Source organism: Euphorbia lathyris, chromosome 2 (genome assembly GCF_963576675.1).
Source record: "Euphorbia lathyris chromosome 2, ddEupLath1.1, whole genome shotgun sequence".
Taxonomy (NCBI): domain Eukaryota; kingdom Viridiplantae; phylum Streptophyta; class Magnoliopsida; order Malpighiales; family Euphorbiaceae; genus Euphorbia; species Euphorbia lathyris.
Genome location: NC_088911.1, coordinates 5,404,362 through 5,476,450, shown reverse-complemented (window position 1 = coordinate 5,476,450; position 72,089 = coordinate 5,404,362). Strand labels below are relative to the sequence as shown.

Genomic DNA, 72,089 nt, shown 5'->3' with positions numbered 1-72,089 from the left:
GAGTTATAAACGAGGAAGTTTATGTTAATCAACCTCCAGGGTTTGAGGATCCTAAATTCCCAAACCACGTTTATAAACTCAAAAAGGCTCTATACGGCCTCAAGCAAGCACCACATGCTTGGTATGAGAGGCTGACCAGTTTCCTGCTGACTAGAAACTATGTCAGGGGCAAAGCTGATACAACCTTATTCATTAAGAGAAAGGGTAAAGATACCCTGCTGGCTCAAATCTATGTTGATGATATTATATTTGGTGCAACTAACGAGTCAATGTGCAAGGACTTTAGCAATCAAATGCAAACTGAGTTTGAAATGTCAATGATGGGAGAACTCAACTTCTTCCTTGGACTTCAAATTAAACAAGGCAAAAATGGCATCTTCATCAGTCAAGCTAAATATGCCAAGGAGATATTGAAGAAATATGAACTTGAAAATTGCAAGCCAATATCCACTCCTATGGGCACTGACACTGTCCTATGTGCTGACGAGAATGGTAAGTCAGTAGACAGCAAATTATATCGAGAATCATTAGATACTTGCAAAGCTCAGTGAACGCAGGTTTATGGTATCCCAACACTCATGATTTTACACTCGTTGGATACACTGACGCTGACTATGGACGGGACAAGCTTGAACGAAAAAGCACCTCTAGAGGATGTCACTTCTTAGGGAGCTGTCTTGTATCCTAGTTCAGCAAGAAGCAAGTGTCAGTAGCCTTGTCTACCACTGAAGCTAAGTACATTGCTGCTGGCCACTGTGTTGCTCAAGTCCTATGGATTAAGCAACAGCTGGAAGACTATGGTGTTCAAACAAAGACAATTAAAGTCAGATGTGACAACAAAAGTGCAATTGATCTATCAAAGAATCCAATCCAGCACAGCAGGATGAAGCATGTCAGCATTCGACATCACTTCATTAGAGACCATGTACTCAAAGGTGAGATCAAGCTGACCTTTGTCCCAACGGATGAGCAGCTTGCCGATATCTTCACAAAGCCACTGGCTCGTGAGCAGTTCAGCATACTGAGAGAAGCCATTGGTATGTTTAATCCTCTTCAGTAAAATTCCAATTCTTAACATACATTCATGCTGAGTGAATAAACATGCCGAGTGATTTATGCTATTACCTGCTGAGTGAAATATGTATGCTGAGTGTTAATTGCTAAATGACTAAATATCAAAAACTGAGCAACATAAAACTGACTACTCAGAATATCTAACGTTTAGAATTCTCAAACTGAGTAAATGAAGCCGTTGCACTTAATGCTTAGAGCACGCGAATAGCCACCTAGGATGACGTATGCGCCGAATGTGTCATAAATGCTAGGATCATTGTCGGTTAACAATCCCGAGGCAAAAATGACACATGGATTCGATAAGATCCACACTTCACCGCTATAAATAATGGGTAAATCCCCATTTTTATTTCTTTTCACTTACCGAATTCCCTGGCTTAAGAATTCTCTCTCTAAAAACTCTCATGAACTCAAATCCTTCTCTAAAAATGACAAAGATCTCCATGAACATCTTCGGTGCTGGCCACTCTAAGTCCAGCTCCGATGAACCATCTAGGCATCCCACTACACCCAGCAAAGGCAAAGCTGGCCAAGCTTCGTCCGCTAAGGGAAACCCAGCTAAGGTTAGGACCTGTTCTAAGGTCTTTGAGAATGTTCGTGAATGGAAAGTTGGGCCCTCAAGATGGGTCTCTGAAGCATTTGTACAAACCGAGCAACCTTTTTGCGAATGGATTAAGCAAATGGATGGACAGATCTGTTCTCCATAAGGAATGCTACCTACCCTGACCTAGTAAGGGAGTTCTACCACAACCTCCGTGTTGCTGACGATAACCAAGACTATCTGGTAACGGTGGTAAAGGAGAAAACCATCTTCGTAAACCCTACCTACCTTGCCAACCTGTTAAAGCTAAAGAATGAGGGAACGAAGCTGAGGAGATCTGGGGATCATGAAGGAACGAGGTACGATGCCACCTTCTGTAAACCTGCTGGCCACTCTAGAGAAATCTCTAGTACTTCGATGGGTCAGCACCAAAAGATGGCTCATTATCTGCTGACTTACTACATCTACCCTAAGATCAACTGTACAACCTCAGCAACAAACTTTGAGCAGTGCTTCATATGGCACATGCTGACTTACAAGCCCATCAACATGCCAATCTTTCTGATTGCTGGCTTCCAAAGGAGCACTGGTACGCTCAGGCTGGGTTCACTCATCACAAGGATCCTCATTGACCATCAAGTAGATCTTGCTGACGAAGAGAGGACTCATGGATCTGAGATCACAGCTGCTTCTCTCTTTGCCCTCAACTTCAATCAACCCATTAAGAAAGGGAAAATTGTTGCTGTCCAGCCTGCCGAGACAACTGTTGTTCAGCCTACTAAGGGGACTACTGTCCAAAAAGGGAAAAGGACTAAGGCTCCAGCTTCTCGCAAAAGAAAAGCTGTTGAGACCCTCTCCAAAGATGATGAGTCTCCAGCAAAGAAGCTGAAGTCAGCTGAGAAACGTCCTAGGCAAGTTAAGCCTGATACTGAGGACAGGGTTGATGCTGATGAGCAACCACTAAAGAAGAAGAAGTCTTCTTCACTGATCCCGATAGATGATGTTCCCACTGACTTCATCAATCCAAGTGATTCTCACTTCTCACGCTGTCAAGGAACTGATGCTGAACATCAAGAGGAAGATGTACAACTGGATGATCAGTTCATTGCACAAGTTGAGGAAGAATTAGATGGCAATGATGAAGAAGAGAGTGGTCAGGATGACATTGAAGAGACAGCAAGTGATGAGGAAGCTGCTGAGCCAACTCATACTGAGTGTGCTGCTGAAGAAGAACATGCTGAACAAGTTGACCAGCCTAATGCTGATCAAGAAGAGAATTCTCCTTCTCATTCAGGTGAGTCTATCCAAGATGACACTCCTCCGCGAAGAAGAAGATTAGTCAAGGCAAGTCAGGGAACTGTCATTGACCTACCAGTGCAACAACCGACTAAAGATCCTTCTTCTCTAAAGCTGAGATTTTTCAGAAAACCGACTTCCTCTACTCCACCAGCTTCTCTTGAAAAGCAAGCATCTGTTTCTTCATATGAACAAGCCGACTTGAATGCTTCTAACCCTCAAATCCAAACCGAGCAAGTTCTCGAAGAAGATGCTGCTCCAATTACTGTGCTGCCTCAGGAAACTCTAGCTCCTGTCAGCACTGAAACTCAGCTTCCAACCAACACTTCTGCCGATCAATCATCCTTACTAGAAAATCCTGTGCAGAATGAAACCATAATTCCAGTCACTGACCACACTATCAACCTAACTGCTCTACCGACCGGTCATACTGAGGCAACTAGGCATCCTGAAGAAGAATCTCTCAGCTATTTGAATGCCACCGAGTCCGGTAGAAAAATCATCCACTCGGTGCAGGCTTTACTCAACGATCTTCCTTCACGTGATGAACCTACTGCTGGGTCAACCAACACTGACTCAACATAGCTATCCCAAGTTACTCAACTTCTAAATGAAGTTAAGGGACTCAAGGATTTGCTGAGTGTTATGGTCTCCATCCAAGCACAACAGCCCAAGCAGGATTCAATAACAAAGCTTGCTGAGCTTCATCTGACAATGGTTCAACACATCAATGCTATTCAAGGGCAGATCCAGACATTGTCAGCTGCGAATAATCAGTACGCAACTTCTTCCGAAGTAAAGATGCTTTTTGCACAACTTCATGCTGAGCAAAACAAGACCAACAACCAGCTTGCATCATACTCTCAATGCTCAGTGGAGCAAATCGGCGAAGCTATCCGTCTGCTAAACCTGAATAAGCAAGAGATGGATACTGATCAAATGAAGCAAAATGAGATTCTGCTGACTACTCAATGGACTTTCACTCATATGCGTCACAGCAACATCCAACGCCAATATTACGACTCAGCTTTGCTGAAGACATTTCATCAGGCCTTTGCTGCCTTGACGGATATAATTACCTGGATTGGTAAATCTCAAGCTTATGTACTGAGTATGCTCAGCTCAGCTACCATCGGTATACCTCAAGATATCATCGATGATGGAGTTGCTGTTTTTGACGGCGTAAATGAAAGCGCTGATAAGCTCAAAGAATTGTCCGCCACACTAACCAAAGCGGTCTTAACCGACGCTTTCAGAATTCCACCTCCTCCCGATGCTGACAAAACGGGGGAGAAAGAACCAGCTAGAACACAGCATGAGCCTAGTCAGTCTAAGCAAAAGAAAAAGAAATAGAAATAGGCTAGCTCAGTTTTAATACTAAGTTTGTAGTCTTTATGTTTATGCTCATCTTTTGCTGTACACGCTGACTACTTCTAGTTTATAATACTTGCATCCTTTATCCAAATCTGAGTTATTTAATTTGATGCTGAGTATTATGTTATTATGTTTTGATATGCTAAGCTGTTTAAATATTTGACTTTAACTTGCATACTTATTAAAAACTGTCTTAAAGACCCATTGAACAATAAGATTACTCAGCGCCCTCTGAATGATAATACCTTCCGCTTAATACTGAGTAAAGTAGAATATATTTCATGAAGCTGACCTATGTTTGAAAACTGACCTTAGACTCACTCAATTAAATCTAAGTCAGTAACTCAACCCTTACGGGGGAGTTTGCTAAGAAACAATAGGTCAACTATCATGGAGGAGCTCAACACTGAGTTCCTCGCTGAATAGTTTTGCCAACATCAAAATGGGGGAGTTTGTTGAAACACCTTTCCACATGATTTTGATTTGACAAAATTGTTTAAGTAAAATTAAATATATTCTAAACACACTAAGTTTAAATGCTTTGATTTATTCTACTAATGTGTTTGTTCAATGTTGAGTTAAATTGTTTATAAGACACAAAGATTAAAAGGCCCAAGGCCCAATACGGAAGTGAAAAGCCCAAGTCAAACAGTTTAAAGCAACTCGGCCCGCATATGTCAAAACGCTGTCGTTATGTATAAAACGCAGCTCAGCGGAAGAAGGATCGAGAAGACCTTCGTTCAACAACTTCGGAATGAAGCTGCTGAGTTGATTCGACAAAGAGTACAAGACAGCAGCTGAGCAAGAACAACTTCCAGACAAAGTGTTTCCACTTTGGGTAAAGTTCAGAAGACACAGAATGATGTCTAGTTGACCATACCATAAATGGAGAGACATTCTGTCGAGCTGACCAAAAGCTGACCGAGGACACAAGATACTCAAATCTGATTGGCCGAGAGCTCTGAGCAAGACTGGGTGACAACGACAGGAAGCTGTTTCCCTCCAACGGTTATTTCAAAATTCGAAATGACCGATGCCTCAGATGTCTCTATAAATAGAGCCCTTCAGTTGCTTCATTCTACAACAGAACTTGATCAAGCCATTACGCTGACCAAAATTCTACGCAAAGTTCTGCAAGAAAAAGCAAAGCAATCTTACACTAAATTTCATATCTTTTGTGTAAAAGTCTAGAGTGATTATTCAATCGTCTAAAGTGTCTTAGCAATTGTTGTTTAGGACAAACACTTATCATTTCTAGAGATTAGAAAGGAGAGGCTGAGTACTTGGTTATAGTACTCAGCGTGAGATTAGGATTGAGTAGAGGTATAGAGGAAGGTACTCTTGTCATACTCAGTTTCTAAGTTGTAAAAGGTTTGAGGCTCTACCTTTAAAGAGCTCAGTAGAGGATTCGAAAGCTCGGAACATGTTCCGGGGACAGGACGTAGGCTTAGAGGCCGAACCTGGATAAATCTGCTGAGTAACATCTTTCTAACCTTAAACTCCTTAATATATAAATTGCTTGCTTAAAACAAAACTGATCCAGTAAAGAGGTCACGCTGAGTTGTGCATACTGAGTATCTGAGTTCAGAAATAGACTCTAAGTGCTATCTCTTGACTCAACGAAAGAAACTGACTTAGTCACCAGTTGACTAAGCTAGTGTCTTAATTCACTCAGCGCGCTGTCCAAATCCTTTCATAGAAAAAGAAGTCAGACTTAACGGCAAAAAGTTTAAATAGTTCCTAACCCCCCCCCCTTGGAACTATACTTGTAACGTTATAAGGGACCAACACAAACTTCCCAAGGCTCATTCTTTCAGTGACCTATAAATTTCCATTGATCACAAGGTCTTTAGGAATCGATTGTTACTTCATCCTTATAGGGTACGTAACTTACATCATAGGGACCGCAAATTCGTATACACAAGTTATCACACTTGAAATGTTGATTTGAAGATACTTAATCGCATGCTAGATGGGGGGAGAAAGATTCTACGAGACTCATTAATCATTCGACGTCAAGTGCAATCCTATTGTATTTAGGAAGACTTGAATCATTCTGATTAATATAGTTGATGTGTTTATCTTTGAATCAATAAAGTTTTAGAAAAATAATGAAAATAATTATTTGAATGAAGGATAGACACGACAGTTCCAGTCCTCACCTGATCGATGTATTGTCATAATTTTTACATGCATTGAATACTCTTTTCATGACTCATTATGCTTGATGTCGTTTAATTTTTGTTGTTCACTTTCATAGTTGTTTGTATCTTCTTGGAAAGGTTACTGATGGAGCTATTCGAGATTTACCTTATCTTAGAAGGTTCACCTCTTAGTTGTTCGAGATTTGTTTCATCTTAGAGGGATATATTGTCTAAGAGGATTTGCCTCGTAGTTCGAGATTTTTTCCATCTTAGAGGATTCATTACAGGAGTTATTCGAGTTCTACCTCATCTTAGAGGGTTTGTTTGTCTGGCTAGTTTAGTCGACTAACCTGAATTTTGTTAGCGGAACAAATGTCTCTTGGAGGTAAAAAAAATTTCATTCAAATATTTAGGCTTGTCTGGGAGACAATTTTTGGAGAAATTTTCTGAAAATCGGTTTTACAAATAGAGTTGTGCACATCCCATTGGAAGCTAACCAACAAAGGGGAGGGGTGTCCACCATTTATCCTTAGCTTATAAATAAATGGGTGGTCGAGAAGGAAAGCTCACACCTTCCTCCTCCATCTCTCTCTATATTTCCGCTCTTTAGAAATTCTCTTTCAAGCTTTGGTTTTGACTTTCTCTTAATTTTGGTTTTTGCTTTTTGCTTTTCTTCAATTATATTCAATAAAACAACGAGTTTCTTCATGTTCGCGGATCAAGAACTAACAAATGCTTTGATGCTAATGAAGCATAATCATCCAAATACAGGTTTAAGGGTTACCTCTTATAGAGTAGGAACCAGCTAAGAAGATTGCACATGAAGAACGGATCACCACTATCCCGTATTATCGGTCATGAATCACCCATGCCGAGGTTAATCGAAAGATGAAAATGATAAGTCCATGAACTCAGAGCGATCGATTGAGATAAAGAGTGGTGCAGAGAGGGAGTAAGAAGGAGACAACTTTGTCTCTATTAGGCTAAATATGAAGCTTATGATATTAGAGTTTTAGGACCCCGTTTGATTTATCTGCTATTTGTTGTTGTTGTTTACTGTTTGATGTTGCTGTTTAAAGACTGCTTTCCAAAATGCATGGATTCCCTGCTTTTATAAAAAAAACCACTTTTCAACTATAAAAGAAAAACAAAGATGTCTAACCAAACACCTAAAATTCTCAATTTTAAAGTGAAAAGACAAACCGAAAGACAAAATGGAGTAACCAAACATTCCCTTAGGTGGCTTAAGGTGTCTATTTATAGCTTAAGGATTAGGATAAATCTAATCCTAATACTTTATGTCTTTAGATGGATCTGACCCATTATTATTACGGAGGTAACTATTATTCCATTTACCACCTAAATAATACTAACATCCATTTTAGACTATTTTTATACAATAAATATAAAATTGATATTGCTCAAAATTTTAGGAGCATACCTTTTTGAGATATATTTTTTTTATTTTTTTTGAATCAAAAAAGCTATATTAAAAATTATCAACAGAAATTACATCGAATAAGAACGGAGGAGGGTCATCCCACTCTCCACGGACAGACTCGGATCCTACAGCTCGAGCAAGACGATGAGCTGCAGAATTCGTTGCACGTCCAACAAAAGAAATAGAGACATCAAGAAGGTCTCGTAATAAGGAAATACAATCAGCAATCACATCCCCTATGTAAGATAGTTGAAACACGGACTCGTTAATAGATTGAACAACCGATAAACAGTCTGATCGGACGTCCACGTCTTGGTAGTTCCCTGCCTTCAACCAAGATAATACTTCCCGAATAGCCACCGCCTCAGCCATAACAGGTTCAAACTGTAGGAAAATAGACAAGCCTAGGCATAGCGGAATAATAAATTTTTTATCTATTTTATCTATTTCCCTTTTCCAAGATCTGTTAATTGTTATTTCATATAAAGAGGGATAGATAGTAATACCTTTACTGATGAACTATCTACCGTTGCAAACGAAGTGCCCACAACTTGTTATTATCAACTCGTGAACCACGAACGTTTGATTCAACACAAAACAAAAGATAATCAGTGATCAACCTTCAATGAATAGCAATCGCAATGATTGCCTCTAACAGAAATCGATACGAGATCAAAGAGGGAGTAAGAAATAAAGTAAATTAGCCGAGACGAAAGACGGAACGATTCCTCCTCTTCTATTTTATGTGTGTCGAAATTTAGGGGTTAGGGGAGTCTATTTATAGATTTTTCTTAACCCTAATCCCAGTTGTGTTAGGTAATTAAACAATTGGAATCTTATTCGGAATAGGATTCCTAATTAGATAATTAAATAAACACTTTACTATTATCTAAATAATAACTAATTATATCTAGATAATTATTATTAATCAAATTAATAATTAATTAATGTTAGGGATAATTAAATAGAGTTTTAATTACATAAAACTTCTAATTAATATTATCAGATAATCTTTTAATTTAATTGATAACCATAATCAAATTGTGATTATTAATCAAATTAATTTATCCCTAAATTAATGTAAATTTCGGCTCATATGTGTATGTCCCACTAATTACATTTTCGTCCTCCGATTCCAAGTCCCATATGCGACCCATTAGGTTCTTTATTGCCACTAGCCGTATATATCATTTGAAATTATTCATCACGATTAATTCCAACATATATATAACGGAATACCGTCGAGAGCTGTTACTAGCAGAACCTATGATATTCCCCCAGAGCAATTAAGAAGTCAGGTTGATAACTGACATTAACCTTTTTATATTAGGTACAGTATAATACGATCCTTCATCAACTATATCCTTTTGGTCAATTCCTTATAACCATGGAACGTGTCAAGGTTACATATAACAAAGAGTCTGGTTTTACTTGTACAGGTTGAATTCACTCTGAAAGATAAGTTAAGTGAAATGTTTATTTCTACTCTTAACTGTATCACCTTGCAAGAATTTCAGTCAATTCACCACAAGCGGCCCTTTGGATATATCTCTCATTTATCAGGAGTGACGAATGCTCAATCTGACATTAACCATTCTGTAATTACTTCGCATGATACCCAACCCTGCTCTCACACACCCTAGGCTCTCACCTATTGGATCGTGCTCGCACAGAATTAAAGTATCAGACTCTGCAATCCAGAATTACTAATTAATGAATGTTTGAGTCTGAGGATTAGTTATACCTACTAATACCGATGAGATGAACAGTTGACACATTAGATAAATCATTCCATTCTGTTATCTCAAGTCGGGTCCCAATCCTAATGAACTCCTTCATTAGATCCATGTAACTGTCTAGATATCAGAATATCTAAAGCTTGTGAGATCAGCTTTCTGTCTCGACAGAAAACACTGTTACATGCAAGTCTCAACAGTAATATGCCAATCCCTATAACATATTACTTGACTTGGGTTTACTTTAAGTCTATCAGTCTATTATAAAGTATAGTCTCACTTCATGCTTGTATGAACACTTTATAACTACTTGAATAAACTTAGGATTACTTCATTTGCGAAAGATTTGTGCCTTTATATATAGTTACATATTAATGCTATATATCTGATTAAACAAATGACCAAATAAACAATTTATTCATTAATATTAATATCCAAAACAATTGTATTTAGGACACTAAATTCCAACACAAACATCCCGTCAAGTTGATCATGAGCCACAAAAATACACCGACCATCCGAGTTTCGCAGTAAGAAACCATATGAACAGTACCCGCTCTCCTTGAAGATACCGACATCCACATTACACGCCAGCGTGTTCCCCATCGGTTTTTGCCAATGAATTGCCAAGCGATTAACCAGCCCCCTACATACCTTCCTAGACCTGCTCGACGAATTCCACAATTCAAAATCAATTTTTGTCTCTCTTACCAGAACATCAGCCTGTTGGAAATCCCCTTGCCATATGGCCAAGTTTCTATTTTTTCATAAAGCCCACAACATATAGGTAATTTCTTCCAACCTTGGTTCAGATTTAGCAATTAAAATCGAAGCAAACCACTCAATAACGGATTGTATCAGATTCATCCGTCGGTCCCCGAAGAAACATTCCCACACAACTGACACATATCCACACCTTACGAAAGCATGTGATTCATCCTCATTTGGAAATTTACAGACCGGGTAGAAATTAGCCAAATTACTGTGTCTCCATTCTAGATTTGACATAGTAGGAAGGCATTTAGATAAAAATCTCCACACAAAATTTTTCACTTTAGGCGCAACGTTCAGATTCCAAACCGCATTCCAGTTAACTGAGACTGACCGATTAGTATCCGCAATGGGTAAGATAGCAGTCCTATATCCACTACGAACCGAGTAGATACCATTTTTCTCCCAATACCAAAACCATTTATCTCTAACCGACCAATTCCTTTTTGGAATGGACCCAATTAATTGTCGATCGCGATGAGCGAACACAACCTCCAGTAAATCTTTCTTCCATCGTCCCTCATTGTCAAGTAAGGATTGAACCTTGCCATCCCCCACTGTAAGGTCAGGAATGCTTACCGGTAAAGGATTCTCCGGGTCCGAAAGCCATGGATCCAACCAAATTGATGTATCAGCGTTGTTGCCAATTTTTTTCTGCAAACCCTTAACCAGCAGTTCCCTCCCATGAAGAATACTTCGCCAAATATATGACGGGTTGTGACCAACTTCAGCCTCCAAAAAATTTCTTGATGAAAAGTATCTTGCTTTAAGAGTGCGAGCCACAAGGGAAGACGGGTTTAGAAGGATCCTCCAACCTTGTTTAGCCAAAAGAGCTAAATTAAAACATCTTAAATCTCTAAACCCCATTCCCCCAACCCCTTTTGGTTTACATAGCTGCTGCCAACTGATCCAGTAGATTCCCCGACTCGAACTGTTTGAGCTTTTCCACCAAAACCTACTCGACATGCTATTAATATCCGAACAGAACTGATCTGGTAAGTAAAATACACTCATAATAAAAGTAGGAATGGATTGGATAACCGCCTTTATCAAAACCTCTTTCCCGGCTCTAGACAAAAACTTCTCTTTCCAATTCTCAATTCTGCTTCTGATCCTATCTTTGAGATAACCGAACATTTGAGTTTTGCTTCTACCCATCACGATCGGAGCTCCTAAATAGATGCCGTGATCGTTGACTTCCTTAACTCCAAGGACCTCAATCACTTGGTTCCTCGAAACAATGCTCGTGTTCCGGCTAAACATAATAGCAAACTTCTAAAAATTCACTTGTTGACCCGAAGCCAATTCATAAGTCTTAAGGCACCCTTGCACAATTGCCGCTTCAGCAACATTAGCTCTAAAAAACATCATACAGTCGTCGGCAAAAAAATAAGTGGAAGACTCGTGGAGCTGACCGTGCAATCATACATCCATGCAGGCGACCGACATTCTCTTCTGCATCAAGTAAAACCGATAGGCCTTCAGCCACAATTAAAAAGAGAAAGGGAGACAAAGGATCTCCCTGTCTAAGTCCACGAGTTGGAATAATCGAACCAATCTCCCTACTACCATGTGTAATAGTATATTTGACAGTAGTTACACCCAACATAATCCATTCCACCCACTTCCCAGGAAATCCCAAGACCTGAAGCATAGATCGAAGAAAGCCCCATTCGACCCTGTCGTATGCCTTACTCATATCCAGCTTAAGAGCCGCTAAACCGTGTTTCCCTTTACGCAGGCCTTTCAATTTGTGGATCGCTTCTTACTCAATAATAATGTTGTCGGTGATTAAGCGCCCCGGTAGAAATGCACTTTGGGATTCCGAGATTATCGATGGTAGGACCCGTTTTAGACGGTGCGCAAGCATCTTAGACACAATTTTAAACAGCACGTTACAAAGAGAAATCGTCCTTAGATCAGTAACAGCCTCAACATCTTTTTTCTTCGGGATTAACACAATATGTGTATCATTTAAATTGGTCGGGATAACTGATGAATTCAGAATATTAAGGCAAGACATAGTGACGTCTGAACCCACAATGCTCCAGAAGTGCTGATAAAATGTCGGGTTAAGACCATCCGGTCCCGGGCTCTTGTCAGGGTGCATAGCAAAGCAAGCCTCTTTAACGTCATCCTTGTCAAATGGTGCCGATAGAACCTCCAGACATTCCTCTGAAATTCGATTTTTAACCCGAGCCAATACTGAATCAGCCACACTTCCAGAGCTCGTAAATATCTCCTTAAAATACCTTTCCAATAGTTCTTCCAACCCATCACCCCATCCCTTCCACTGTCCATTAGAGTTCTTTAAAGCCATAATTGAATTATTGCGTTTTCTCGCAGATGCATGGACATGAAAGTACTTACTATTAGAGTCACCATCCCTCATCCAGAACAATTTTGCACGTTGACTCCCAAACTCAGACTGCTTCTGAAGAATACTATTGTATTTATTCGTGACCGTTTTGAACAATTCAACACTATACACATCGGTTAAACTCCTCAGTCGGTTCAGTTCTCCACGTAATCCAACAAGAATCCTAGTAAAATTGGATTCCAAGTTCCCACTCCATTGTTTCAATGCACCCGTGCATCTTGATATTTTAGCAGATAAACAATCCGCCTCATTGCCAGACCAAGCGTTCCGGACCACTTCACTACAACCCTCCTCCAACAACCAAAAATTTTCAAACCGGAATCGTTTGACATCAGCGCACTTAATACAAGCTTTAAACTCGAGAAGCAACGCGGAATGATCCGAATGAACAGTAGTCAAATTACTAAAAACCGCATTGTGAAAGAGTTCTTTCCACCTGGTATTTACCACTACCCGGTCCAAACACTCTTCAATCCAGAGTTGAGATCCCGACTGACCTCCCAAGTAAATCTGTGTCCACGCATATGCAGGCTAGTCAAGTTGCAATCGTTAAGGGTCACTTGGAAACCCTGGATTAACCAATTGGGGTGACAATTACCTCCCCTCTTCTCCGATTGACTCAACAAATCGTTGAAATCACCAATGCAGCACCAAGCTAAGTTTGACCTCCTGCATAAGGACCGAAGCATATCCTAAGATTCCCGTCTCCGACTCCTTTCTGGGAAGCCATAAAAGCTAGTCAACCGCCAAGGTTCAAGGTGATTAATTGTAACCTTGACATCAATGAAGTTATGGGACACGCTCAGTAACGAAACGGAAGCAAGATTCCTCCACAACAAAGCTAATCCACCACCATGACCCTGTCTATCCACCACAATGTTACTATCAAACCCCAAACTCTTACCAATAGCCACCACTTTATCTTCAAGTGCCATAGTTTCAATGAGAAAAAGAAACACCGGCCTATGGACCCTAACCAAGTCCCTAAGGACCCTAACTGTCCGAGGGTTGGCCAGCCCTTGGCAGTTGTAGCTTAAGATACTCATGACCCCTCGCGGGCCTGGTTCCCAAGTCCCGCTGCATCTCCCTTCTTCAACTGTGTTTCAACCATTGTAAACCATGTTCCTGTACGTTGTCTTTTAGGTTCCACAACCAGAGTATCTTCATCTTCCTGTTGCATAGCATCTGGCTCCTGCCTATCACAACCTCCCTGCGTAGTCACCATGTTCTCAATCTGATTGCCTTCACCTGACAAATCCCGCAACCATTCCCTACCAATCTGTATACCAGCCCGTCTATTAACAACCCTTAAATTGCTATCATATTGTCTCACCACAGTTGCCTCAGGATTATCAAAGAGATGAATGCAATATTTATTAGCATGTCCAATTATCCACAAAAGAAACAGAATTGTGGTAATCTTTCATACCTAAAAGCCACCCAAAACCATTCCCCTCTGCTACGTTTAATTTTCTGACCCTTACGAAGCGGCTTCCTAACATCCATCGTAACCTTAATACGCAAGAAGCTACGTCTTTCTCCTGTAAAGTTTCTAATATCTGACTCAATATAATGGCCAATACAATCCCCAATAGCATGACATACAGCTTCAGTTTGGAAACCAATTGGAAGATCTGACACTTGCACCCAAATTATAAGATCAAAGATATCAATCAAATTTACATGTTCTAAGGCATGTAATTGACGCACAATCAAAAGATTTTGGTTGAATGTCCAAGGTCCATCATTCAAAACCCTAGCCAAGTCCATCGGATGATAAAATTGGAAGAGATACCTTCCTTCAGCTTCCGTATTAGTTACCGTAACACCCTTGACAGGTCTCCATATGGCCGCGAGTGTATTCTTCATTGATTCGAAGTGTGTTGGTTTAGCAGTGAGAAATTGCCCAATAATGAATAGGTGTTGTTGCTCGATCGATTGTAACGAAGAATCCCCCAGAACCAGTCCATCGGAATCATCCCCGGAGAGACAGAGCTTTGCGTAGGCCACCGCCAATCCCTTACCCTTGTTATTCATTCACCAATTTGTGGGAGCGATCGAAAACGGAAAAGAAGAAGGGACCGAAGGTAGAAATGAAGGTATAGTCGGCTTAAAGATCAGGGATAACGGTCCCGGCACCCCAACGGAAATTCTTTCCCCAGAAAACCAAGAAAAGAGCAAAATTGGAAGGGATAGAATAGAAGACAATGATCGGCAGCCCGACGGGAAATCAAGAAGATGATCGGTAAAGTGAAAGAAGGTAAAGTGATAGATCGGTAACTGTTCAAAAGATCTAGGAACACTCCAAAAGGAGAGAAAATACTTCCTAAAATTATTATTATTATTTTTTTTTTTTTTTTGAGATATATCTAAGTGCAGTTAATTAGTCCAAATTTTTGTTAACATAATATTATATTTAATTAGTCATTAGTCACAATGTTGAATTACCTGCTCCCATTTCTAAGACTTAAAAAAAAAATCATTATACGTGGAAATATATCTATCTCATATTAAATGGGACATAAATATTTACAATCTTTTTATCCGATTTCTCAGTTGGAAGTTAGTCAGTTACTTTTTGAATGAATTCTCTAACAAAAGCTTTATATAAGTTAGTACTCAATTTATTATTTAATTTTATTTATTTTTCAGGCGCAATATCCATCTGGCTCTTTAAACTAGGTGCTGTTTGATAAAACTGAAAATTAAGTGCTGAAAAAATAAGTACTGAATTTTAAGTGCTGAATATTATAAGTGCTGAAAATATTAAATGATTTAATTTTTATGATAATATTAGTTGATAATGCTTAGCTTAAAATGTTAAGTTAAAAATTTTGACTTATCAAAATAAGTGGTTTTTAACTTAATTAACTAATTTAAGTGGTGGAGAAACAACCATTATCAAACGCACTTAAATTAAATAAGTGCTGAACATTTTAATTTAAGCAATTAAGTGGTTTATGAAACAAGGCCTAAGTCTTCAAAGTCAATTAAGACTTTAACTATTAAAATCATCAACCAGGTCCCTGGACTAAGCAAAAATCATCAATTAATGCCTCATCAAAATTTATTTGGTGGAACAGTTTTAGATCCTCTTCCTCAAACTCAATTTGAACCAACACAAAAATTATTACGGTCTATATCAAATAGCCACAGTTTTGCTTTTAGGATAAGAAGATGACTCAATTAATGATTTTTGTTTAGTTTAGAAATCTGATTGATGATTTTAATAGTTTAAGGTTTTGATTAACTTTGAAACTTTAGTTTAGGATGCAATTGATGAATGCCTTTTATTTATAAAAGTAACTTGTAGGAGTGAGCTTGAATTACTAATTGAATCAAATTAAATTACTAAAACCAAACCAAGTAAATGGAATGAGTGTAATAATTGCACGTAACCGAACCAAAAAAAAAAGTCAGTTCGGTTAAGTTATTAACCAATTAAAATTTATTATAATGTATAGTTATATAATTTATGACTAGAGAGGTAATGCGTTCGAATCACATAGAATAGGGTGGAGATTTTTTTTATTTAATGTAAGCGCATTCTGCGCAAATTTTTTAAAAAAAAAGGTTACCACATAAATTTTCTGGCCCGTAATCTCTTTTAAGCTATCTTTTAGTCTAAAATTATCCATGAAATTCTTGAACACCTCATAAAATCAGTTAAATATACCCTCACAGTGGATAAAACTGGCCATTAACTGTTATATCTATGTTTATTCTATTGTTATTGACCGTGTTAGTTGTTTACTGTTTACTACAAGCTGGAAGAAGTTAACTAAATTTTTCTTTCAAAATAGATATCAACACGTCTTTCTTTTTTTATTCCTAATCAAATACGTCTATTCTACTATTTCGGGTGGAATTCTTTTTAGGAAAATGAACACCATTGAAAAAAAAAAGTATATCACCACGTTAAAAAAGTATTGTTGTAAAGAAAAAAGGGTAAAGTATGAAAAAATATTTGTGGTTTGCACTACTTACAAACAGAGGTATGTGGTTTAAAAGTTTACAAATAGAATTATGTGGTATATTCTTTGTTTACAAAATAAAATATTTCAAATTACATTATTAAGTTTTGATGCAATCAAGAGCATTTTTATTTACAAGACAAAATATTTCAAATTACACGTCTTTCATTTTTATTTGCAATCAAGAGCATCTTTAAAAAAAGAGAGCATTTTTATTTTATTTTTTAAATTACATTTACATATTCACAGAACAAATAATAAAAAATTAAACTGCAACTATGTAAAACGAATTTAAATATCAATTTCATAAACTGTGAAATTAGTAAAAAAACGTAAAATTTCCACTATATGATTTATGGTTTCGATTTAGGGGGCTACGTTTTGGGGGAGGGATCATGTTTTGTCGATATATAAGAATAATTTTTTTAAGATAAATATGTCATTGGTTGTAATCCGAACTTAACTGTGTAATATGAAATACCTTATTTTGTAAATTAAATTATAGCACATACCTCTATTTACAAACTTTTAAACTATAAACTTCTATTTGCAAATTGGATAAACCACAGACATTATTTTTATACTTTCAAAAAAAATATAACAAGTTTCACATTTTCATTGGTAAGGATCTGGATCATAAAAAAAAAATAAGGCTTATAATCTAATTAGATTCCTAAATGCATAACCTTCTAAAATCATTAATTAGATCCGCAACCTATATTTTAAAAGCTAATTAGATCCCTAACCTTCAGAAATAAATATTAAGGCTTCTTCTTCCTCTTTGCGGTTGTATTTAGTGAAATTTGAACCTGAGATCACTTCTAACAAATTCAGCTTGCGCTGCCAACTCAGTTTAACCTTTTGGTAGAACCTAATTAGGTTTAAATCATACGGAGCCTTCTAAAGTTATCTATTTTGATCACTTTACCCTCCGAATATAGCAGACAACTCATTAGTCACTCCAGCTCTCAGAAAGTGGCATAACATGCCTTTTATTTTTCCTCTATCGGGGAATATGTTGACCTATGAGGACTACTCGCCTTTCAGTTGACTTCCCATATTCACTTTGTCTTTCCTTTTATAAAAATTTGCAACGTGGCATTTCGGGATGATATTTCAAAGTGTGTATGAGTTTAGAGAGGCTATTGCAAAATATGATCCAAGAAGGGTAAACATTTTTTAAGGGAAAAACCACATCTTCATATGAGAAGTCAAACGAAAGCCGAATGGCCAAAATTTTCTCCGATTAAGGAAAACTAAGGGACACATTATGTCCTTGACATAACTTTTAGAGGAATTTGAGTGGCTAATAGGTTGTCAACTTAGGTGACAAAGTGATAAAAAAAATGGATAACTTTATGGCGCTTCGTATGGTTTAAATCAAGACTATATTTAATTCTAACGTTTTAAAAGGAAGTGCAAATTTAGCCATAATGTATGAAATTGTGCAAATTAAATCCTATAACGTTTATAAGAAATATCAATTTTAGCCATATGTTATCGAAAATCAGATAAAACTGGTTTGGCTAGTATTTAACTGTCACTTTAGACATTCCAAATATCAATCATGTCTAGGTCATTTAGTGCATTACTAACAAAATCATAAAATTCTGTTAAAATGCTAAAAGCTAAATCTGATATACATATAAGTTAATACAAATTTTTGGTCAAATTGTCTAAAATATTTACTATAATATTAATATAGTTGCAAAAAACCCAATAAAAAAGATGTACGAAATTGCTTTAATTTATCGATAAACTTGTTTGGAAGGTCTGATGTGACAGTTAAATAACAATCAAACTAATATTTTCAAATTTTTGATAGCGTAGAGTTAAAACTAATCTTGCCTGAAAATGTCAGAGTTAAATTTGCATAGTTTCATATGTTAAAGTTAAATATGCGCTTCGCTTTAAACGTAACAGCTAAATTTGACCCTTACCCCTAACTTTTAATGTATATGTTAGGGATGGGGTAAATTTTATACGTGGTTTACAACTTTTTTTTTTTCACATTTTGATGTTCAACCTTCAATTTTACAAATAAAACTGTACAACCTTTTGCTGACCTTCCGCTGAAGTGTATAACCAGTAATTATAACCTGTCAACGCGTCACGTTAGCAATTTGACCTCCCTAAAAGTTAAAATTGCTGACATCGCATATTGACCGGTTAAATTTTGAGTTTTAGGGGTTCAAAATTGCTCACGTTTCGCGTTTACTTCTCATTGATCGGTCACAATTACGGGTTGCACACATTAATGAAAGTTACCAAAAAAATTGTAAAGTTTTATGTGCAAAATTGAAAGTTCTACATCAAATTATGAAATGGGTTAAAGGTAATACACTATGTAATTTACCCGTTAGGCATGTAATTGGACTTTAAGATAAATTTTAAATTTAGTGTGGTTAAATATATGATTTGCAAATTAAAAAGAGAAGTGAAATCATAATTCTCCAAATGGTAGAGAGAGAAAATGACAACGAAAAAAAAAATGATTACTAAAAACCAGAATGGAAAAAAGAATAAGAAAGCCTGGGTTTCTCAACTTACTCTATTTCATGCCTATTTATACTACCTTCAGTTCCACTTCTTCTTCCTCCTCATCTCCCCCTCTCTTTTTCTCACCTCCATTTTTGTGCAACATCAAGAACAACTACTGCTGCTCCTACTGTTCCATACATATTATTATTCCCCTAAATCTCCGATTCAAACAACCATGGGGAGAGGAAGAGTCGAGCTGAAGAGAATCGAGAACAAAATCAATCGGCAAGTCACTTTCACCAAAAGAAGAAACGGTTTATTGAAGAAAGCTTATGAACTCTCTGTTCTTTGCGACGCTGAAATCGCTCTCATCATCTTCTCTAGCCGCGGAAAGCTTTTCGAATTCGGTAGCAACGGGTACGTTAATTGATTGATTTGTAATTCTGAATAAGCCCTAATTTTAGAGGCGTTTCGAAATAGTCCGTTGATTGATCTGTGATTCTGTTACGGTTTGTGTTTGTGTTTGTTTTCTGTTTCTTCTCCGCTCTTTCTGTGTGTGTGTTTTGTTTGTTCAGTCTCTCTCTCTCTCCAGCCAATCTGTACGAATCAGAGACCGACACGTCGTTGTTTTTGGGGATTTTTTGATTTTAGGTTTTGAAAAGTGGAGCTATAGGTTAGGGATAATGATGAACAGTAGGTGTTTGATAGGGAAGAAAAAGTAAGTTCTGATCGGAAATTCAAATCAGCGTTTTCCTTTTGTTCTTATTCAGTCAAATCACCGAACGGTGCTGTTCATGGACCTCTGTGTAAGATCTAGGGTTTCGGTATCGATTAACTACTGTTTAGTCTTCTGGTTCTATTAATGCTCCTCCTCATCATCGTTATCTCTCTTTCAAATCATATAATTAATTGATTATACTGCAGGTCCATGTTTTTGAATTTTGAGCTTTGGATCTTTTCGATAATCTATGTGTATATCACTCATTTTGATTTAACTTTCACAGATTAAGAATAAAATTAGTTGATTAGTGTGATTATACCTGTTTGGCAGCACATCTAAAACTCTTGAGCGGTATCAACGTTGCTGCTCTACTCCTCAAGATAACAGCAGTTTTGAACGTGAAACTCAGGTTTGTTTAATTAATAGAAATTACTTGTTTGTTTTCCGAGATAGAGTTTAATTTGAAACTCAGTTAACTTAAAATTCTTTTTGCCTTGAATTTCAGAGCTGGTATCAAGAGGTAACAAAATTGAAGGCAAAATATGAATCTCTTCAACGCACTCAAAGGTTTTTTTTCTTGTTCATATGTGTTTAGCTATGTTGCACTTGAATTTTGATTCTGAAGTGTTTTATCTTTTTAAAATGTTTTGGAAACCTAAACTTTCGGGAAACTTGTAAAAAATGCTTCTGTCAAGCTTTTGTAATTTAAAAAAAAGTTGGAAACTCATTTTTTTTTGTATGTAATGATTTTTCAAAAGTAAATTAATGTTAATCCCATATTTAATGAACCTATATATTTTATAGATTATTTTGTTTTCAAAATGATTTTTTTTTCCAGTCTATTATGTAAACTTTTTTTTTTAAAAAAAAAAATTTGCGCAATGCGCTTACATTAAAGAAGAAAGAAAAATCCCCACCAGACCCGGATGTGATTCGAATCCATGACCTCCCAAGGCATAGGTAAGCTCTCAACCACTAGGCTAAGAGCTTCACCACTATGTAAACTTTATATATATATACTGTTTATTTGAGTTCGGAGAAGTATTTAACATTTCAGCTCAAACCGAAGAAAATATGATGTTTGGTTATATAATAATAACTTTTAGAGTTTTCTATGAAACTATAGAGTTTTAGAATTTTTTTTTTTAGCTTTCCATTAACAACTGTTTTTATTTATTTGATTTTGATAAAATTATCTTTTTTATTTTCACAAAACACATTTTCTAATGTTATTTTTATCTCTGTAATATTACTATTGAAAGAGTAAGATTTTACTCCACTCAATAAATTATTATTTATATAAATTATTTTTATTAAATTATTTATAACAATTTATTTTTATAATTTATTAAGTAAATAATTTATTAGTCCCTGCATTTTTACCTGACACATTGTTTAGTACTCATATTTTAATAATATATTGTTTAATTTTTTATTTTTGTTTTATCCTACGGTATAGTCCCTTATAGAAGGAGACTAAACTGTGTAATATTTCAAATATTTGAAGTCCCTCAGATATTTCAAATATTTTGAGAGATTAAACTATTTAATAAAACCAAAATTAAAAACTAAATATGAACATTTTAGTTAACCGTTAATCATAATTTTACCAAATACTAATAATTAATCGGTTAATAGTAAACATCAACAATAACATTATTAGTTAACAACTGAACGTGTTAATTATGACATTGATTTGTTAATGTTTCTAAAAGGCATTTGCTTGGGGAAGATCTTGGACCGTTGAGTGTCAAAGAACTACAAAATCTTGAGAAACAGCTGGAGGCAGCCCTAGCTATAGCTAGGCAAAGAAAGGTTAATTAATACTCAACCTCATTCATTTATATAAAAATATATAGAGTCTAATTTGTATGTAAAATAAATAAACTACTGAAACACAATGCGTCATAATTTGTTATCTGTATGTAGACACAGATTATGATACAGCAGATGGATGATCTCCGCAGAAAGGTAAGCACTTGCAAAGTAATTTGAGGAAATTATCCTAATTAACACAAATAATAAATAATATTCATGAAATAGCAGCAGCGTAAAAATGTTTTCGTGTCATAATTATGTATATAATTGTTATATTCTACATAATGATTATATATATAAAAAAAAAAAATCGTATTAAATGGATAGTCTCGGACGAATTATTTCTATAAATTATATTTTCGTGTCAAAAGTTGACAGTACTATAAACCATATTTATTACATTAATTTCCTAATACATCTTTGTTTATAACTGTTTGAAATTATTAAATTTAGAATAAATTAATAGTTTGTATTTCATTGAATAACTTATCAATTTAAGGGCATATTAGAAAAATATCAATAATGTTTCTTATTTTTCAGTATGTGCCAATATCAACATTTTTCATTCCAATGAAATAGGCATAACTCATCTTGTTAAATATAAATAATCATCAATTTTCTACTATACCCTTGTTTATTATGGTTTAAAATTACTAAAGATACAATAAAATAAATGTACTATTCATTAAAACACTTCATTAGCTAAGCATATATTAGGAAAATATCAATAATTTTGAAAGTTTTCTAGACATATTTTTACCTTTATTTATGAGCAGGATAGTTTATTTATATAAACATAAAAAGATAAATGGATGGTGGTTCATAATTATAACACTGAAATTTAATTAGAACCTAAAATTGGACCTAAAATTTTGTTATTTAAGGCATTATTTAACAGATAAATTATCAAAGGCGTATAGTTCAGTTGGTACAATCTGAAATTAAATGTAGGAATTTGTGGGTTCGAATCCATCCTCTTAAAAAAAAACGAATTCTTCACATTTTATTCCTCTACAAACAAATATTTGATATATATATATATATAAAATTGAATTGAATTCTTGAAAAATATTATACCAAAACATTTCCAAAGAAGGAGTTAATTGATAGATTAACTTTTGGTTTCTACACTTCGTTAGCAGGAGCGTCAGCTTGGAGACTTAAACAAGCAACTGAAATTGAAGGTCTTATATATATTAGTATATCATAAAATGAGTATTTGTAATATTATTACTATATATTATATTGATTATCATATATTTTTTGATATATGTTATAAGCTTCAGGTAGCTGCAGAAGGACAAAGCATGACGACCATCCAAGAAATGTGGAACTCTGGTGTAACAGATGGAAACAACAACTTCACTTTGCATCCTACTCAATCCCATTCAATGGACTGTGATCCTGGACCTGTCCTACAAATTGGGTACTCTTCTTTATTTCTTCTCTTATTACTAAATTATCAGATTATTAAACAAAATTACAAACAATTTAAGTTTACTTGATAAAATTAAGAAAATATCATTAGCTACTAACTACGTTAGGGTTGTAAACGGTTTGGGTACGGGGAATTCCCAATTAGAAATCATGTGGGGAACGGATAGGGATTGTTTCGACTCCCGCAAGCGGGGTCGGGGATCCTCGTAACCGTCCCTTATATGTTCCCACGAGGATCCCGCAGATTCCCCAATAAGTCGGAGAGAGGGGATAGATTCCACGTTTAACATTTAAATTTTGTTTTCTACATATTTTTATGTGATTCTTTTTAAAGTTATTAGGTTAGGTTGATTTTTTATTCTTTCTTTACACAACTCCATTCATACTCAATCTTATTCTTGTCATTATATAAGAAAATTGAGAAAAAATAAATTAAAAATTTTATATATATAAAAAATGAAATGGTGATCCCCCGATAAGTTGGAAAGAGAGGATAGTGCCCCCGTCCCCTAATAGAACTAGAAAAAAAAATATTGGTTCAGTTATTTACGTATTATAATTTCGGTTTGGTTTGGTTTGGTTTTATATTAAGAATAATTTGGTTATTGGTTAATATATTTTGGTTATTTCAGAAAAAAATAAGTGTAATAAAAAAACGAACCAAAATTTATATATAATATCAATATATATATGCTTTTATTATTTTACTATTATTTAATATCAAGATATTAATATTTTTTCTTTGTTTCATATTTATTTTATATTTGTTATACATTTTTTAAATTTTTTAACCTTTTAACTTATGTTAAAAAAAAAAAATCGGTTGGTCATTTATTGGTAATCGACCAATAAATTTTAGTTTGGTTATATTCGGTTATTATATTTGCTCGGTTTTAATAATTAGGAATATTTCAATTATGGTAACCAAAAGTTCGGTTCGGTTAGGGTATGTTGAGCATCTCCATCTTTGCTATCCATTTCTCCATTTTTCCCCAAACCTACTACATTTTCTAGCCAAAAAGGATATTTCTATTTTATTTTATTTCACATAAAACTTTTATGACTATTATATGCCAAACATAAATAAATATATCTCAAAACAATTTTTTTTTTGTTATTTTTTTAAAATATAATAATAAAATATTGTCATCTCCAAATAGAGTTATGAGTATTAGGATCTCTAATTAAAGTTGACTTGAGCGTTAAGGGTTTTTAGTCTCTTAAACTAGGTGTTAGGTTTGTACTCGGAAAAAAATCTTAATTGAAAGAAGGGTCACTTAAAAGGTATCTGAACAATTTTTAACCGAGTAATCAGATAAATGATAAAAAAAAAAGAGTTAGCATCTCCGGTTTGGATAAGAAAAATAGCTTGGATTGGAGAGAATGCGTTTGCAAAAATAGCATTTCTTTGTTAGTTTCGGCTATGATTGGAGACGTTCTTAATAACCGAACTGATTGATTGTTCCTCCTTTGTTGATTTGGGACTTATTAGTTCTTAATTAATTCTTAATCTATTGATTTTTCTATAATAACAGTAAAATAAATAAATAAACATTTATAAAAATAATTATTAAAAGGGATTAATTTATTCTTTTTTAATTAATTAACAGGTACCATCACTATGTTCAATCTGAAGGATCTTCTGTTCCAAGAAGTACCATAGTGAGTGAAACTAATTTCATGGAGGGATGGGTCCTTTGAAACGTTTCATCAAATTTAATTAAAAAAAGCAAGAAGATTAGCAATTGCATAATTAAACTCTATATATTAATGTTATATGTTTTTTACTATTATTATTATTATTTAATTAATGCCTAAGATGGTTTAGGACATTTTCAGACAATTAATGATGTGTAAGACATGCATATATTATATATATGAAACTGCTTAGTAATTAGTTTTCAAAATTTGTGTTTGTGATACTTAATTACAGGGCCGGCCCTGGGCATAGGCTCGGGTGCGGCCGGCCAGGGCCCAAGGCTAAAAGGGACCCAAAAATTTTAATTTTACTGAATATATACTATTTTTTTAGTTATAAATTTAGTTATAATACCTGTTAGGTCTAAAAATTGATTAAATAATATGATATTTTAGGTCTAAAATGGGTTCAAATTTCTATTTTTAAATTTTTAAGTACAATTTCTTTTATTAAGGGTCCATTATCTCTTATTTCGCATGGAGCCCCTAAAATGTCAGGACCGGCCCTATTTAATTATATAATTTTTTTTTTGAAACTAAAGAACTTTACATTAAACTTAAATCAGAACAAAGGACATCAACCAGAAAAGCGGGAGGACCGTCCCACTCACTACGTACAGACATAGATCCGACTGCCCTAGCTAGTGTATGAGCGGCCTGGTTCGCTAAACGTCTAACAAAAGAGATAGCTATATAATCTAAATCTTGCATAATAGAAAGACAATCATGAATAATATCAGATAAATAAGAAAATTGCACCGATGGTTGTGTGATTGCCATAACAACTGATAAACAGTCGATTTGTATTGTAACTCGTCTATGCGGAATTGATTTCAACCAAGACAAAGCTTCACGTACAACCATAGCCTCGGTTAAAATTGGTTCAAAATGCCCCTCAATTGCACCATGCATTGCATATTCACATTGCCCCTGATGATTTCTGAGTAAGAAGCCAAATGAACAAAAATCCTTCTCCTTACTGACACCTGCATCGACATTACAGTACCATTGATTCTCAGGTGGTCGTTGCCAGGACGTATTCGCTGCTGTTGGACATCTCGCTGATACTGTTCGACTGATTTGCGCATTCCGCCAACCTTCCAATTCCTGCCGAGCTTCGCTTATAATACGACTTGGGGTTGTGATCTTTCTTTCCCAAACATAAACATTACGTGCTCTCCATAAAGACCAGAACACCATTACTATTCTTTCAACTGTCAGTTTATTCAATCTATTCACTTCTGTGGCCAGCCAGATCCGTATTGATCCCACTCTGTTCATACGATCATCTCCAAAGAATAGCCTCCATGTATCCGATGCAACTGGACATTGGAGGAATACATGTTCGTCGTCTTCACCAATTGATTGACATCGATTACAGATGTTATCAATTGCACAATGCCTGCGATTCAGATTAGAAACCGTAGAAAGCGTATTAATGAAAAAACGCCATGTACAGTTTTTTATATATTTAAGGCCTAATATACAAATAACCCTCTGAACTTGTCCAAATGTTGCAACTGCCCCCCTCAACTTTCAATTGTAACAACTTACCCCTTAAACTTGTCCAATTGTAAAACATAACCCCAAATTGAGAATTTTTTTACCCCGTATTTGAAGCAACCGTAAAAAAGTTTCCCCGGATTCGTATCACGCCAAAGATCTGATTATCATACTCCACGAGCGTTGCAGATTTTGTATTTCACGTGTTTCTTCAATTGTAGTCCATGTCAGCAATTTGGGGTTGTGTTTTACAATTGGACAAGTTTAAGAGGTAAGTTGTTACAATTGGACAAGTTTGAGGGGTAAGTTGTTACAATTGAAAGTTGGAGGGGGCAGTTGCAACATTTGAACAAGTTTAGGGGGTTATTTATGTATTAAGCCTATATTTAATTATATATTTCAATTAAAGAAACCAAATATTAAGCATCAGGTTTATATATTAAATTGGGTTTCAATTTTTTCTTTCCCCTATCTTATTGCGACTAATGTGCGGCAAAATTTGAGTACAATAGTTATTGGCCTAATATACAAATAATCCCTGAAATTGTCCAAATGTTGTAACTGTCCCCCGAACTTTCAATTGTAACAACTTACCCTTCAAACTTATCCAATTGTAAAACATAACCCCTCAAACTTGTCCAATTGTAAAACATAACCCCAAAATGCTGACATGCACTGCAATTGAAGAAACACGTGAAATATAAAAGCTGCAACGCTTATGGAATGTGATAATCAGATCTTTGGCGTGATACGAATCCGGAAAAACGTTTTTACGGTTGCTTTAAGTACGGGGTAAAAAAATTTCCAATTTCGGGTTATGTTTTACAATTGGACAAATTTAAAAGGTAAGTTGTTATAATTGAAAGTTGGAGGAGACAGTTGCAACATTTGAACAAGTTCAGAGGGTTATTTGTGTATTACGCCATAATTATTTATATGAATAGTCAAAATAAAAAATCATGATGGATGTAGGTAGAATTTCAAAGGAAATCCCTGTTCTTGGTTTCGATTCAACTAGAGTTGTTCATATGTTTGGGTATCCGTCTGGTTCGTTACGATTTTATGCTCTTGTTCAAGAATCCTAATTTGAACAGGAAAATTATATCAGGCTTGACGGTGTATTCTAACTTTGTCTAAGTCTGTCTATTTGTATCGGGCTTGGATTTATATAAATAAAGTAGGATTCATTTGCTTGGATTGGATTCAGAATTTGTTTTTAAAGCCCAAACCAGATTCGGTCTGAGCCCAGTTAAATTTTGATTGTTGGGTCAAGTACATGAATATCATAATTAACTACAAAATTACACCTAAATCATATCACCAAACTTAATTTTTAATATGTCATTATTCTCTATATATTATGATTTTATACTATAATTTAAAAAATTTAGACTCCAATTCATTAAATCATAAAACTTAGAAAATATATTCTAGACTTCTAATTTATAAATTTTAATCCTTAAAAGTACTGATTTTACTAGTTTGACATAATCCAAAATTATGACTTGACATAGTTGTAAATAGTTTTTAGAAGATGAATTTCTCTGTAATTTTCCCTTGATTGTTTTCAGTTAGAAGTTTGGGAAAATTATACTGAAATTCAATTTTTAAAAACTATTTACAACTATGTCAAATCATAATTTTAGATTATATCAAATTAGTAAAATTAATACTTTTAATATATTTTAAGGATTAGAATTTATAAATTAGAAGTCTAGAATATATTTTCTAGGGTTTATGATTTATGAATTAGAGTCCAAATTTTTAAATTATGATGTAAAATCATAATGTATAGAGAATAATGACATATTAAGAATTAAGTTTGGTGATATGACTTAGTTGTAATTTTGTACTTAATCGTGATATTCATGTATTTGACCCGAGAAGTTTGTGAGTCCGTATCTAAAGTTGGTTCGACGCTCGGTATCTCCACATCTAATTTTATAAAAATAAATCTTTTTTTTGGATAAAATGTCACGTATCACTTCATTCGATGGAAAAGTACAGATACAGATATATCATGAAAATTAGGAAGTATAAAACCTCACACCCATAAGATCCACATAGGAAAAAAAAGACTGCAATGAGCAATAAAAACCATGAAAGGTACAACTAATACAAAGGAAATAAAAATCATATACTCCTCGAAAGTCGAATCTCGTTGAACTACTGCTACAAACCATTCTTCATCATTTAAACTCTTTCGGACGTTTGGATCTGAGTCATTTTCTATTGTGCAACCACGCAGATCTGCTCGTGCTAAACCCAAAAAAAGGATAAATTAAAAAAGTATAGCTAACAAACGTAAATCTAACGAAAAAGAACTTCGATAAGGTATCTGATTTCAACCCAGCTAAAAGAAAATGCAAATATAACGCTAAAATTAAATTTAAAAGATAGATAGGTTCCTTCTTCCTCTCAGGAGTAGACCTGATAAGAAGGGAGTCAATGAAAATATGAAAAAACAAAGAGAAAAGAAAAAGGAGACTAGAGAAGGGAAGAAGAAGTTCCCAGGAAAGAAAAAAAAAGGAAGAAAGAGGTGAGACCTTCTCACTCTAGAAAAAGTTGGATTTAGGAATAAAAATAAATATAAAGTTGTGAAATAATAGGGTAAATTACATCCATGGCCACTGAACTTTACCATTTTAACATTGTGGTCACTGAACTTTAATTTTTAACAGTATAGCCACCGAACTTTACACTTTTTAACACCGGTTGCCACTTAACACCTCAAAACGACCGTTGACGGCCTCAAAATAAAAAATTCGAAGAGTTAATGATATTCTAAGGAACTTTAATTCTTGAAAATTTTCATTTAAAGGTCCTTTAGGTGTTGTTTGGTTAGGAGAGATAAAGTAATTTTTAGAGAGAGAAAGCTCCAAAAAAATGTGATTTTTGGAAAGTAAAAAATGTGGTTTTATGGTAAATATCGTTCTGAACAACTTTAATTCTTGAATATTTTCATTTCGAGGTCGTTAACGGTTATTTTGAGGAGTTAGTTAAAATTGAGTGGCCACCAATGTTAAAAAGTGTAAAGTTCGGTGGCCATATCGTTAAGAATTGAAGTTCAGTGGCCATAATATTAGAATGGGTAAAGTTCAGTGGCCATAGGTGTAGTTTACCCTGAAATAATATGTCGAACAAATATTTAATCATAACCTTTTCAGCTTATAATCCTTTTGGGTTTTTTTAAACGAAATAATGAGTATTACAAATCAAATTAGGTGTTTTCTATGGTTACTTTGTTTTTTACAAAGTAAAGCTTACTTTATTTTCTTCACCATTGGATGATGGTGGACTTTAACAAAGTAAGTTCATCCAATGGTGGTAAAAACAAAGTAAGATTTACTTTGTTAAAAACAAAGTAAGCATAGCCTAACTCATCAAATTAATCAGTCTCCAACAGGTTTATAAACTATAGAGGAATAATATCCGTTATAGTTATAGTTATTACGGAAGATGACAAATCTAGTCTAGCTGCCTCATCTACCACTCGATTCGAGGTCTTACGAAGAAACTGGAAACGTACAACGTGGAAGTACTTCCCTAATAGCACGACAATCAGCTAAAACTAGTCCTAGGCTTGAAAAATCATCTCTCGTCTCCAAACGCAACGCTTTAATTACCACTTGAGAGCATCTCCCTGCACACAAACCACACCATCTCCCCTTTCTTTTATCCAACTCAGCGCCACCCGACATGAAATTGCCTCAGCTAGAGTCGGTGAAAATTGCCCTTGGATCTGCCTAAACCGAATTGCCACAAAAGAACCCCACCATTGACTGAACTCCGATGAATATGCATTCCTGAAGCGCGCAATCATTAAGCAGTTCCAAGTCCATAATATTACGGGACTCCAAAGTAAAAGGTGGGAGACGGATTGATCATACAGTAAACAAAACGGACACAAATTTCAATATCAACACTACGAGTATAAAAAAACTGCATATTTCTCTACTTCTTTCTTTTCCAAATCAAAATCTCATTGGTTTTTGTTGATCTACTTTGAGGAGAAAGAAGAAAGTTTGTCTTTCTTTTTCCTCCTCCCACCGGGTTAGGTTTTGTATTTTTTTGTTTGTTTGTTATTTTTTTTTCTAATCAGTGTTCATATATTTTTCGGATCTCTATATTTGTCTGAATTGTATCTGTTCCAAATTATTCTTTTATTTATACCTTTTTCGGATTTAGCAAGAGCGGAAACGATTTATTTTATACATGTATCAATAGATCTATGTGGTTGCAACAAAAGAAAGGACTCTGATCCGAATGTTCGAAAGGGCTTGAATGATGAAGATCGGATTACAGTTGCTTTTCTATAGATTTGGATTTCCAAGAAATATATGGTTCATTGTTTTTTTTGTGTGTTTTATACATTTTATGGTTTTTTCTTGCTCTTTGTAGTCGTCTTCGTCCCTTCGTGGATTTTATAGGTTTTATTCCTTATGATTTTCTGATTGTATTTGGACTTTTTTCATCTAATGAATATAGAAGCATTTTCATCAAAATATATATATATATATATATATATATATATATATATATATGGTTTATTATATATGTTTCCCTCTCCATTTATTTTTTGAAAAATAATCGATTTTAGGAAAAATTAGTATTTGTTAATGAAAAATATATTTTAAGAAATTAAAAGACCATTGTTTATTAATTCTAATATACATGCATGGAATTCAATAAATAAGTTTGTTTCAAATAAAATTTGGACAGTAATTTATTTGGAAGTAAGTTGCTATTATCAAGTTCTTAACGGTGTTTGTTAGAAGGGATATAGGAGGTGGGACATGGATAAAAAAACACGAGATAATTTATTCTGTATTTGTTTGCGAGATAGAAGAGTGAGACGGATGAGAGATTTATCCCTCAACTCCTATACCTAGGGGAGGGGGGTATAAGGAGGTGAGATAAGCTCCTGCGATTTTAATAGGATGGAAAAGTCCATCCTATCCCTCAAATTAATGTTATGTAGTTTAAATAAGGTTAAAATAGTAAAATGTATTATTTTATCCACATCTCTATCCCACATACCAAACATTGAATAATAATTCTCGACTATCATATTTTTATCCTTATCCCAACCATTTATCATTATCCATATCCCAACCTTTATCCCTATCACTATCACTATCCCAATAGAATACCAAACGCCCCTTAAGTTCTTTAAAAAAGAATTAGATTGACAAATTGTTAGCATTTTTTTCATTACAATTGTTAATTTTTCTTTATAATTTCGAATTATTTGTTCGTTTTGATTCTTATAGTTATAATACGATCTTTCAGAGATAAGTGATTCTTTTAAGGCAAAAAGTATTATTAGGCTCCTGATCTTTTATTTTTTGGTTCATTAAGCCCTTAATCTTTTATTTGGATACATTAAGCCCATGATCATTTATTTTTGGTCTCATTAAGCCCTTTATGACAAAAAAAAAACAATTTTGAACATAAAATTCGGTTAATATACTGTCATTCATTACACCTGCATTCGAAATTTGTATTTTTTTCACTGTTTGAATGTTGTTTTGGATGTGTACTGTGGCTGTAGGAAAACTGTAAAAACTTTAATTCAAACTGTAAAAAAAAATTTAATAATTTCAAATACAGATAAAGTTAATAACGTATTTTTAACGGAATTAAATGTTCATAACTTACTAATTTGGTTATAAAGGGTTTAATGAGACCAAAAATAAATGATCAGGACTTAATGTATCCAAATAAAAGATCAAGAGATTAATGAATCAAAAAATGAAAGATTGGGGTCTAATGATGCTTTTTGCCTTCTTTTAATGGAGTTAGGAATTTTAGAGGATTTTTTAAAGGGTAATTAATTTATTAGTCCCTATATTTTGACAAAACACACTGTTTAGTCCCTGTACTTTTAAAAACACATGGTAAGGTCTCTAACATTTTTCTCAGTGAACTGTTTAGTCATTCCGTCTGTTTGTTAGATTTTTTACCGTTTATGACTTCGAAAATGACTAAATTACCCTTTACTATTTACCTTCAAACTTCAGAAGAGCAAATCCAATTTAGAAGAAAAAACTATCTATATATATATATATATATATATATATATATATATATATATATATATATATATATATATATATATATATATATATATATATATACTTAAACTGCTCTCAAATTGCCATCTTTCTCAACTGCTTCTTCTGCTGATTATTTCATTAACTGCTTCAATCTCTCTCCTACTGTTTCAAAGTCTGCATCTCAATGAAATCTCCTTCTCTATACCGATCATCTCTCTCATATCATCTGATTCTGGCCTGAAAAATCAGGGTAATCATTTTTCTGTTTCTCCCTTTCAATGCCTTTTCTTTCTGTATCTTTTCCTAAAACTGAACATTTAATATCCCTTGCAGGATGATTTTCCGAATAGAAGAAGCAATAAGGATATAAAAGGTAATCATTTTTTAGAGTTTTTTGGGGTTAAATTTAAATACGCTGATGTGATTCTTTTTAAGATTGTTTTTACAGTCTTCTTTTTTTTGATTTTACAAAATCGATGTTCTTCTCATTATTGATTCAGTGTAGTATTTTAGGTTTCAGAATGGATTCGCGTAGTGTTCTGTTAGATTACTGCTCCGTTTAAATTCTTGCATTATGCAGTTGCAGACCACTCAACTTCTCGCCAATTTTCTCCAATCCCTGCGGAATTATCGGTAATTTTTCATATGGGTTTGTTTTCATCTCTTTCTGGCGAGTCTAATTTTATTCTCGCCTTCTACCTATCTCCCGCGCATTTTCCTTCGATTTTCAAGTGTTTTGGTTGTTTGGCAGTTATAGTTCATCTCAAATTGAATTTTTGCTTTCTTAATGGCGATGTCTTTCACTGTGGTCATTGATAAATAGCTCCATATTTTCTACTTTATTGAGAGTGACGAATTTGCCTTTCACCCTGGGTCGTTGATGAAATCGCTCCAAATAATCGGCACTCTGTTAATAATCTCAACATTTACCCCCTTCTACGGTGACATATCCCCCTATTACGTTGCTTCAGTGAAGCATCTGCTCAATTACTTTGACATTCAGTAAGCAGTTCTAATCCTCCATCTGAATGTGAATTCATGAACGCTGCATTTTATCTTCCAGGGTCTAATTGCTTAAGACGATTAAGACAAACTTCTATGGTTTGCTGTAAAATATCAATTGCATCTTTTTCATCATGTTCCAATTTTCTGTTCATCCCTTCCTATTTTTCATTTAATTCCATTTTCTCTCTATTTCTCCATTCACATTGATACAACTGAAGGACCATACTGATTACTGAACACTTATGGCAACATCGAAGGATTGAGATGATTTATTCATTCGCCACTTACGGTGCGATGGAGCATGTTGAAATCTATAGGGAGTGATAAAGTATCTATTTTGGTAAAATATGTATTTTTTTAGCAATGTTATGAACTTTTTGATTATGTTGAGTATAAAAGCTAAAGTTTCACATCAATTTAATGAACTGGAAGTTAATATATACATGCTTTGAATAATGTAACTTGCTGGTCATTTTGATGCCTTTGAGCTTTTGAAAATGTCATTTTTTGAAGATGAAATGCCTTAGTCTTCTTTATGCTTTTGAAAATGTCATTTTTTTGGAAGATGGAATGCCTTAGGCTTCTGTATGACAAAGTGAAACTATTTATGTACTAGAGAATACTTTCAATATGTCATTTCTTTTGTTTGTTTCTCTTGCCTAAAATTTTAGATGCATAGGCCAGCCTGTAATTGATCTATATAGATCAGTGCATATTCCTATTTTCGATCTGTCGCTTCTATTCTGTTTGGTTTGGTATCATTATCGGTGTCAATTATTTTAGTAATCTATTTTTTCGGTTCTGTTCATTTGGGTTACACCCCTAATTATATGAGCACACATCTTATTTATTTTCCCCTTCTGCCAAGTCCTTGCATGTTTGGATCTCTTATTTTCTTTTTTTAGACTTGTGTTGAGGGTTTTCACCAACAACTTTTAGGATCTTTATCTTTTACGACCATTTCTTCCAAATAGATTTATGGGTTTGTATATCTCAATTGTGTTACATTGGTCTAATTAGTATATACAATAGAACATTGATCTTACAACCTTGAGATTCTTAAAGTCGATGTTGATTCCAAGAACTAGATAATTCAATTCCTGGATTTTGATGTTTGCATTTTCATCAGTACAATTAAGTTGGAATTGCAGTTTGATCCTAGAAAGGGTAACTAATATTTGTAATATTTCCACAATTAAATGTTGTGCTGCAGCTTTCATATGTTTGGATGTTCTGTTCATATACAAATTCAAGGTTTGGAAAAGGAATCAACAAAGACATGATATAGGGAATATTGGTTTGCCTTTTCTTGAGATGGGATGCAGATGAAACGGGTATAAAAACCAGGTTCTAGATTCTTTATATCAATCCTTGACTTTAGCTGAAAGCTGTTGAATTTTATGAAGTGAATCAAAGCTTTCACAAGAATAGGTTAGGTTTTAGTATGTGGGGTTTTATTACTTGGTCACTTCTCCAATAAACAGAGAACAGAGCTTACACAAAAGCAAAATTCATTTACAAATTGTATTTGAAACCAATTGTGTTAGTTGTAGGACATTGCTCTTCTTTAGATGGATATGTCTTTTCTAAACTTTGCATTCTGGATATCATGCAGGTGTGGTGGTGACATTGTCGGATTTTAGACTACTAAAATTGAAGGTAACAAAGAAACTCCTTCTGTGTTATAGATGCATTGTGATTTTCTTTTATGTTTTCCTTAAATTTCACAGATCTAAAAATCGATGAAGTGTGTATCTTTTTATATGTTTGTAATGGATCGTGCACTCTGTATGAGATGTTGAATTTGGAATTTACTTTTTATTTATTGGAGGAAGACATTAAATTAGAGCTGCTTGGATCTTGCTGATTCTCATGAAAATTGTCTTTTTAGTAAAGCTGATATATTTTCCTGCAGTTAAATCACTTTGACTATTTGTTGTTTAAATTATTTTCCAATTTTTGCTTTGGAGTCATTTTATTGTTGGATGGTTCAGATTTTTATAGGTGTGTGTGTGCTATACACATGTATATATGATTTAGTCTGAATTTGTTTTTGGCTTTGTAGATTTTATATATCAACCATCGTGTGGGTGCAGTCCAAAACAATGATTTTTTTGCACTTTTTCCAATTTCTTTATCAACAATGTATCGCTTCCTTGGCCAATTCTTTCGTTGATGGTTTAAACTGATATTAAAGATAGGAACTACCATTAATATCTTTCCGAGTGTTAATATTTTTGAACCAACAAAGTTCATAATTTGACAAAAGATAGTTTTTTTTTATTGGATTTTGAGGTTCAGGAGTTTTTTTTTTCTGCTGTATCATTTTATTTGTTGATTTCTCTTAAAGTTTTTTTATCATTTATTAAGTCTTAGAGTTTTTTATTTAATTTGCAAATTACGTAATGAATTTAATAATATTTGCAGATTTTGTTTGAAGTTTTTGTTCATTTTATTTGATTTAATTTACAAATATGATGCAAATATTTTTTAGAATTAATAATATTTTCATATAATTTTTATAGGAACAACATAATTAAAAAATTAAAACGCATCCCGTACATTGCACGGGGTTTCATACTAGTTTGTATAGAGAACAAGAAAAAGAACAGACCCAATGCTTACGAATTTGAACAATTAAGAAGAACACTCAAAGTTGATTTCGGATGCATTAGAGTTTAAAGGAAAGGAAAATAAAGGAAAAGAAGAACGCAAATCCAAATTGACTAACAGAATCTTCATGAGAGTCTAACGGCATGGACTAAATAGTCCATCGAGAAAAATATTAGGGACTAAATAGTTCACCGAGAAAAACGTTAGGAACTTTACCGTGTATTTTATCAAAATATAGGGACTAATAAATTAATTATCCTTTTTTAAATCTTCATAATCTTTACAATCGTTTGATAAGAAGTCATGAATAATATTCCAATTTTGGAAAACCACTTCCTTATGTATTAAGAAACAACATATGCTACATCAGTTTGAATACAAGAAGAAATACAAATTGGGAAATCTTCAATAAAAATTTCCATATGAGAAAGAGATCGTGCCCAATCAGCTAGGATATGTGCTGCAGTATTCGCTTGTCGTCTTTCGTGCACGAACTCAATTGATGCAAAATAACGAGCTACCTCAAAAATATCACCAACAATCACCCCCAACCAATTTGACAAAGATAAATCACCTTTAATAATTTGGATAGCAGAGGCTGAATCAGAAGCTACTACAATCGAATTGAATCCACAATCCCGGACCACACGTAACGAATATAGAATCGCAAATAATTCTGCATGTAGCACCGACAAAGTAGAACCAATAGGACCGCCACCCGACATAGAGACTAAACCATTACAATCACGAACAATCATACCGAATGAACCAATTTTTGTTTTCATCGAAAAGGCCGCATCACAATTAATCTTGTAAAAATTATAAGGTGGTGGTAACCAAATAATCCTATTTTCTCGAACCGTCTCACCCGAACAAATGACACTATCCATATTCAAATTTGCTGTAAGTCCACCAATTGAACCATTATTTTCCATCCATTCCATCAAATTAACCTGGACATAATTTTGAACTTCCCCAATTTCATGATTAATGGGAGTAGCTTGAGAAATTTGATTTAAACCCACAACACCAACCGATTTAATCTCCCCAATACACTTCTTACCATGTGCCAATTGGTTTCTTTCAAACCAAATATAAAAAACCATACCACGAGAAAGAAAAAAAAAAAGGCAAACTCCTCATTTGATAAAACTTTCTACACATTATAGAACCATTCTAAACAATCCAGACCTTCGACCTGATATACATGGTAAACTAAATTCGCCTGTTTCCAATATAATTTCATTTTTGGACAAGTTTTAAACAGATGAATTAAAGTTTCTGAGTGAAAACCACAGAACCAACAATAACCCTGTAAAAAAACACCTTTCCTCAAAAGGTTATCAGAGCAAGGCAAAATATTTTTGGCAGCACAACATACAGTATGAATAAATTTAGTAGGAGTTTTAACCTTCTAAAGAGAACACCAAAATTCATGAACTCCCACGGAAGAAGATGCTAAATTAGAATCACACTTCATTGCAGCACACGCTACTTTATATCCCGACTTCACCAAATATTCCTCGTTTTTTGAATGAACCCAAAACAGAGAATCAGAGATGAGCCGGCGACTCAATGGAATTCTCAAGATAGCAGCTGCTATATCTGATGAAAAACAATAATTTATCAACTCAGATTTCCAGCTAAACGAATCAAAATCAATTAGACAAGAAACATTGTGAGATGGAACTGGATTCAATAAATAGAGAGGACGATTGCATGGTACATCAGGAATCCATCAAATTAACAAATCTACCTTCACCAATCCTCCAACAGCAACCATCTTTAAGCACATGTCTAGCCTTTAATAGACTTCGCCAAACATGACTAAGGCCGAAAACCAACAGAAGCCTCCAATACACCCACCCTTGGGAAGTATTTATGTTTAAAAACCTGTGAACACAGAGAATTAGGAAATTCAACCATTCTCCACACCTGTTTTGCAAGAAGTGCTAGGTTAAAAGCAAAAACATTCCTAAACCCCCGACCTCCTTCCTCCTTAGGTAAACACAATTTTTCCCAACTCACCCAATGAATTCGTTTCTTATCTACTGACCCATTCCACCAAAATTTAGCCATTATCTGTTGCATCTCATCACACGTCAGTAAAATAATAAAGACATAACATTTATTTTTACCTCTAAATTATAACTTTAAAACCAATTAGTATCTTAAACTATCAAAATCATCAATTAAGTCTCTGAATTAAGCAAAAATCAATTCTATCCTAAAATTAGAAACTGTGACTATCTGATGTAAACTGTGATGATGATATTTGCATTAGCTCAACATGAATTTGGGGAAAAGACTCTAAAACTGTTCAACCGAATGATTTTTTATGAGGACTCAGTTGATGATTTTTACTTAGGAAGATGACTCAATTGATGATTTTTACTTAATTCAGAAATCTGATTGATAATTTTGATAGTTTAAGGTCTTAATTGATTTTAAAGCTCTAGTTTGGGGATCCAAATGGATATTATGCCAATAATAAAATATCAAGTTTATGAATTTGTAGACAAAAACTATCAAAAAATAAGGGATAAGGTGCAAAAACACATCTCACGTTTATAGCCAGGAGCAATTTTACCTTTAACGTCTAAAATTGTGCAATTTTACCCTCAACGTTGGCAACCAAGAGCAATTTTACCCCTAACATTGTCAAATTGGGTCAATTTGAGAAATAATTCATCAAACTATCTTCTCGGTCATGAATCTAGTCATCTACACTTCACATATGAGTCATTTTACAACTCATTCGTAACAGATCATAAACATATGGTTAGACGTGAAAAAATATTAATTTTTTAAAAAAAAATTACCGTCTATTGTACGAGTTGGGCCAAAAAAAAAATTCAAAATATTTCACCGAATTTATAAATATTAATCTCCAATTCTATTATTAAATCACTGAAAATATGAAATCTTTTTTTTAAACGAACTGATATGCACTTGGTACAAAATAAGTAACAAAATATCTGTGCTTTATAATAATGTCTGAAATTGATCCAAATTGTCAACGTTATGGATAAAATTACTCGTGAATGCTAATATTAAGAGTAAAATTGCACCATTTTAGATGTTAGGGGTGTTTTTACGCATTATTCCAAAAAATAATACTAAACCAAAAAATTGCTTAAATTAATAGAAGGTATATATTGTCTATTGGGCTTTTGGCCTGAAACAAAGAACTAGTTGAGTGCCAGAAAGAAGCAGGTTTATATATAAGGGAAATTTATATAGAAATTCAATTTGAAAAATTATTTACAATTATATTATTTAAATTATTTCTAAATTATATCAAACAAAGTAATAATTATTTTTAATATATTTTAAAGACTATAAATTAAAGGGTAATTAATTTATTAGTCCCTATATTTTGACAAAACACACTGTTTAGTCCCTGTATTTTCAAAAAACACACGGTAAAGTCCTTAACGTTTTTCTCGGTGAACTGTTTAGTCCCTAACGTTTTTCTCGATGAATTGTTTAGTCCCTGCCGTTAGACTCTCATGAAGATTCTGTTAGTCAATTTGGATTTGCATTCTTCTTTTCCTTTATTTTCCTTTCCTTTAAACTCTAATGCATCTGAAATCAACTTTGAGTGTTCTTCTTCTTGATTTTCTTCTTAATCGTTCAAATTCGTAAGCATTGGGTCTGTTCTTTTTCTTGTTCTCCATACAAATAGTTTCTATTTCTAAATTGGATTTCCTCTTCTGAAGTTTGAAGGTAAATAGTAAAGGGTACTTTAGTCATTTCCGAAGTCATAAACGGTAAAAAAAATCTAACAAACAGACAGAAGGACTAAAAAGTTCACTGAGAAAAAGGTTAGGGACCTTACCATGTGTTTTTGAAAATACAGGGATTAAACAGTATGTTTTATTAAAATATAGGGACTAATAAATTAATTACCCTAAATTAAAAGTTTATGATATATTTTTTAGGTTTTAAAATTTATGAATTAGAGTTTAAAATTTTTAAATTAGAATATAAAAATATATTTTTATAATATGTAAAAAATAGGAATATATTAAGAATATACAAAGTAAGACTTACTTTATAAAAAACAGAGTAAGAATAGCCTCTACCAAAGCGTTTGTATAATATCATAAGTAACCTAAATTACAAAATACCATTTTATTGTTTTCATTATTCGAGTTCTGATACTTTATTTCAATCATTTTTGCATAATGTGAACACCTCATGAATTTCATATAAAAAAATTAGAACATTTTGGAAATAATATACTTAACCAATCAACTAATATTATATGTACATATGTTTTTTTTAAAACTTGCTAGACTTAATTTGGACCGAATAGGAGATTGCTCGTGCATGGAGTGAGCCTAACCCAAATAGACAGAAAAGAATGCTAGGTTTTAATCTAGCCTCTCTCTGTAAATAGACAGTTAAATTATCTAATCTGACTGAGAGAAATAACCTAAACTGCCACATCTCTCTCTATCCCCCCCCCCCCTCTCTATCTATCTGATTCAGTCACTCTTAGTTTGTGGATCGATCGATTCCTCTTCCGATTAACCCAGACGTAGTTAAAGCGTGATTGGTAATACAAAGATCGTGGTGATCCATACTTTCGCTAAAAATCACATCAAAGATTATCCGCGCTACAAGAGGTAATCTGATAACCATATAGAATATGTGATATTTATCCTTCAAACCTATCATCTCCTATGAAGTGATATGTAAAAACAATTTTAATTGGTTGAGTGTATTACTCCCGCAGTACAATCTATAAAGTTGAGGGAGGAAGGGTATTTGCACATGCGATGGTGTTTCAATGATTATGAATATTAAATTCATTTATCCTAAAAAGTTAAAGCTTCGTACAAAGGTCTGATGGAATGTTCCTACGATTAGTAGGTGCTCGAGTCCATGTGACCCCGTCTGAAAACGTCCCTACATGAAGTACCCTAAGAGGGATAGTTCCAAGTAATCTTTCGCCTGAAGCTTAACTAACAACAGACCTGTAATTGCGACTCTTAATGGGGAAGGAATGCAAAATACCAAGTAGGGTTGTAAACAGGGCGAGGACTATCCACCCCGACGAAGATTCACTCCAATACGAATGCAGGGTACCTATTTATTCTTTGTACAGGGTGGAGATGGAGAAAAAATCCTCAGAACCTCTCTCTCCACCCCACGAGGATCTCATCTACATTCTCATGTAGTTTATATGGATTTTTTTATGGTTATTTTTATATTTTGATAATTTAAATTGATTTACATATGTCGTAAGATGTATTACTTATGAATTATGAGTTTTGTATTTTCATATTAAGTATATTAGTGTTTTAAGAATTATATTGTTTAATTTTACTATAAGAAAATTATATTTAGAATTTGGGAATGAGAATCTCCACAGGGATCCAAATTCTCATAGTGTCACCGATGGAGAGTATATGTTCACATTTATAAATGGGGATAGTGATAGGAATTCCCCATCTCGATGGGGACGAGGGAAGCAATCTCTTTCCCACGAAGCCTATTTACAACCCTAATATCAAGCCCTTTTTGTAATCTTTCCATGTAATTGATTATATATTGATATAAATGCAATAAAAATAATAATTGCGTTATTAAACAGGTTATGTCAAATATCTCTGATGAGATGTTTTGTTGTTACGTAGTATAATGCAAAGGTGAAACACATAAAAGAAAAAGCATAATACATCAGAGCCTGTTCAACTAGTCCGTTAGCTCCCTAAATTTACTTAAATTGATCTATTAGTGACCTGATTTTTTTAAAGTGAACTACTAATCACGTGAACTTGTTTACAATGATCTATCGGCTCCATGAAGTAATATATATTTAAATTTGTTCAAATCTTCTCTTGTTCTACCATGTGGATTTAGGGAGTTCGTCATGTCACTTTAAACAAGTTAATGAGATATTTTATAAATTCATGGAGCAAATCAAGTTTTTGGGACAACGTCATATGGCTCCTGATAAATTAAGCTTAATAAAAAGTAGGGTAGAGTCCAAAAAAAAAAAAACTCATGTGTTTTCACATTTTGTCAAACTGGTATCTGTAAAAAAAATTATCAAAACGGGGACCGATGTTTTTTTCTTTACTAAAAACAAGGACCTCAAAATTAAAATAAGCACTGATGACCTCAAAATTGGAAATTTCAAAGACTTGATAATATTCTAAACAACTTTAATTTTTCAACTTTTTAATTTTGAGATCATTTAGGCGTTGTTTAGTGAGGAAAGAGAAAGTGGATGTGTTAGAGAGAGAAATGTCCAAAAATGATGAATTTGGAAAATAAAAAATTTGGTTCCATAGCAAGTGTGGTACTAAGCAACTTTAACTCTTGAAATTTTTCATTTTGAGGTCGTTAATTGTCATTTTTATAGTATCAAACTAAATAATCCTTATTTTTATCTAAACAAAATCCTCAATCCCCGTTTGAACAAAAAAAAAATTACAGATACCTGTTTGACAAAATGTGAAAGTACATGAGTTTTTTTTAGACTTTACCCTAAAAATTATAGGTTTTATAAATCATGAGCTCCTTGAACTTGGCCTAAAAAGAAGAGTTGCTTGCTAAACTTACAAAGAATCTCATTACCCTTGAACTTTCTTAAAACGACATGATTAAATTTTTATTTCCACGTGGCAAAAAATAATAGTGAATTTTGACAAATTAAAAACTATACCACTTTATACAAGTTCAGGGGGAATGTATCACTGTAAGCAATTAAATTATAAAGAAACTGTAAAAATCGTAATTTAAACTGTCAAAAGTATAATTTCAAACTTACATTTAAAAGAATAAAACATTTTTAACCGAATTAGATATTTACTACTAACTAATTTGGCAAGGAAATGTTTAATTAATGAATTAAAAAATAAATAGTTAAAGGTTGAAGTTAAATTAAAAGTTTATACAAGGACTTTTTTGAAATTTCACTTTAAAATTTTTTGAAGATCGGAGGTGGACTCTTCAAAGCTTTTAAAAAATATATATATATTAAATAGAAACCAGAAGACAAGCTTCCGGTTTCTTTGCAATTTGAAACCGGAAGCTTGTCTTCCGGTTTCGAGTCCGATTAAACAAGCCTTCCAGTGGGTAAAATGTTTAACCGGACTCTCAATAAGAATAAATCTTCATTAAAAGCTCTATTTTGGGGCAAAATCAAAAAAAAAATAGCAGCAATAATAGTACCTTTGTACAACCTACTATCCCCAAATGTGATGGCTTTTATGAAAAATGGGCATGGTTTAGCAAGATTGAAGGATAATTTATAAAAAGGAAGGATTTGAGAGAAATTGATGTGATCCTACCTTATTTTTCAAAAAACGAAAGAGTGCAAAAAATACTCATAACGTTGACAGTGAAGAACAATATTACCCCTAACACTAAAAATAACACAATTAAAGGCTTAAGGTTAACCACTAAAACCAATTTTGGACATTTTAACAGATTTATTTATACTGTTATGTTTTCCGTTTTCTAATTCCATCTATCACGTGATTGAAAAAAAAAACAGATTTTTTCCATTGCTTTCTCAATCACGTGATAGATACAAAGAGAAAACAGAAAACATAACTTTACAAATAAATCTGTTAGGAATGTCTAAAATTGGTCCAAATTGTTAACCGTAGGTCCTTTATTGTGCTATTTTATAGGTTAGGGATAATAACGCTCCTGGTTATCAACGTTATGTGTATTTTTGCACCTTATCTCTTTCAAAAAACATGAGAACAACAAATTATGATCGTAAGTCTCTTGGTTGATGACCTTATTTTTTTCCAAGAATTGATTTGCTTATGATACAAAGGTTTCAAAACACAATGAAGAATGAGTTTGAGATGATTCATCTAGCTAAGTTGAAGTATTTCTTGAGGGTGGAAGTACATCAAGGTGTCATGGGTGTTGGTCCCGTATGATTAGTTCCAAGGGGGGGTTAGGAAGTAATACAACTTTTTCGCTAATTAATCTTGCTGACTTAATTGTTTTGGTGAGTTTATTAACTCAGCTTTGGTCAGCTTGGCCAAACTTAATGTAAGACAGCTTTAGTCAGTTGCTGACTAAAACTATTTTACTTGAGAGTTGGGAATTGACGCTTATGTGGTCAGCTTCCAACTCAGCACTCCAATTTACTCAGTGTCAGCTTCTAACAGTTTATATGCTGAGTAAATATTACAAGCAACACAAGCACATGTATATATATATATATATTTGAGAGTTAGAAATTACTCAGTATCACTTATCCTGGTTCGGTCTCTCCGCCTACGTCCAGTCCCCAGAATCCTCCGGGCTTTCAGAATCCAATACTGTGCTCTTTAAGGGTAGAGCACAAACCGATTACAGGCAGTTGAATATGCAAGAGTACCTTCCTCTATTCGTCTACTCAATTCCTACTAAATGCTACAACCCAGCACTTAGATTTCTCTACCACTAAGTACTAAATAACAAGTACTCAGCACGTACACTCTCAATATTACAGTTGATCACACACTTGTTCCTTTTAAACAAAGAACACTTTAGATGATTACAAACAATCAATCTAGCATTTACACAGAGAATAGAAGATTGGTGTAAGCTTTCTCTTTGTTTTGAGTGCTTTGAATTTGTATCTTTCTCACTTGTAATTTTCTGTAAATCGGCTGTCTTCCAAATGATATCATTGTCTCTTTTATAGTTGAAATGTGAGAAACAAATCATTTGAAATTGATTTGTCCGTTGAGTCCAAAACGGCTCTTTTAGGGGACAAACTTCTGGCCAGCTTCAGGTGTCAGGCCAATCCTGTCTTCTGATTTCTTCAGACGTCAGATTTGTCTTCTTCCTGCAGACGTTGTCTTCTTGTGGCAGTTTGTCTTTTAGCCATAATCAGTTGTCCCATGTCTCTCGAAATTGGCTTTTGCATAATTTCGAGATTTCTATTATTGGTGCAGACAGTTGTCGGATTTGTCTTTTAGCTAACGGAACACTTATGCTGTCCTGTGAATTACACAGCTTTACTCCGATGATTTATTGTCTGTCAGTTCTCATACTGAGTTCTTCTCACTCAGCTTCCAAAGGTCAGCTTCATTCTGCAAGATCTAGTTATGAAGCAGACTTTACTTCTTTCATGCTGAGTTCCATTCCACTCAGCTTCCTTGATCAGCTTCATTCTTCAGCTGTTGTTCTAAGGATGGCTTTATCCATTGTTATGCCGAGTTGCCCTTAACTCAGCTTGTGTTGTGTTCTTATGCGAACTTTGTCCTGTCTTACTTTTGCACTTATATTTATACTTAACATTGAACAAACATATTAGTACAATTAAATCAAAGCACTTAAATTTAATTGTCTCGTAATCATGGATTAATTTTGTCAAATCAAAATCTTGTGGAAAGGTGTTTCAACAAACTTCCCCATTTTGATGTTGGCAAAATATTTAATTTATGAAACTCGGTATTGAAATTCCCATGATTGAATTACATTTGATTCTTCTGAAATTACTCCCCCGTAAGGGATGCATATATTGTCTTGACTTTACTCTAAACCTTAGAGAAGACATGTTTATCCTGACTTAGTTCAATTTTCAGAAGAACTCAGTTTGATACATGGTTAGTTTTGATATCAGAGTTACTGAGTATTTTAATTTGAAGTTATTTGTTTGTTCAATTTTTAGATATATCAGCACAATATTTTCAATCAAACATCTATGATAAGTAATGGAGTTCAAAATGCATTAACATAGATGGTTGGGTCAGCAAAGTTACAACAAATTACACGCCAAGTGCTAATCTAGCTATTTTCTTTTTCTGTTGACCAAGTCAATGCCTTTTCCTTTGTCAATCCTCCTTTGCTGACTTCCTGAAGCTTCCTCATTCCTTTGCTGAGTTCCAGCAACTTGTTCGTTCTCCCCCATTTTGCCACCATCCGCGGGAGGAGGAATGAATGTGTCATTGATGGCAGCTTGAGACAGCTTGACGGAATAGCGCTTGAGACGATCAGTGCTTTCCCGTAACCCATCGAAAATGGCGACTCCATCGCCAATCACAGTAAGAGGAACGGGAAGAGACTTACTCAACAAGCTGAGGAGATACTCGTGTGACTTGTTGATCCAGGTTATGGGCGAGGTGAGCTGAGTATATGATTGATGGTACATTTTTAGAACAGCTTTATCATAGATATCACGCTGAGCGTTGGTGTGACGCACGTGTCTGAATAGGCTTTGAGAAGTTTGCAGGATGGTATTGGTTTTGACCAAGTCAGTTTCCATTTCTGCCTTATTCAGGTTTAACAGACGCACAACTTCACTTATTTCGTCCATCGAACACTGGGAAGATGAGGAGAGTATCTCTCGAGTATTTGTCAACTCAGAAGTCAGCTTGGTAAAGCAATGATGCAGCTCAGCAGAAGTTGCATAGCCCATGTTGACCGTGGATAGTGCATTAAGCTGACTTTGAAGTTCATGGATTTGACCCTGAATAGAGTTTGTTGAAACACCTTTCCACATAATTTTGATTTGACAAAATTGTTTAAGTAAAATATTCTAAACACACTAAGTTTAAATGCTTTGATTTATTCTACTAATGTGTTTGTTCAATGTTGAGTTAAAACTGTTTATAAGACACAAGAATTAAAAGGCCCAAGCCCAATACAAGTGTTAAAGCCCAAGTCAAACAACTCAGTACAACTCGGCCCGCGTTTGTCAAAACGCTGTCGCTTTGGACAAAACACAACTCAGCAAGAGAAGGATCTAAAAGACCTTCGGGAACAACTTCAAGATGAAGCTGCTGAGTAGACTCGACAAACGTACAAGACAGCAGCTGGCTAAGGAAAACTTCCAGACAAAGTATTTCCTCTTTGGGTAAAGATCAGACGACACAGTATGCTGTCCAGTTGACTTTACCATAAAAGGAGAGACAGTCTGCTGAGCTGACCGAGGACAGAAGATACACAAATCTGATTGGCCGAGAGCTCTGAACAAGTCAGGATGACAACGACAGGATGTCGTTTCCCTCCAACGGTTATTTCGAAATTCGAAATGACCGATGCCTAGACGTCTCTATAAATAGTGCCATCAGAAGCTTCACACAACACAGAACTTGATCAAGCCATTACGCTGACCAAATTTCTACACAAGTTCTGCAAGCAAAGAAGCAAAGCAAATCTTACACTACAATTTATACATTTGTGTAAAAGTCTAGAGTGATTATTTCAATCGTCTAAAGTGTCTTAGCAAATCATTGTATAGGACAAAACACTTATCATTTCTAGAGATAGAAATGAGAGGCTGAGTACTCGGTTATAGTACTCAGTAAGAGATTAGGATTGAGTAGAGGTATAGAGGAAGGTACTCTTGTTATACTCAGTTGCTAAGATTGTAAAAGGTTTGAGGCTCTACCTTTAAAGAGCTCAGTAGAGGATTCGAAATCTCGAAACGTGTTCCGGGGACAGGACGTAGGCTTAGAAGAAGCCGAACCTGGATAAATCTGCTGAGTGAAGTATTTCTTACCTTTAACTCCTTATATATATTGCTTGCTTAAAATAACCAAAAACTGACCAAGTAAAGAGGTCAAGTTGAGTTGTGCGCGTTGAACATCTGAGCTCAGGAATAGACTCTAAGTGCTATCTCCTGACTCAAGCTAAGAAACTGACCTAGTCACCAGTTGACTAAGCCAGTATCTTGCTGTTTACTCAGCGCCGCTGTGAAAACCTTTTTCCTTAGAAAAAGAAGTCTGCCCTAATTGTAAAGAAGTTTAAATAGTTCCTAACCCCCCCTTGGAACTATACTTGCAACCTTACAAGGGACCAACAAGTGGTATCAGAGCTTAAAAGCTCACTGTAAAAGGTCTAACAACCTTGAGCTGATCCTTACCATGGGCGAAAACAGCACTCGGTTTCTCCCTGGAAACCAAACAACTCAGATATTGCCTGAGGGGCTGTCCATTACTAGGCCTCCCCTATTCTTCGGGTCAAACTATACCTTCTGGAAGAATAGGATGAAAAATTTCATTCAGGCTACAAACATGAGTGCCTGGCTATCTATAGTCCAAGGCCCATTTATACCTGTCGAAGTTGTGGCTGGCCAAACAGTTGTAAAAGCTGAGGCCAAATGGACAGAGGATGATCTTAAGAAGCTCCAAAATCACGCTTCGGCTATCAATATGCTTCACTGTGCGCTCGATGCTGCAGAATATAATAAAATCTCAGGTTGTGAGTCGACATAAGAGATCTGGAAAAAGCTGGAAGTCACCTACGAGGGAACCAATAAAGTAAAAGAGTCCAAGGTGAATCAACAGATGAGACTGTACGAGCTGTTCGAGATGAACAATGATGAGGGCATTTCAGACATGAATGCAAGGTTTACCAACATCATTAATAAGCTCAAGAGACTTGGGAAAATCTTCACTGAGGAAGAACAAGTCAAAAAGATACTCAGGAGTCTTCCTAAAGACTGGCAAGCAAAGAAGACAGCGGTTGAGGAAGCTCAGGATTTAACCACCTACAAATATGACGAACTCATCAGTTCGTTGCTGACCCATGAGATATCCACGAAAAACTTTGAGGTGAAGGAAAAATCTGAAGACAAGAAGCAGAAATCCCATGTCATGAAAGCTGACTCCACTGACGGGAGCTCAACTGATGATGAGGAGATGGCTATGTTCACAAGGAAGATGAAAAGGCTATTCAGGAAAAATGACAAATACTCTAAGAAGCCTTACAGAAAGTTCGATAAGTATAAAGCTGACTCAAGCGACAGCAAATACAAAAAGGACAGCTCAAAGCCCATTACATGCTTTGAGTGCCATCAAACTGGCCATATTAAGTCAAGCTGTCCCACACTGAGGAAAGACAAGAAGAGCGGCAAAAAGGCAATGGTGGCTACATGGAGCGACAGTGATGAGTCTTCATCTACAGAAACTGAGGCCACCGAGTCAGCGAAGATATGCTTCATGGCTGACGAACTTGCTGAGCCATGCGTCTCTGAGCATGCTGACCCATCCGTCGCATCAAATGATGAGGAGCAATCAAATGAGGTAGTTTCTCTTCCCCAGCTCAGAAACGATATGGTTAATGCCCTGAGTGATCTCTACACACTTGTCAAGAAGTGTAATAAGAAAGTTAGAGCACTCAGCAGGCGCTGTGACGAAGTGGAAGAGGTCAAACTGAGTGACCTCAGATTCCTTCTTCAGGACAATTCAACTCTGCATGATAATATGAAGATCATACATGAGTCTGTCTCTGAAGTCCAATCAGTTTCAAAGAAACTGAGAAAGGACATCACAACTATCCAGAACCAACTAAAGGTTCCAAATAAAAGAAACAGTCCTCTGAGAACTCAGTACCAAGGTACTCAGCAGAGATGGAATCCCCAGCGAAAAGTCCAGTGTGACTTTTGTGGGAAGTTAGGACACGCCACTAAGGTGTGCTGGCACGCTCAGCACTGGGGTGCTGACAAGTCAGTGAAACATCCTAAACAGAAGGTCAGCTGTGACTTCTGTGGAAAGAATGGCCATACTGTCCATGTATGTCGCCATAAAATGAAATATGATGCTTTACCTGTTGCACCTAACAAGCAAGGACCCAAAAAGAATTGGGTACCTAAAAGTAACTAGTTACAATGCAGGTAAGCCTGAGATGTGCCGAGAAGTCAAAGTTGTGGTATATTGACAGCGCATGCTCAAGGCATATGACGGGTGATGAAACTCAGTTCATCACGTTTGAACGTAAACGAGGAGGAAGTGTAAGTTTTGGAGACAACAAGAAGGGAAAGATAGTAGGGTCAGGAATCATCGGAGGTAATCCTACTATTGAATCTGTCTCCCTAGTCAGCGGACTCAAATATAACTTACTCAGCGTAGCTCAGCTATGTGACAATGGGAGAAAAGTTATATTTGATGCTACTGGATGTAAAATATACGAGGGTAAAACAAATGAGTTAATATTAACTGCCCCTCGAATAGATAATGTCTTTATGCTAGACTTAGAGAAAAAGTTTTCAAAAACTGTGTGCTTAGTATCAAAGGAAGGGAATTCCTGGCTATGGCACAGGAGACTTGGTCATGTAAGCATGGACCTCCTGGCCAAACTAGCAAGAAAGCAATTGGTTGAGGGACTGCCTGAACTTAAATTTGAAAAAGATCAATTATGCCACGCTTGCCAAGCTGGAAAACAAACCAAACAATCTTTCCGTAGCAAAAACATTGTCTCAACTAAGCGTCCGTTAGAGTTACTACACTTGGATCTCTTCGGTCCAGTCCAGCCGCTGAGTCTGGGTGGAAGAAGATTTTCCTTGGTCATTGTAGATGACTTCTCTCGGTACACGTGGGTCATCTTGCTGACCAGCAAGGATGAGACCTTTGAGACATTTTCAAAATTGGTTAGAAAAATTGAAAATGATAAAGACCTAAAATTAGCTCACATCCGTAGCGATAACGGTGGAGAATTCAAAAACCAAAAGTTTGTTGAATTCTATGAAGCCAGCGGCATTGACCACAATTTTTCTGCTCCTAGAACACCTCAACAAAATGGGGTTGTAGAAAGGAAGAACAGAACTCTGGTTGAAATAGCCAGGACAATGCTGGATGAGCATAGGCTTCCAAAGTATTTTTGGGGAGAGACTGTTAACACAGCGTGCTATATTCTTAATAGGGCTCTAGTTAGACCTATACTCAAGAAAACCTCCTATGAACTTTGGAAAGGACGAAAGCCCAATATTGGATACTTTCGTGCCTTTGGCTGTAAATGTTTTATTTTAAATACCAAAGATAGCTTAGCAAAGTTTGATTCAAAAGCTGATGAGGCTATCTTTTTGGGCTACTCAACAAACAGCAAAGCATATAGAGTTTTTAATAAGCGAACTCAAGTTTTAGAAGAGTCAGTACATGTAGAGTTCGACGAAACTAACCCTACAGGTAGATACCAGCCGCTGACCGAAGATGATCCACACTCAGTAACCACCGCTGACCAAGAACCAGCTACTGAGTCATTCACTAAAAGGCTAACCAAGAGTAAGAGTGAACCTAAGATTACTTTTACTGACCCATCTACTTCTGCAGAGATTGTTGAAACAGAAATAGCACAAGACATTAATCTACCTAAAGAGATAAGGATCCCAAGAGGGCACTCAGAGAGTGCGATCCTTGATTCTGCTAGGAATACCCTAATGACGAGGAATCAACTCAGGAAGTACCTCAGCAATGTTGCTTTCGTCTCAGTTCAAGAACCGAAGAATTTCGCTGAAGCTGAGTACGATGAATTCTGGATGAACGCAATGCAAGAGGAGCTCGATCAATTCAGAAGGAACGACGTATGGGAGCTAGTGCCTCATCCAAAGAGTCAAAAGACCATTAGAACAAGATGGGTCTTCAGGAACAAGATGGATGAACAAGGAAATGTAGTCAGGAACAAAGCAAGGCTTGTAGCTCAGGGCTACAGTCAGCAAGAAGGTATTGACTACGGTGAGACCTTTGCCCCAGTGGCAAGGCTAGAGGCAATTAGAATTCTATGTGCATATGCATCTTACATGAACTTTAAATTATTCCAAATGGATGTCAAAAGTGCATTTCTTAATGGAGTTATAAACGAGGAGGTTTATGTTAATCAACCTCCAGGTTTTGAGGACCATAAATTCCCTAACCACGTCTATAAACTCAAAAAGGCTCTGTACGGCCTCAAGCAAGCACCACGTGCTTGGTATGAGAGGCTGACCAGTTTCCTGCTGACTAGAAATTACGTCAGGGGCAAAGCTGATACAACCTTATTCATTAAGAGAAAGGGTAAAGATACCCTGTTGGCCCAAATTTATGTTGATGATATAATATTTGGTGCAACTAACGAATCAATGTGCAAGGAGTTTAGCAAACAAATGCAGACTGAGTTTGAAATGTCCATGATGGGAGAACTCAACTTCTTCCTCGGTCTTCAAATTAAACAAGGAAAGAATGGCATCTTCATCAGTCAAGCCAAATATGCCAATGAGATATTAAAGAAATATGATTTGGAAAATTGCAAGCCAATATCCACTCCTATGGGCACTGACACTGTCCTCTGTGCTGATGAGAATGGTAAGTCAGTAGACAGCAAATTATATCGAGGTATGATAGGCTCTCTACTTTACTTAACAGCCAGTAGACCGGACATTCAGTTTTCAGTATGCTACTGTGCTAGATATCAATCTAACCCTAAGGAATCTCATTACATTGCTGTAAAAAGAATCCTTAGATATTTGCAAAGCTCAGTGAACGCAGGTTTATGGTATCCAAATACTCATGACTTTACACTCATCGGATACACTGACGCTGACTATGGACGGGATAAGCTGGAACGTAAAAGCACCTCTGGAGGATGTCACTTCTTAGGAAGCTGTCTTGTATCCTGGTTCAGCAAAAAGCAGGGGTCAGTAGCCTTGTCTACCACTGAAGCTGAGTACATTGCTGCTGGTCATTGTGTTGCTCAAGTCCTATGGATTAAGCAACAGCTTGAAGATTATGGTGTTCAAACGAAGACAATTGAAGTCAAGTGTGACAACAAAAGTGCAATTGATCTTTCAAAGAACCCAATTCAACACAGCAGAATGAAGCATGTCAGCATCAGACATCACTTCATTAGAGACCATGTACTCAAGGGTGAGATCAAGCTGACCTTTGTCCCAACGGACGAACAGCTTGCGGATATCTTCACGAAGCCACTGGCTCGTGAGCAGTTCAGCATACTGAGAGAAGCTATTGGTATGTTTAATCCTCCTCAGGAAATTCCTGAACTAAATGAATATGCATGCTGAGTGAATTATTATGCTGAATGATTGGTTGTTTGCTGAGTAACTCATCGAAATTGACTGAACATCAAATACTGAGTAAACTTGCACACTGAGTAAGTTAGTTTAAACTTGAACTTAGAAATCATCCCATTATGCATACTGACCACTCAGAATATCAAACGATTAGTATTCTAAAACGCTGAGTGTTATATCCGTTAGAATCATTGCAAAAGTACGCATATAGCCACCTAGGATGACGTACGTGCCGAATGTGTCATAAATGCCAGAATTATTGTCGGTTCACAATCCCGAGGCAAAACTGACATATGGATTCGACAAGATCCATTTCTCACCTCTATAAATAATGGGTAATTCCCCATTTTTATTCTTTACGCTTATCAAATACTCTGGCTAAGAAATTCCTTCTCTCTAAAAATCCCTCTAAGCTTTCCCATCCTCAACAATGACTAAGGTTTCCTACAACATCTCCGGTGCTGGCCACTCTAAACCCAGCTCCGATGACACTTCTAGGCAAACCTCTGTGCCGAAACTTACCAAAGTCACCTCACCGAGCAAAGGAAAAGCTGGCCAAACCTCTGGTCAGGGAAAGCCTGTAAAAGTCAGGACCTACTCCAGGGTCTTTGAGAACGTCCGCGAATGGAAAGTTGAGCCCTCAAGATGGGTATCAGAAAACTTCGTACAAAACGAACAACCCTTCTGCGAGTGGATTTCACAAAATGGCTGGACGGAGCTGTTTTCGGTTAGGGATGTTGGTCCCTTATAAGGTTGCAAGTATAGTTCCAAGAGGGGGGGTTAGGAACTATTTAAACTTTTTGCAATTTGGGCAGACTTCTTTTTCTAAGGAAAAAGGTTTTGACAGCGGCGCTGAGTAAACAGCAAGATACTGGCTTAGTCAACTGGTGACTAGGTCAGTTTCTTAGCTTGAGTCAGGAGATAGCACTTAGAGTCTATTCCTGAGCTCAGATGTTCAACGCGCACAACTCTACTTGACCTCTTTACTTGGTCAGTTTTTGGTTATTTTAAGCAAGCAATATATATAAGGAGTTAAAGGTAAGAAATACTTCACTCAGCAGATTTATCCAGGTTCGGCTTCTTCTAAGCCTACGTCCTGTCCCCGGAACACGTTCCGAGATTTCGAGTCCTCTACTGAGCTCTTTAAAGGTAGAGCCTCAAACCTTTTACAATCTTAGCAACTGAGTATAACAAGAGTACCTTCCTCTATACCTCTACTCAATCCTAATCTCACACTAAGTACTATAACCGAGTACTCAGCCTCTCCTTTCTATCTCTAGAAATGATAAGTGTTTTGTCCTATACAAAGATTTGCTAAGACACTTTAGACGATTGAAACAATCACTCTAGACTTTTACACAAATGTATGAATTGTAATGTAAGATTTGCTTTGCTTCTTGCTTGCAGAACTTGTGTAGAAATTTGGTCAGCGTAATGGCTTGATCAAGTTCTGTATTGAGTGAAGCTTCTGATGGCACTATTTATAGAGATGTCTGGGCATCGGTCATTTCGAATTTCGAAATAACCGTTGGAGGGAAACGGCTTCCTGTCGTTGTCATCCTGACTTGCTCAGAGCTCTCGGCCAATCAGATTTGTGTATCTTCTGTCCTCGGTCAGCTCAGCAGACTGTCTCTCCTTTTATGGTAAAGTCAACTAGACAGCATACGGTGTCGTCTGAACTTTACCCAAAGTATAAATACTTTGTCTGGAAGTTTTCAATTGCCAGCTGCTGTCTTGTACGCTTTGTCGAGACTACTCAGCAGCTTCATCTTGAAGTTGTTCCCGAAGGTCTTCTAGATCCTTCTCTTTGCGTTTTGTCCAAAGCGACAGCGTTTTAACAAACGCGGGCCGAGTTGTACTGAGTTGTTTGACTTGGGCCTTGTCTTCCATATTGGGCTTGGGCCTTTTAATTCTTGTGTCTTATAAACAATTTTAACTCAACATTGAACAAACACATTAGTAGAATAAATCAAAGCATTTAAACTTAGTGTGTTTGGAATATGTATTTCAATTATACTTAAACAATTTTGTCAAATCAAAATTATGTGGAAAGGTGTTTCAACAAACTCCCCCATTTTGATGTTGGCAAAACTATTCAGCAAGGAACTCAGTATGAGCTCCCCCATGATAGTTGACCTAGTATAATTTAGCAAACTCCCCCGTAAGGGTTGAGCTACTGACTTAGTTTTACTCTAAACATTTAAAGGTTTAATTGAGTAAGTCTAAGGTCAGTTTTTAGATATAGGTCAGCTTATTAAACATATTCTTTTTACTCAGTATAAAGCGGAAGGTTTAATCATATAGAGTGCGCTGAGTAATTTGTTGTTCAATGGATTCTTAACAACCAATGTTTTATAAGCACATAGGACAATGTCAAACATGTTATCAGCATTTGATTCAGTCAATAAGATTTATAAGTACAAAACATAGCTGATTTAATTGAAGATACGTAATGACTCAATACACAGTAACATGTATTAACATATATCATAACTCAGGAATAAAAATAAAAGATGCAGATATGATATATTGATAGTAGTCAGTGTTTACACAATAAAACTTATAGATAAGGCATATAGATTTCATCTGACTTAGTCTATACTGAGCTAGCCTATCTATTTCTTTTTCTTGTGTTGCGACTGACTTCGCTCATGCTGAACTCTAGCTGCTTGTTCTTTCTCCCCCGTTTTGTCAGCATCAGGAGGAGGAAGTCTGAAGGCATCAGTTAAGGCAGCTCGAGTCAGTTCTTGGGACAGCTCCTTAAGTTTCTCAGCGCTTTCATTGACGCCGTCAAAAATTGCAACTCCATCAGTTGATACCTCTTCGGGTATGTTGAGGTCAGCAGCACTGAGCATATTGACGCTAAGCTTTGCCTTGCCAGATGAGAGCTTCAGTAAGACCAGCAAAGATTTGGTGAAAAGTCTTCAAAAGGGCTGTGTCGTAATACTGACGTTGAATATTGTTATGACGAATGTGGTTCAAAGTTTATTGTATGATAGACTGCATCTCATTCTGTTTCAATGCGTCAGTATCCATCTCTTGCTTATTCAGATTAAGCAAGCGAATAGCCTCACCTATTTTCTCTATTGAGCACTGATTGTAAGAAACCATTTGCTCATTTGTCTTAAGTTGCTCGGTGTGAAGCTGAGCAAAAAGCATCTTTACTTCAGATGAGGTGGCATAGTCGTTGTTCATAGCTGACAATCTCTGAACTTGTTGTTGTAAAGAGTTCAAGTGTTGCACGGTGGTCAGCTGTATCTCAGCCAGCTTGGCTATTGAATCCTGCTTAGCTTGCTGTGCTTGAAAGGATATGATGACGTTCAGCAAGTCCTTGAGTCCCTTAACTTCGTTGAGAAGCTGAGTGACCTGAGAGAGCTGAGTGGTCTCAATAGATGAAGACCCAGCAGCAGCAGGAGTGGAATGTTGAAGGTCTCGGATCAACGCTTGAACTGAGTCAATGAGCTTTTTGCCAGACTCAGTGGCATTCACATAGCTTTGAGAGCCTTCAGGGACATCAGTGTGACCGGAAGGAAGAGGAGTGAAAGGAGTGACCTGGTCAGTGACTGGAATAGCATTCTCAATCTGCACTTGAGTTTTAGGGATAGTTGATTGATCGGCAGAGAGTTGAGTTGGAGAAGTGATAATCCGAATATTGTCTGTGCTGACGGCAGAAGTGTGTGGAGTCAGCACCATGCTTGAAGAAATAGCATTCACAGTAATCGGCTCAACCTGACTGGTTGAGGTGGCGGAAGCATTTTGGTCGGCATGTTCCTGTTGAGAAGAAACAGAGGCTTGCTTTTCTAATGGCGCCGGTACAGTGGAAGTTGATTGGCGTTTGAAAAATTTGAGCTTAACAGAAGAGGGGTCCTTGGTTGTCTTTGAAATGACAAAGTCAGGAATAAGTGGTGGAACAGGAAGTTCACTGACTGGCTTCTCACTGGCCTTAACCAACCTTCTTCTTCTACGAGGTGGAGTGTCAGTTTGAGTGGCATCTCCTGAGTGAGAAGGAGAAGATTCGTGTTGTTCATCATGAGGCTGGTCAGCTTGCACTTGGACTTGATCAACATTGTGTTGGTCAAGTACTTGCTCATTTCCAGCATCCAACCCAGTATTGGCCTGCTCAGTTTCATGTTCACTGGCTGTCTCCTCAGATTTCTCAGCGTCATCCTGACCGCTGGCCTCTTCTTCTTCTTCTTCGGTACTGTCACCATCAAGTTCTTCCTCAACTTGTGAGATGAAATGATCATCCAGTTGTACCTCATATTCTTCAGACTCAGCCATTGTACCTTGACACTGGGTGAAGTGAGAGTCACCCGGCACAATAAAGTCTGTAGGTATGGCATTGGGGGGAGTCAGTGTAGAAGGTTTCTGCTTCTTCTGAGGTTGCTCAGCAGTGTCCTCAGTTCCAGGCTCACCTTGCCTGCTTCGTTTCTCAGCTGACTTACCAGCTGACTTCTACCTTTTTGCTGGAGACTCAACATTTTTGGAAGGAGTCTCAGTAGTTTTCCTTTTGCAGGAAGCTGGGGCCTTAGTCCTTCGCCCTTTCTTTGGCTGAGTAGTTCCTTCAGCTTGTCCAGCAACAGCAGCAGCTTTACCTTTCTTCAAAGGCTGTCCAAACTTTAATGCTCTCAGCGAGGCAGCTGTGATCTTAGTTCCTCGAGTCTTCTCCTCACCTTCGAGATCAACTTTATGGTCGATGAGGATTCTTGTGATGATTGATCCTAGCATCAGCGTACCAGTACTTCGAAGGAAACCAGCAACAAGAAAGACTGGCATATTGATGGGAGTGTACGTCAGCATATGCCATATAAAGCATTGCTCCAAGTTAGTTGCTGATGTAGTGCAGTTGATCTTCGGGTAGATGAAGTAGGTCAGCAAGTAATGAGCCATCTTCTGGTGCTGACCCATAGATGAAGCTGAGACTTCTCCTGAGTGGCCCTCAGGTTTGCAGAAGTTTTGTTCATACCCAGTGCCATCCTGATCTCCAGATCTTCTCAGCCTTGCTCCCTCAGTTTTTAATTTGAGGAGATTTCCTAAGTAGAGAGGGTTGATGAAGATGGTTTTCTCTTTAACCACTGTGCACAGATAGTCAGTGTTGTCATTTGCAATGCGGAGGTTGTGGTAAAACTCCCTTACCAGGTCAGGATAGGTTTCATCCCTAACCGAAAACAGCTCCGTCCAGCCATTTTGTGAAATCCACTCGCAGAAAGGTTGTTTGTTTTGTACGAAGTTTTCTGATACCCATCTCGAGGGTTCAACTTTCCATTCGCGGACGTTCTCAAAAACCTTGGAGTAGGTCCTGACTTTTACAGATTTTCCCTGACCAGAGGTTTGGCCAGCTTTTCCTTTGCTCGGCGAGGTTATTTTGGTCGGTTTCGGCACAAAGGTTTGCCTGGAAGTGTCATCGGAGCTGGGTTTAGAGTGGCCAGCACCGGAGATGTTGTAGGAAACCTTAGTCATTGTTGAGGATGGGAAAGCTTAGAGGGATTTTGAGAGAGAAGGAATTTCTTAGCCAGAGTATTCGACAAGCGTAAAGAATAAAAATGGGGATTTACTCATTATTTATAGAGGTGAGAAATGGATCTTATCGAATCCATGTGTCAGTTTTGCCTCGGGATTGTGAAACGACAATAATCCTGGCATTTATGACACATACGGCGTATACGTCATCCTAGGGCTATACGCGTGCTTTTGCAATGATTCTAACGGATATAACACTCAGCGTTTAGAATACTAATCGTTTGATATTCTGAGTGGTTAGTATTGCATAGAGGGATGATTTCTAAGTTTAAGTTTAAACTAATTTACTCAGTGTGCAAGTTTACTCAGTATTTGATGTTCAATCAATTTCTATGAGTTACTCAGCAAAACCAATCATTCAGCATAATAATTCACTCAGCATTCATATTCATTTAGCACAGGAATTTACTGAAGAGGATTAAACATACCAATTGCTTCTCTCAGTATGCTGAACTGCTCACGAGCTAGTGGCTTCGTGAAGATATCCGCAAGCTGTTCGTCCGTTGGGACAAAGGTCAGCTTGATCTCACCTTTGAGTACATGGTCTCTAATGAAGTGATGTCTGATGCTGACATGCTTCATTTTGCTGTGTTGAATCGGGTTCTTTGAAAGATCAATTGCACTTTTGTTGTCACATTTGACTTCAATTGTCTTCGTTTGAACACCATAGTCTTCAAGCTATTGCTTAATCCATAGGACTTGAGCAACACAATGACCAGCAGCAATGTACTCAGCTTCAATGGTAGACAAGGCTACTGACGCCTACTTTTCGCTGAACCAGGATACAAGACAGCTTCCTAAGAAGTGAGATCCTCTAGAGCTGCTTTTACGTTCTAGCTTATCCCGTCCATAGTCAGCGTCAGTGTATCCAATGAGTGTAAAGTCATGAGTATTTGGATACCATAAACCTGCGTTCACTGAGCTTTGCAAATATCTAAGGATTCTTTTTACAGCAATGTAATGAGATTCCTTAGGGTTAGATTGATATCTAGCACAGTAGCATACTGAAAACTGAATGTCCGGTCTACTGGCTGTTAAGTAAAGTAGAGAGCCTATCATACCTCGATATAATCTGCTGTCTACTGACTTACCATTCTCGTCAGCGCAGAGGACAGTGTTAGTGCCCATAGGAGTGGATATTGGCTTGCAATTTTCCAAATTATATTTCTTTAGTATCTCCTTGGCATATTTGGCTTGACTGATGAAGATGCCATTCTTTCCTTGTTTAATTTGAAGACCGAGGAAGAAGTTGAGTTCTCCCATCATGGACATTTCAAACTCAGTCTGCATTTGTTTGCTAAACTCCTTGCACATTGATTCGTTAGTTGCACCAAATATTATATCATCAACATAAATTTGGGCCAGCAGGGTATCTTTACCCTTTCTCTTAATGAATAAGGTTGTATCAGCTTTGCCCCTGACGTAATTTCTAGTCAGCAGGAAACTGGTCAGCCTCTCATACCAAGCACGTGGTGCTTGCTTGAGGCCGTACAGAGCCTTTTTGAGTTTATAAACGTGGTTAGGGAATTTATGATCCTCAAAACCTGGAGGTTGATTAACATAAACCTCCTCGTTTATAACTCCATTAAGAAATGCACTTTTGACATCCATTTGGAATAATTTAAAGTTCATGTAAGATGCATATGCACATAGAATTCTAATTGCCTCTAGCCTTGCCACTGGGGCAAAGGTCTCACCGTAGTCGATACCTTCTTGCTGACTGTAGCCCTGAGCTACAAGCCTTGCTTTGTTCCTGACTACATTCCCTTGTTCATCCATCTTGTTTCTGAAGACCCATCTTGTTCCAATGGTCTTTTGACTCTTTGGATGAGGCACTAGCTCCCATACATCGTTTCTTCTGAATTGATCGAGCTCCTCTTGCATTGCGTTCATCCAGAATTCATCGTACTCAGCTTTAGCGAAATTCTTCGGTTCTTGAACTGAGACGAAAGCGACATTGCTGAGGTACTTCCTGAGTTGATTCCTCGTCATCAGGGTATTCCCAGCAGAATCAAGGATTGCACTTTCTGAGTGCCCTCTTGGGATCCTTATCTCTTTAGGCAGATTTATGTCTTGTGTTGTTTCTGTTTCAACAATCTCTGCAGAAGTAGATGGGTCAGTAAAAGTAATCTTAGGTTCACTCTTACTCTTGGTCAGCCTTTTAGTGAATGACTCAGTAGCTGGTTCTTAGTCACCGGTGGTTACTGAGTGTGGATCATCTTCGGTCAGCGTCTGGTATCTACCTGCAGGGTTAGTTTTGTCGAACTCTACATGTACTGACTCTTCTAAAACTTGAGTTCGCTTATTAAAAACTCTGTATGCTTTGCTGGTTGTTGAGTAGCCCAAAAAGATAGCCTCATCAGCTTTTGAATCAAACTTTGCTAAGCTATCTTTGGTATTTAAAATAAAACATCTACAGCCAAAGGCACGAAATTATCCAATATTGGGCTTTCGTCCTTTCCAAAGTTCATAGGGGGTTTTCTTTAATATAGGTCTAACTAGAGCCCTATTTAGAATATAGCATGCTGTGTTAACAGCCTCTCCCCAAAAATACTTTGGAAGCCTATGCTCATCCAGCATTGTCCTGGCTATTTCAACCAGAGTTCTGTTCTTCCTTTCTACAACCCCATTTTGCTGAGGTGTTCTAGGAGCAGAAAAATTGTGGTCAATGCCGCTGGCTTCACAGAATTCAACAAACTTTTGGTTTTTGAATTCTCCACCATTATCACTACGGATGTGAGATAATTTTAGGTCTTTTTCATTTTCAATTTTTCTAACCAAATTTGAAAATGTCTCAAAGGTTTCATCCTTGCTGGTTAGCAAGATGACCCACGTGTACCGAGAGAAGTCATCTACAATGACCAAGGAAAATCTTCTTCCACCCAGACTCAGCGGCTGGACTGGACCGAAGAGATCCAAGTGTCGTAACTCTAACGGACGCTTAGTTGAGACAATGTTTTTGCTATGAAAAGATTGTTTGGTTTGTTTTCCAGCTTGGCAAGCGTGGCATAATTGATCTTTTTCAAATTTAAGTTCAGGCAGTCCCTCAACCAATTGCTTTCTTGCTAATTTGGCCAGGAGGTTCATGCTTACATGACCAAGTCTCCTGTGCCATAGCCAGGAATTCTCTTCCTTTGATACTAAGCACACAGTTTTTGAAAACTTTTTCTCTAAATCTAGCATAAAGACATTATCTATTCGAGGGGCAGTTAATATTAACTCATTTGTTTTACCCTCATATATTTTACATCCAGTAGCATCAAATATAACTTTTCTCCCATTGTCACATAGCCGAGCTATGCTGAGTAAGTTATATTTGAGTCCGCTGACTAGGGAGACAGATTCAATAGTAGGATTACCTCCAATGGTTCCTGACCCTACTATCTTACCCTTCTTGTTGTCTCCAAAACTTACACTCCCTCCTCGTTTACGCTCAAACGTGATGAACTGAGTTTCATCACCCGTCATATGCCTTGAGCATGCGCTGTCAATATACCACATCTTTGACTTCTCGGCACATCTCAGGCTTACCTGCATTGTAGCTAGTTACTTTTAGGTACCCAATTCTTTTTGGGTCCTTGCTTGTTAGGTGCAACAGGTAAAGCATCATATTTTATTTTATGGCGACATAAATGGACAGTATGGCCATTCTTTCCACAGAAGTCATAGCTGACCTTCTATTTAGGATATTTCACTGACTTGTCAGCACCCCAGTGATGAGCGTGCCAGCACACCTTAGTGGTGTGTCCTTTCTTCCCACAAAAGTCACAATGGACTTTTCGCTGGGGATTCCATCTCTGCTGAGTACCTTGGTATTGAGTTCTCAGAGGAATGTTTCTTTTATTTGGAACCTTTAATTGGTTCTGGATAGTTGTGACTTCCTTTCTCAGTTTCTTTGAGACTGATTGGACTTCAGAGACAGACTCATGTATGATTTTCATGTTATCATGCAACGTTGAGTTGTCCTGAAGAAGGTATCTGAGGTCACTCAGCTTGACCTCTTCAACCTCATCACAGCGCCTGCTGAGTGCTCTAATTTTCTTATTACACTTTTTGATAAGTGTATAGAGATCACTCAGGGCATTACCCATTTCGTTTCTGAGCAGAGAAAGTGATATTACCTCATTTGATTGCTCCTCATCGTCAGTTTCAACGGAGGGGTCAGCATGATCAGAGACGCATGGCTCAGCAAGTTCGTCAGCCATGAAGCATATCTTTGCTGACTCGGTGGCCTCAGCTTCTGTTGATGAAGACTCATCACTGTCGCTCCATGTAGCCACCATTGCCTTTTTGCCGCTCTTCTTATCTTTCCTCAGTGTGGGGCAGCTTGACTTAATATGGCCAGTTTGATGGCACTCAAAGCATGTAATGGGCTTTGAGCTGTCCTTTTTGTATTTGCTGTCGCTTGAGTCAGCTTTATACTTATCAAACTTTCTGTAAGGCTTTTTAGAGTATTTATCATTTTTCCTGATTCACCTTGGACTCCTTTACTTTATTGGTTCCCTCGTAGGTGACTTCCAGCTTTTTCCAGATCTCTTGTGCCGACTCACAACCTGAGATTTTATTATATTCTGCAGCATCGAGCGCACAGTGAAGCATATTGATAGCCGAAGCGTGATTTTGAAGCTTCTTAAGATCATCCTCTGTCCATTTGGCCTCAGCTTTTACAACTGTTTGGCCAGCCACAACTTCGACAGGTACAAATGGGCCTTGAACTATAGATAGCCAGGCACTCATGTTTGTAGCCTGAATGAAATTTTTCATCCTATTCTTCCAGAAGGTATAGTTTGACCCGAAGAATAGGGGAGGCCTAGTAATGGACAGCCCCTCAGGCAGTATCTGAGTTGTTTGGTTTCCAGGGAGAAACCGAGTGCTGTTTTCGCCCATGGTAAGGATCAGCTCAAGGTTGTTAGACCTTTTACAGTGAGCTTTTAAGCTCTGATACCACTTGTTGGTCCCTTGTAAGGTTGCAAGTATAGTTCCAAGGGGGGGGGGTTAGGAACTATTTAAACTTTTTGCAATTTGGGCAGACTTCTTTTTCTAAGGAAAAAGGTTTTGACAGCGGCGCTGAGTAAACAGCAAGATACTGGCTTAGTCAACTGGTGACTAGGTCAGTTTCTTAGCTTGAGTCAGGAGATAGCACTTAGAGTCTATTCCTGAGCTCAGATGTTCAACGCACACAACTCTACTTGACCTCTTTACTTGGTCAGTTTTTGGTTATTTTAAGCAAGCAATATATATAAGGAGTTAAAGGTAAGAAATACTTCACTCAGCAGATTTATCCAGGTTTGGCTTCTTCTAAGCCTACGTCCTGTCCCCGGAACACGTTCCGAGATTTCGAATCCTCTACTGAGCTCTTTAAAGGTAGAGCCTCAAACCTTTTACAATCTTAGCAACTGAGTATAACAAGAGTACCTTCCTCTATACCTCTACTCAATCCTAATCTCACGCTGAGTACTATAACCGAGTACTCAGCCTCTCCTTTCTATCTCTAGAAATGATAAGTGTTTTGTCCTATACAAAGATTTGCTAAGACACTTTAGACGATTGAAACAATCACTCTAGACTTTTACACAAATGTATGAATTGTAGTGTAAGATTTGCTTTGCTTCTTGCTTGTAGAACTTGTGTAGAAATTTGGTCAGCGTAATGGCTTGATCAAGTTCTGTATTGAGTGAAGCTTCTGATGGCACTATTTATAGAGACGTCTGGGCATCGGTCATTTTGAATTTCGAAATAACCGTTGGAGGGAAACGGCTTCCTGTCGTTGTCATCCTGACTTGCTCAGAGCTCTCGGCCAATCAGATTTGTGTATCTTCTGTCCTCGGTCAGCTCAGCAGACTGTCTCTCCTTTTATGGTAAAGTCAACTAGACAGCATACTGTGTCGTCTGAACTTTACCCAAAGTAGAAATACTTTGTCTGGAAGTTTTCAATTACCAGCTGCTGTCTTGTAAGCTTTGTCAAGACTACTCAGCAGCTTCATCTTGAAGTTGTTCCCAAAGGTCTTCTAGATCCTTCTCTTTGCTGAGTTGCGTTTTGTCCAAAGTGACAGCGTTTTAACAAACGCGGGCCGAGTTGTACTGAGTTGTTTGACTTGGGCCTTGTCTTCGACAGGTAACAAACGAGGGGCTGTCACTTTGGACAAAACACAACTCAGCAAAGAGAAGGATCTAGAAGACCTTTGGGAACAACTTCAAGATGAAGCTGCTGAGTAGTCTCGACAAAGCTTACAAGACAGCAGCTGGCTAAGGAAAACTTCCAGACAAAGTATTTCCTCTTTGGGTAAAGATCAGACGACACAGTATGCTGTCCAGTTGACTTTACCATAAAAGGAGAGACAGTCTGCTGAGCTGACCGAGGACAGAAGATACACAAATCTGATTGGCCGAGAGCTCTGAGCAAGTCAGGATGACAACGACAGGAAGCCGTTTCCCTCCAACGGTTATTTCGAAATTCGAAATGACCGATGCCCAGACGTCTCTATAAATAGTGCCATCAGAAGCTTCACTCAATACAGAACTTGATCAAGCCATTACGCTGACCAAATTTCTACACAAGTTCTGCAAGCAAGAAGCAAAGCAAATCTTACATTACAATTCATACATTTGTGTAAAAGTCTAGAGTGATTGTTTCAATCGTCTAAAGTGTCTTAGCAAATCTTTGTATAGGACAAAACACTTATCATTTCTAGAGATAGAAAGGAGAGGCTGAGTACTCGGTTATAGTACTCAGCAAGAGATTAGGATTGAGTAGAGGTATAGAGGAAGGTACTCTTGTTATACTCAGTTGCTAAGATTGTAAAAGGTTTGAGGCTCTACCTTTAAAGAGCTCAGTAGAGGATTCGAAATCTCGGAACGTGTTCCGGGGACAGGACGTAGGCTTAGAAGAAGCCGAACCTGGATAAATCTGCTGAGTGAAGTATTTCTTACCTTTAACTCCTTATATATATTGCTTGCTTAAAATAACCAAAAACTGACCAAGTAAAGAGGTCAAGTTGAGTTGTGCGCGTTGAACATCTGAGCTCAGGAATAGACTCTAAGTGCTATCTCCTGACTCAAGCTAAGAAACTGACCTAGTCACCAGTTGACTAAGCCAGTATCTTGTTGTTTACTCAGCGCCGCTGTTAAAACCTTTTTCCTTAGAAAAAGAAGTCTACCCTAATTGCAAAGAAGTTTAAATAGTTCCTAACCCCCCCTTGGAACTATACTTGCAACCTTACAAGGGACCAACAGAGTTGATGTGATTTACCATTAGCAAGTGGAGCTCGGCCAGCTTGTCAATTGATTCTTGCTTTGATTGTTGGGCTTGGACGGTGGTCATGACACTTACCAGGTCTTTGAGACCATGGATTTCATTGATGAACTGAGTAAGAGATGAAACTAGATGTGACTCGGCATTAGCAAACCCAGCAACGCCGGCAGAAGATGAGTTGAGTTCGCGAAGAATAGTCTAGGCTGAGTCGATTATGCGACGGCCAGATTCAGTGGCATGAAGATAGACAAATTGGGCTTCAGTGCCTTGGTCAGCTGCCGGGATTTTGGTAGCACCGGATGGAGGAGGTGTTGGATGCTTTGCATGAGCGGAAGTACCAGCCAGATCAGCAGCTGGACTTTGGTGTTGATTAGCAGCAGGAACTGACTGCTCAATATTCTGCGACTTTGAATGAGAACTTGGTGGATCTGCAGAGATATTGACCTGCTCAATATTGACTGGAGTGGACTCAGTTTGAGCAGGATTTACATTAGCTTGTTCGTTTACTTGAACAGCTTGGTCCTCGAGCTCCTGCTCGGTATGAGTTGGATTTTCTGGAGACTTGGCATGTTGCTCATCATGAGTAACAGAGGCTTGATTTTCCTCAGTGTTGGCGGAGAAGAAGTTGAATTGTAAGTCCGTGAGGTTACCGATGGGCTCCAAAGGTGAATCATCCAAAAGATCAAGATCGATGACAGGAGATTTTTTAGCCATCTTTTTTAGCCTTCTCAATTTCTTTGGTGTAGGAGGAACTGGGTCAGCAGGAATAGATTCAAGGGAGGACTCCTCATCAATGTCATCATTGAGTTCTTCCACAACTCCTTCTTGGTCGGTGGGCTCAGCATCAACTGTGTGCTCAACCTGCTCAGCATCTACTGCGTTTCCAACTTGCTCAGCATCCACTGTCTGTACTTGCTCAGTATGAGCATCTTTTGTTTGTTCAGCATCCTCAGTGCTATACTGACCATCTAGATTTCCCAAGTCTTTGTCTTGGTCAGCAGCAGGTCTTTCCAGATCGATGCCTTGACTTTTGGCAAAGTGAGAGTCAGCATCGACGACGAAGTCTATGGGAGATGCATTGATAGGGCTTAACTCTGAGGATTTATTTTTCCTTTTCTGCAGTGGCTCCTCATCAGCTTCTTCTGTTTCCTCATCAGGCTCAACTTGCCTTTTTCTCTCTCTGCTGTCTTAGGTCCTTCCTGACCTTCCTCATCATCAGTTCTCCTTTCCTTCAGTACAAACCGAAGTTTCTTCGGGACAGCATGAACATCTTTCGAAGATGTTAGAAGGGCCTTTCTCTTCTTGTCTTGTTTTGATGGCTCAGCATGAGCAGTTTTACCCTTCCTCCCTTTCTTGGTTGCCACTTTTTCAACCACATTTTCTTCTTCCTCTACTTCTCCTTTCTTTGATTTTATCGGCTGATTATACACCAACCCAAATAGTAGAGCAACAGTAATTTCCGTCCCGCAAGTTTCTACTTCCTCAACATCGTCAATTTGGTAGTCCTCAAGTATTCTCGTAATGAGGGAGCCCAGCCTAAGCTTAATAGTGCTTCGTTGGAGTGCACCTACCAGAAACACGGGCATGTTGAGAGGGCTGTAGGTCAGCATGTGCCAGATGAAGCACTGCTCAAAGTTGGATGCGGATGATGCTGCGTTGAATTTGGGCCAGATGAAGTTGGTCAGCAGGTAGTGAGCCATCTTCTGGTTTTGTCCCATGCATGTGCTGGGTATTTCTCCCTTGTGCCCTTCTGGCTTACAAAATTTGACGACGTGGTCAAGCTTTTCTTTTGTGGTTCTAAATTCTTTGCCTTTAGCTGGCAGCTTTAGCAAGGTTGCTAGATAGGCAGGGGTGATTATGATTCGTTGGCCATTCACTGTGGTCTCGAGATAGTCAGCATCATCTCCATCTACTAGAAGGTTGGAATAGAATTCCCGTACTAACCTGGGGTATGTTCTACCGGGCAGGGAGAACAGCTCAGTCCACCCATTCTTTGATATCCAATCACAGAAGGGTTTTTCATCGGTGATAAAGCTTGGAGAGAACCAGCGGCACCGAAGTACTTCATGGTTCTTTACGCTGTCATAGACTTTGTAAAGTACCATTTCCTTGGTCATTTTATCCTTCTTCTTCTGTTTTGAGGAGGTTGCGAGGTCAGCTGGGGGGCTTTTGCTTGGCATTTGGTCATGCTGACTCCGTGTTTGGGACTTGGTAGGAGTTTCTTCATACTCCTGTTGAGTGGGAGATCTAGGGTTTTCATCGGAGCCATCATCGTGATAACCGGCACCGGAGATATTTTGAGAGTCCGACATTTTTGGAGTTTCTTTGAGAGGTTTTGAGATTTTGGAAGAGTGAGAGAGATTGGAGTAGTTTTGCCAGAAATATCAAGTGTAAAGAGTTCAAAGTGGGAATTCTTCCACTATTTATAGGCGTTTGAGTTGATCCTAACCACTGAACTAGCCGTTTTACCTCGAGATGATCAACCGACAAAGATTCTGGCATTTATGACACGTTCGGCGCATGGGTTTTCTAATTATTACTCGCGTCATCCTAGGGGGCTATTTAATGCATGTGCCAGCATTTAATGTTTTAAATAGGTTTTACTCGGTATTGAGAATATCAAGCGTTTGAGATTCCGAGTGGTCAGTTTTACGTAGAATATTCTTATGTGCTTAGTAACTCATTCTAGGACAATCACACAGCATATAGGTCTACTCAGCATATGATGATTTCTAACTCAGCATACAATAGTTACTAATTTAGCATAAATTACTCAGCATGATAATCACTCAAAGTTTTAATTCAACACATAGTATTATTGAGGAGGATTAGACATACCGATAGCTTCCCTTAATATGTTAAATTGCTCACGAGCCAAGGGCTTCGTAAAGATATCTACAAGCTGATCATTTGTTGGTACGTAGGTCAGCTTGATCTCACCCTTGAGTACACGATCCCTGATGAAGTGATGTCTTATGCTCACATGCTTCATCCTGCTGTGTTGGATTGGATTCTTCGATAAGTCAATGGCGCTTTTGTTGTCACACATGACTTCTATTGTCTCTGTTTTGACACCATAAACCTCAAGCTGTTGGTTAATCCATAGGACTTGTGCCACACAGTTTCCAGCAGCAATGTACTCAGCTTCAGTTGTAGACAGGGCCACAGATGACTGCTTCTTGCTGAACCAAGATACTAGACAGCTTCCTAGGAAGTGGCATCCTCCTGAAGTGCTTTTTCGTTCTAGCTTATCTCATCCATAGTCAGCATCAGTATATCCAATAAGTGTGAAGTCACTTGTGTTTGGATACCATAGACCTGCATTAACTGAGCTCTGCAAATATCTGAAAATTCTTTTTACAGCTATAAGATGAGGTTCTCTGGGGTCAGCTTGATATCTTGCACAATAACATACTGAGTACTGAATATCAGGTCTGCTAGCAGTTAGATAAAGTAGAGAGCATATCATACCTCGATATAGTTTGCTGTCTACAGACTTACCTTTTTCGTCAGCACAAAGGACCGTATCAGTACCCATTGGGGTTGATATGGGTTTACATTCTTCCATATCGAATTTCTTTAGCATTTCTTTGGCGTACTTAGACTGGCTAATGAAGATGCCATTCTTACCTTGCTTGATTTGAAGTCCAAGGAAGAAGTTGAGTTCGCCCATCATAGACATTTCGAACTCAGTTTGCATCTGTTTACTAAACTCTTTGCACATGGAATCATCAGTAGCACCAAAAATTATGTCATCTACGTAAATTTGTGCAAGTAGGGTATGTTTACCCTTTTTCTTAATGAACAAGGTTGTGTCAGCTTTGCCTCTGACATAATTCCTGGTCAGCAGGAAGTTGGTCAACCTTTCATACCAAGCTCGTGGAGCTTGCTTTAGGCCATATAAGGCCTTCTTGAGTTTATAGACATGATTTGGAAGTTTCGGATCTTCAAACCCAGGAGGTTGATTAACATAAACCTCTTCATTTATAAAGCCATTAAGAAATGCACTTTTAACATCCATTTGATATAATTTGAAATTCATAAAGCTAGTATATGCACACAGTATACGTATAGCCTCTAGCCTAGCTACGGGTGCAAAGGTTTCTCCGTAGTCAATACCCTCTTGCTGACTATAGCCTTGGGCTACAAGTCGGGCTTTATTTCTAACTACGTTTCCTTGCTCATCTAGCTTGTTTCTAAATACCCATTTAGTTCCTATGGTCTTTTGATTCCTAGGTTTAGGCACTAAATCCCATACCTCGTTCCTTGTGAATTGATCGAGCTCTTCTTGCATGGCATTGATCCAATACTCATCGTGCTCAGCATCGTTGAAGTTCTTTGGCTCATGTATTGAGATAAAGGCCACATTGTTGAGGTACTTTCTAAGCTGATCTCTTGTCATCAGCTTGTTGTCAGCAGCATCAAAAATGGACTTCTCCGAGTGTCCTCTTGGAATTTTTATTTCTTTGGGTAATGTTGAGTTGGTTGGAACAGGTGTTTCTACAATCTCTGCAGGAATAGATTGGTCAGCAAATGTTATTTCATTCTCTTGCTTACCTTTGGTCAGCCCTTTTATAGATGACTCAGAGGCTTCATTTTGGTCAGCGAAAGCTGAGCTTGGTTCATCTTCAGTGAGCTGAGTTGTCTTTCCTGCAGGGTCAGCTTCATCAAACTCAACATGGACAGACTCTTCTACAATTTGAGTTCGTTTATTATATACCCTATATGCTTTGCTGTTAGTTGAGTACCCTAAAAAGATCGCTTCGTCAGCTTTGGCATCAAATTTTGCAAGATTATCTTTTGTGTTGAGTATAAAACACTTACACCCAAAGGCACGAAAGTAGCCAATGTTGGGCTTTCGTCCTTTCCAAAGTTCATATGGGGTTTTCTTAAGAATAGGTCTAACTAAAGCCCTATTCAGAATGTAGCATGCTGTGTGGACAGCTTCACCCCAGAAATACTTTGGAAGCCTATTTTCACTCAGCATAGTCCTAGCTATTTTGACAATTGTTCTGTTCTTTCTTTCAACAACCCTATTTTGTTGAGGTGTTCTAGGAGCAGAGAAATTGTGGTCAATACCACTGGTTTCACAGAATTCATCAAACTGTTGGTTTTTGAATTCTCCACCATTGTCACTTCTAATATGAGCTACTCTTAGGTCTTTGTCATTTTCTAGCTTTTTAATCAATGTGGTAAACATCTCAAATGTTTCATCCTTGCTATTCAGCAAGATGATCCAAGTGTACCGAGAGAAATCATCTACAATAACTAAGGAAAATTTCTTACCACCCAAGCTGAGTGGCTGGATAGGTCCGAAAAGATCCAAGTGTAGTAATTCCAATGGTCTCTTGGTTGAGACAGTATTTTTACTTTGAAATGACTTCTTAGTTTGTTTGCCTTGTTGAGAAGCTTTACATAATTGATCTTTTTCAAATTTAAGTTTGGGTAATCCGTCAACTAATTGCTTTCTAGCTAATTTGGCAAGAAGATCCATGCTTACATGACCAAGTCTTCTATGCCATAGCCAGGAGTTATCCTCTTTAGACACTAAGCATATATTTTTAGAAAACTGTTTTTCTAAACTCAGCATGTATACATTGTCTACACGAGGGGCAGTTAAAATTAATTCGTTTGTTTTTCCCTTGAGTATTTGACACTTAGTATCATCAAATACAACCTTTCTGTCGCTTTTGCAAAGCTGAGCTACACTCAGCAGATTGTATTTGAGACCTTTAACTAAGGAGACTGACTCAATAGATGGGTTACCTCCGATAGTACCTGAGCCGACTATCTTACCCTTCTTATTGTCTCCAAAGCTTACACTTCCACCTCGTTTAAGCTCTAGTGTGATGAACTGAGTTTCATCACCAGTCATGTGCCTCGAGCATGCGCTGTCTATATACCACAATTTTGATTTCTCCACGCATCTCAGGCTCACCTGCATTTTAGACTATTCATTTTTAGGTACCCAATTCTTTTTGGGTCCTCGTTTGTTAGCATAAACAGGTGCAAAGTCATATTTTAATTTGTGACGGCATACTTTGATAGTGTGGCCACTTTTGCCACAGAAGTCACAATGAATTACCCTTTGAGGGCGGTCAGCATTATTATGCTGGGCATGCCAACATACCTTTGTGGTATGTCCTCTCTTTCCGCAGAAGTCACATTGGACAGTCCGCTTATTGTGCCAACACACTTCTCTTGTGTGTCCTTTTTTCCCGCAACAGTCACACTGTGTGAACTGTTTATGCTGACTAGTACTTGAGTACTCAGCATGGGGTTTAGTTTTATTTGAGCCTCTTATTTGGCTCTGTAAGGTAGTGACATCCTTTCTCAGTTTCTTTGAATCTGATTGGACCTCCGAGACAAACTTTTGCATAATTTCCATGTTGCTATGCAACGTTGAGTTGTCTTGGAGAAGATATCGGAGGTCACTCAGCTTGACCTCTTCAATCTCATCACACCGCCTGCTGAGTGCCTTTACTTTCTTATTGC

General features: G+C 36.9%; 1 protein-coding gene and 1 long non-coding RNA gene across 14 annotated transcripts; both read left to right on the top strand.

Moving 5' to 3' along the window:
* Window positions 1-19,209: 19,209 nt before the first annotated feature.
* LOC136220244 (agamous-like MADS-box protein MADS3) lies at window positions 19,210-25,089 on the top strand. Of its 9 annotated transcripts, none has more exons than XM_066008032.1 (8): window positions 19,210-19,629; window positions 20,264-20,342; window positions 20,439-20,500; window positions 21,649-21,748; window positions 21,863-21,904; window positions 22,894-22,935; window positions 23,032-23,177; window positions 24,799-25,089. In XM_066008032.1, exons 1-8 carry the CDS (start codon window positions 19,223-19,225, stop codon window positions 24,887-24,889), a joined length of 969 nt encoding a protein of 322 aa, XP_065864104.1. In that variant the 5' UTR covers window positions 19,210-19,222; the 3' UTR covers window positions 24,890-25,089. The 9 variants fall into 9 exon arrangements, with proteins under 9 accessions (XP_065864104.1, XP_065864106.1, XP_065864103.1 ...); XM_066008034.1 differs by having other exon boundaries at window positions 22,891-22,935; window positions 23,038-23,177; XM_066008031.1 differs by having other exon boundaries at window positions 22,891-22,935.
* Window positions 25,090-32,559: 7,470 nt separating this feature from the next.
* Window positions 32,560-35,299, top strand: LOC136220270 (uncharacterized). 5 transcript variants are annotated; one of them, XR_010684449.1, is made up of 6 exons: window positions 32,560-32,698; window positions 32,782-32,821; window positions 32,962-33,081; window positions 33,200-33,793; window positions 34,667-34,787; window positions 35,069-35,299. It is a non-coding gene; the product is annotated as an uncharacterized lncRNA (long non-coding RNA). The 5 variants fall into 5 exon arrangements; XR_010684451.1 differs by having other exon boundaries at window positions 33,029-33,793; XR_010684448.1 differs by lacking the exon at window positions 33,200-33,793.
* Window positions 35,300-72,089: the final 36,790 nt, after the last annotated feature.

Excerpts from the sequence above, each read along its gene's own strand:
- LOC136220244 (XM_066008031.1), top strand. The coding sequence starts at position 19,223 with ATGATTACTAAAAACCAGAATGGAAAAAAGAATAAGAAAGCCTGGGTT. Across the intron at positions 21,749-21,862 it reads CTATAGCTAGGCAAAGAAAG|ACACAGATTATGATACAGCA; the intron begins GTTAATTAATAC and ends ATCTGTATGTAG. Across the intron at positions 23,178-24,798 it reads GGACCTGTCCTACAAATTGG|GTACCATCACTATGTTCAAT; the intron begins GTACTCTTCTTT and ends ATTAATTAACAG.